This window comes from Spermophilus citellus (assembly GCF_964194105.1).
Source record: "Spermophilus citellus genome assembly, chromosome: X".
NCBI classification, from domain to species: Eukaryota; Metazoa; Chordata; class Mammalia; order Rodentia; family Sciuridae; genus Spermophilus; species Spermophilus citellus.
The window spans coordinates 60,135,137-60,207,225 of record NC_138190.1 but is presented as its reverse complement, the minus strand read 5'-3'; positions in this window follow the sequence as shown (position 1 = coordinate 60,207,225).

The following is a 72,089-nucleotide window of genomic DNA, read 5'->3' as shown; positions in this document are numbered from 1 at the left end:
CACTGTTTTCTCCTATATTGATAGATGTATATGGAACTCTAAATCCAACACGGTTTGTGCTAGCTCCTTGAAACTTGACACAATAAAGTAGTTTCAAGTTCTTTCTCTATGTGTTGTTTCCTCTTGATGTAGCCCTAAGCAGTGACTGGCGAGAAACCCTTTCATTGAAAGGGGTTGCCAAGCTTCCAAAAATTAAGAATCTCCAGAAATCTCAGCAAATATTTTTTCACCCAAACTGGATGATACTTTCAGGTAATGATCAGTACACTAAGCCCACTTGGTTCCCCAAATTTCGTTCTTCTATGTTGACGCGTTCGTTTCCAGTAACAGTTTGAATTTTGGCGTTTCACACTGTTTTCTCCTATATTGATAGATGTATATGGAACTCTAAATCCAACACGGTTTGTGCTAGCTTCTTGAAACTTGACACAATAAAGTAGTTTCAACTTCTATCTCTATGTTTTGTTTCCTCTTGATGTAGCCCTAAGCAGTGACTGGCGAGAAACACTTTCATTGAAAGGGGTTGCCAAGCTTCCAAAAATTAAGAATCTCCAGAAATCTCAGCAAATATTTTTTCACCCAAACCGGATGATACTTTCAGGTAATGATCAGTACACTAAGCCCACTTGGTTCCCCAAATTTCGTTCTTCTATGTTGAAGCGTTCGTTTCCAGTAACAGTTTGAATTTTGGCGTTTCACACTGTTTTCTCCTATATTGATAGATGTATTTGGAACTCTACATCCAACACGGTATGTGCTAGCTTCTTGAAACTTCACACAATAAAGTAGTTTCAAGTTCTCTCTCTATGTTATGTTTCCTCTTGATGTAGCCCTAAGCAGTGACTGGCGAGAATCACTTTCATTGAAAGGGGTTGCCAAGCTACCAAAAATTAAGAATCTCCAGAAATCTCAGCAAATATTTTTTCACCTAAACTGGATGATTCTTTCTGGTAATGTTCAGTACACTAAGCCCACTTGGTTCCCCAAATTTCATTCTTCTATGTTGAAGCGTTCGTTTCCAGTAACAGTTTGAATTTTGGCGTTTCACACTGTTTTCTCCTATATTGATAGATGTATTTGGAAATCTACATCCAACACGGTATGTGCTAGCTTCTTGAAACTTCACACAATAAAGTAGTTTCACGTTCTCTCTCTATGTTATGTTTCCTCTTGATGTAGCCCTAAGCAGTGACTGGCGAGAAACACTTTCATTGAAAGGGGTTGCCAAGCCTCCAAAAATTACGAGTCTCCAGTAGTCTCAGCAAATATTTTTTCACCCAAACTGGATGATACTTTCAGGTAATGATCAGTACACTAAGCCCACTTGGTTCCCCAAATTTCGTTCTTCTATGTTGAAGCGTTCGTTTCCAGTAACAGTTTGAATTTTGGCGTTCCACACTGTTTTCTCCTATATTGATAGATGTATATGGAACTCTAAATCCAACACGGTTTGTGCTAGCTCCTTGAAACTTGACACAATAAAGTAGTTTCAAGTTCTATCTCTATGTTTTGTTTCCTCTTGATGTAGCCCTAAGCAGTGACTGGCGAGAAACACTTTCATTGAAAGGGGTTGCCAAGCTTCCAAAAATTAAGAATCTCCAGAAATCTCAGCAAATATTTTTTCACCCAAACTGGATGATACTTTCAGGTAATGATCAGTACACTAAGCCCACTTGGTTCCCCAAATTTCGTTCTTCTATGTTGAAGCGTTCGTTTCCAGTAACAGTTTGAATTTTAGCGTTTCACACTGTTTTCTCCTATATTGATAGATGTATTTGGAACTCTAAATCCAACACGGTTTGTGCTAGCTTCTTGAAACTTCACACAATAAAGTAGTATCACGTTCTCTCTCTATGTTATGTTTCCTCTTTATGTAGCCCTAAGCAGTGACTGGCGAGAAACACTTTCATTGAAAGGGGTTGCCAAGCTTCCAAAAATTACGAGTCTCCAGAAATCTCAGCAAATATTTTTTCACCCAAACTGGATGATACTTTCTGGTAATGTTCAGTACACTAAGCCCACTTGGTTCACCAAATTTCGTTCTTCTATGTTGAAGCGTTCGTTTCCAGTAACAGTTTGAATTTTGGCGTTTCACACTGTTTTCTCCTATATTGATAGATGTATTTGGAACTCTAAATCCAACACGGTTTGGGCTAGCTTTTTGAAACTTCACACAGTTATGTAGTTTCACGTTCCCTCTCTATGTTATGTTTCCTCTTGATGTAGCCCTAAGCAGTGACTGGCGAGAAACACTTTCATTGAAAGGGGTTGCCAAGATTCCAAAAATTAAGAATCTCCAGAAATCTCAGCAAATATTTTTTCACCCAAACTGGATGATACCTTCAGGTAATGATCAGTACACTAAGCCCACTTGTTCCCCAAATTTCGTTCTTCTATGTTGAAGCGTTCGTTTCTAGTAACAGTTTGAATTTTGGCGTTTCACACTGTTTTCTCCTATATTGATAGATGTATTTGGAACTCTAAATCCAACACGGTTTGTGCTACCTTCCTGAAACTTGAACTATAAAGTAGTTTCAACTTCTATCTCTATGTTTTGTTTCCTCTTGATGTAGCCCTAAGCAGTGACTGGCGAGAAACACTTTCATTGAAAGGGGTTGCCAAGCTTCCAAAAATTAAGAATCTCCAGAAGTCTCAGCAAAAATTTTTTCACCCAAACTGGATGATACTTTCAGGTAATTATCAGTACACTAAGCCCACTTGGTTCCCCAAATTTCGTTCTTCTATGTTGAAGCGTTCGTTTCCAGTAACAGTTTGAATTTTGGCGTTCCACACTGTTTTCTCCTATATTGATAGATGTATATGGAACTCTAAATCCAACACGGTTTGTGCTAGCTCCTTGAAACTTGACACAATAAAGTAGTTTCAAGTTCTATCTCTGTGTTTTGTTTCCTCTTGATGTAGCCCTAAGCAGTGACTGGCGAGAAACACTTTCATTGAAAGGGGTTGCCAAGCTTCCAAAAATTAAGAATCTTCAGAAATCTCAGCAAATATTTTTTCACCCAAACTGGATGATACTTTCAGGTAATGATCAGTACACTAAGCCCACTTGGTTCCCCAAATTTCGTTCTTCTATGTTGACGCGTTCGTTTCCAGTAACAGTTTGAATTTTGGCGTTTCACACTGTTTTCTCCTATATTGATAGATGTATATGGAACTCTAAATCCAACACGGTTTTTGCGGGCTCCTTGAAACTTGACACAATAAAGTAGTTTCAAGTTCTATCTCTATGTTTTGTTTCCTCTTGATATAGCCCTAAGCAGTGACTGGCGAGAAACACTTTAATTGAAAGGGGTTGCCAAGCTTCCAAAAATTAAGAATCTCCAGAAATCTCAGCAAATATTTTTTCACCCAAACTGGATGATACTTTCAGGTAATGATCAGTACACTAAGCCCACTTGGTTCCCCAAATTTCGTTCTTCTATGTTGACGCGTTCGTTTCCAGTAACAGTTTGAATTTTGGCGTTTCACACTGTTTTCTCCTATATTGATAGATGTATATGGAACTCTAAATCCAACACGGTTTGTGCTAGCTTCTTGAAACTTGACACAATAAAGTAGTTTCAAGTTCTATCTCTGTGTTTTGTTTCCTCTTGATGTAGCCCTAAGCAGTGACTGGCGAGAAACACTTTCATTGAAAGGGGTTGCCAAGCTTCCAAAAATTAAGAATCTTCAGAAATCTCAGCAAATATTTTTTCACCCAAACTGGATGATACTTTCAGGTAATGATCAGTACACTAAGCCCACTTGGTTCCCCAAATTTCGTTCTTCTATGTTGACGCGTTCGTTTCCAGTAACAGTTTGAATTTTGGCGTTTCACACTGTTTTCTCCTATATTGATAGATGTATATGGAACTCTAAATCCAACACGGTTTTTGCGGGCTCCTTGAAACTTGACACAATAAAGTAGTTTCAAGTTCTATCTCTATGTTTTGTTTCCTCTTGATGTAGCCCTAAGCAGTGACTGGCGAGAAACACTTTCATTGAAAGGGGTTGCCAAGCTTCCAAAAATTAAGAATCTCCAGAAATCTCAGCAAATGTTTTTTCACCCAAACCGGATGATACTTTCAGGTAATGATCAGTACACTAAGCCCACTTGGTTCCCCAAATTTCCTTCTTCTATGTTGAAGCGTTCGTTTCCAGTAACAGTTTGAATTTTGGCGTTTCACACTGTTTTCTCCTATATTGATAGATGTATTTGGAACTCTAAATCCAACACGGTTTGTGCTAGCTTCTTGAAACTTGAACTATAAAGTAGTTTCAACTTCTGTCTCTATGTTTTGTTTCCTCTTGATGTAGCCCTAAGCAGTGACTGGCGAGAAACACTTTCATTGAAAGGGGTTGCCAAGCTTCCAAAAATTAAGAATCTCCAGAAGTCTCAGCAAATATTTTTTCACCCAAACTGGATGATACTTTCAGGTAATGATCAGTACACTAAGCCCACTTGGTTCCCCAAATTTCGTTCTTCTATGTTGAAGCGTTCATTTCCAGTAACAGTTTGAATTTTGGCGTTCCACACTGTTTTCTCCTATATTGATAGATGTATATGGAACTCTAAATCCAACACGGTTTGTGCTAGCTCCTTGAAACTTGACACAATAAAGTAGTTTCAAGTTCTATCTCTATGTGGTGTTTCCTCTTGATGTAGCCCTAAGCAGTGACTGGCGAGAAACACTTTCATTGAAAGGGGTTGCCAAGCTTCCAAAAATTAAGAATCTCCAGAAATCTCAGCAAATATTTTTTCACCCAAACCAGATGATACTTTCAGGTAATGATCAGTACACTAAGCCCACTTGGTTCCCCAAATTTCCTTCTTCTATGTTGAAGCGTTCGTTTCCAGTAACAGTTTGAATTTTGGCGTTCCACAATGTTTTCTCCTATATTGATAGATGTATATGGAACTCTAAATCCAACACGGTTTGTGCTAGCTCCTTGAAACTTGACACAATAAAGTAGTTTCAAGTTCTTTCTCTATGTGTTGTTTCCTCTTGATGTAGCCCTAAGCAGTGACTGGCGAGAAACACTTTCATTGAAAGGGGTTGCCAAGCTACCAAAAATTAAGAATCTCCAGAAATCTCAGCAAATATTTTTTCACCTAAACTGGATGATTCTTTCTGGTAATGTTCAGTACACTAAGCCCACTTGGTTCCCCAAATTTCATTCTTCTATGTTGAAGCGTTCGTTTCCAGTAACAGTTTGAATTTTGGCGTTTCACACTGTTTTCTCCTATATTGATAGATATATTTGGAAATCTACATCCAACACAGTATGTGCTAGCTTCTTGAAACTTCACACAATAAAGTAGTTTCACGTTCTCTCTCTATGTTATGTTTCCTCTTGATGTAGCCCTAAGCAGTGACTGGCGAGAAACACTTTCATTGAAAGGGGTTGCCAAGCCTCCAAAAATTACGAGTCTCCAGTAGTCTCAGCAAATATTTTTTCACCCAAACTGGATGATACTTTCAGGTAATGATCAGTACACTAAGCCCACTTGGTTCCCCAAATTTCGTTCTTCTATGTTGAAGCGTTCGTTTCCAGTAACAGTTTGAATTTTGGCGTTCCACACTGTTTTCTCCTATATTGATAGATGTATATGGAACTCTAAATCCAACACGGTTTGTGCTAGCTCCTTGAAACGTGACACAATAAAGTAGTTTCAAGTTCCTTCTCTATGTTTTGTTTCCTCTTGATGTAGCCCTAAGCAGTGACTGGCGAGAAACACTTTCATTGAAAGGGGTTGCCAAGCTTCCAAAAATTAAGAATCTCCAGAAATCTCAGCAAATATTTTTTCACCCAACTGGATGATACTTTCAGGTAATGATCAGTACACTAAGCCCACTTGGTTCCCCAAATTTCGTTCTTCTATGTTGAAGCGTTCGTTTCCAGTAACAGTTTGAATTTTAGCGTTTCACACTGTTTTCTCCTATATTGATAGATGTATTTGGAACTCTAAATCCAACACGGTTTGTGCTAGCTTCTTGAAACTTCACACAATAAAGTAGTATCACGTTCTCTCTCTATGTTATGTTTCCTCTTTATGTAGCCCTAAGCAGTGACTGGCGAGAAACACTTTCATTGAAAGGGGTTGCCAAGCTTCCAAAAATTACGAGTCTCCAGAAATCTCAGCAAATATTTTTTCACCCAAACTGGATGATACTTTCTGGTAATGTTCAGTACACTAAGCCCACTTGGTTCACCAAATTTCGTTCTTCTATGTTGAAGCGTTCGTTTCCAGTAACAGTTTGAATTTTGGCGTTTCACACTGTTTTCTCCTATATTGATAGATGTATTTGGAACTCTAAATCCAACACGGTTTGGGCTAGCTTTTTGAAACTTCACACAGTTATGTAGTTTCACGTTCCCTCTCTATGTTATGTTTCCTCTTGATGTAGCCCTAAGCAGTGACTGGCGAGAAACACTTTCATTGAAAGGGGTTGCCAAGATTCCAAAAATTAAGAATCTCCAGAAATCTCAGCAAATATTTTTTCACCCAAACTGGATGATACCTTCAGGTAATGATCAGTACACTAAGCCCACTTGTTCCCCAAATTTCGTTCTTCTATGTTGAAGCGTTCGTTTCTAGTAACAGTTTGAATTTTGGCGTTTCACACTGTTTTCTCCTATATTGATAGATGTATTTGGAACTCTAAATCCAACACGGTTTGTGCTACCTTCCTGAAACTTGAACTATAAAGTAGTTTCAACTTCTATCTCTATGTTTTGTTTCCTCTTGATGTAGCCCTAAGCAGTGACTGGCGAGAAACACTTTCATTGAAAGGGGTTGCCAAGCTTCCAAAAATTAAGAATCTCCAGAAGTCTCAGCAAAAATTTTTTCACCCAAACTGGATGATACTTTCAGGTAATGATCAGTACACTAAGCCCACTTGGTTCACCAAATTTCGTTCTTCTATGTTGAAGCGTTCGTTTCCAGTAACAGTTTGAATTTTGGCGTTCCACACTGTTTTCTCCTATATTGATAGATGTATATGGAACTCTAAATCCAACACGGTTTGTGCTAGCTCCTTGAAACTTGACACAATAAAGAAGTTTCAAGTTCTATCTCTGTGTTTTGTTTCCTCTTGATGTAGCCCTAAGCAGTGACTGGCGAGAAACACTTTCATTGAAAGGGGTTGCCAAGCTTCCAAAAATTAAGAATCTCCAGAAATCTCAGCAAATATTTTTTCACCCAAACTGGATGATACTTTCAGGTAATGATCAGTACACTAAGCCCACTTGGTTCCCCCAATTTCGTTCTTCTATGTTGACGCGTTCGTTTCCAGTAACAGTTTGAATTTTGGCGTTTCACACTGTTTTCTCCTATATTGATAGATGTATATGGAACTCTAAATCCAACACGGTTTTTGCGGGCTCCTTGAAACTTGACACAATAAAGTAGTTTCAAGTTCTATCTCTATGTTTTGTTTCCTCTTGATATAGCCCTAAGCAGTGACTGGCGAGAAACACTTTAATTGAAAGGGGTTGCCAAGCTTCCAAAAATTAAGAATCTCCAGAAATCTCAGCAAATATTTTTTCACCCAAACTGGATGATACTTTCAGGTAATGATCAGTACACTAAGCCCACTTGGTTCCCCAAATTTCGTTCTTCTATGTTGACGCGTTCGTTTCCAGTAACAGTTTGAATTTTGGCGTTTCACACTGTTTTCTCCTATATTGATAGATGTATATGGAACTCTAAATCCAACACGGTTTGTGCTAGCTTCTTGAAACTTGACACAATAAAGTAGTTTCAACTTCTATCTCTATGTTTTGTTTCCTCTTGATGTAGCCCTAAGCAGTGACTGGCGAGAAACACTTTCATTGAAAGGGGTTGCCAAGCTTCCAAAAATTAAGAATCTCCAGAAATCTCAGCAAATGTTTTTTCACCCAAACCGGATGATACTTTCAGGTAATGATCAGTACACTAAGCCCACTTGGTTCCCCAAATTTCCTTCTTCTATGTTGAAGCGTTCGTTTCCAGTAACAGTTTGAATTTTGGCGTTTCACACTGTTTTCTCCTATATTGATAGATGTATTTGGAAATCTAAATCCAACACGGTTTGGGCTAGCTTCTTGAAACTTCACACAGTAAAGTAGTTTCACGTTCTCTCTCTATGTTATGTTTCCTCTTGATGTAGCCCTAAGCAGTGACTGGCGAGAAACACTTTCATTGAAAGGGGTTGCCAAGCTTCCAAAAATTAAGAATCTCCAGAAATCTCAGCAAATATTTTTTCACCCAAACTGGATGATACCTTCAGTTAATGATCAGTACACTAAGCCCACTTGGTTCCCCAAATTTAGTTCTTCTATGTTGAAGCGTTCGTTTCCAGTAACAGTTTGAATTTTGGCGTTCCACACTGTTTTCTCCTATATTGATAGATGTATATGGAACTCTAAATCCAACACGGTTTGTGCGGGCTCCTTGAAACTTGACACAATAAAGTAGTTTCACGTTCTATCTCTGTGTTTTGTTTCCTCTTGATGTAGCCCTAAGCAGTGACTGGCGAGAAACACTTTCATTGAAAGGGGTTGCCAAGCTTCCAAAAATTACGAGTCTCCAGAAATCTCAGCAAATATTTTTTCACCCAAACTGGATGATACTTTCAGGTAATGATCAGTACACTAAGCCCACTTGGTTCCACAAATTTCGTTCTTCTATGTTGAAGCGTTCGTTTCTAGTAACAGTTTGAATTTTGGCGTTTCACACTGTTTTCTCCTATATTGATAGATGTAGTTGGAACTCTAAATCCAACACGGTTTGTGCTAGCTTCTTGAAACTTCACACAGTAAAGTAGTTTCACGTTCTCTCTCTATGTTATGTTTCCTCTTTATGTAGCCCTAAGCAGTGACTGGCGAGAAACACTTTCATTGAAAGGGGTTGCCAAGCTTCCAAAAATTACGAGTCTCCAGAAATCTCAGCAAATATTTTTTCACCCAAACTGGATGATACTTTCTGGTAATGTTCAGTACACTAAGCCCACTTGGTTCTCCAAATTTCGTTCTTCTATGTTGAAGCGTTCGTTTCCCGTAACAGTTTGAATTTTGGCGTTTCACACTGTTTTCTCCTATATTGATAGATGTATTTGGAACTCTAAATCCAACACGGTTTGGGCTAGCTTCTTGAAACTTCACACAGTAAAGTAGTTTCACGTTCTCTCTCTATGTTATGTTTCGTCTTGATGTAGCCCTAAGCAGTGACTGGCGAGAAACACTTTCATTGAAAGGGGTTGCCTAGCTTCCAAAAATTAAGAATCTCCAGAAATCTCAGCAAATATTTTTTCACCCAAACCGGATGATACTTTCAGGTAATGATCAGTACACTAAGCCCACTTGGTTCCCCAAATTTCCTTCTTCTATGTTGAAGCCTTCGTTTCCAGTAATAGTTTGAATTTTGGCGTTTCACACTGTTTTCTCCTATATTGATAGATGTATTTGGAACTCTACATCCAACACGATATGTGCTAGCTTCTTGAAACTTCACAGAATAAAGTAGTTTCATGTTCTCTCTCTATGTTATGTTTCCTCTTGATGTAGCCCTAAGCAGTGACTGGCGAGAAACACTTTCATTGAAAGGGGTTGCCAAGCTTCCAAAAATTAAGAATCTCCAGAAATCTCAGCAAATATTTTTTCACCCAAACTGGATGATTCTTTCTGGTAATGTTCAGTACACTAAGCCCACTTGGTTCCCCAAATTTCATTATTCTATGTTGAAGAGTTCGTTTCCAGTAACAGTTTGAATTTTGGCGTTTCACACTGTTTTCTCCTATATTGATAGATGTATTTGGAAATCTACATCCAACACGGTATGTGCTAGCTTCTTGAAACTTCACACAATAAAGTAGTTTCACGTTCTCTCTCTATGTTATGTTTCCTCTTGATGTAGCCCTAAGCAGTGACTGGCGAGAAACACTTTCATTGAAAGGGGTTGCCAAGCCTCCAAAAATTACGAGTCTCCAGTAGTCTCAGCAAATATTTTTTCACCCAAACTGGATGATACTTTCAGGTAATGATCAGGACACTAAGCCCACTTGGTTCCCCAAATTTCGTTCTTCTATGTTGAAGCGTTCGTTTCCAGTAACAGTTTGAATTTTGGCGTTCCACACTGTTTTCTCCTATATTGATAGATGTATTTGGAACTCTAAATCCAACACGGTATTTGCTAGCTTCTTGAAACTTCAAACAGTAAAGTAGTTTCACGTTCTCTCTCTATGTTATGTTTCCTCTTGATGTAGCCCTAAGCAGTGACTGGCGAGAAACACTTTCATTGAAAGGGGTTGCCAAGCTTCCAAAAATTAAGAATCTCCAGAAATCTCAGCAAATATTTTTTCATCCAAACCGGATGATACTTTCAGGTAATGATTAGTACACTAAGCCCACTTGGTTCCCCAAATTTCGTTCTTCTATGTTGAAGCGTTCGTTTCCAGTAACAGTTTGAATTTTGGCGTTTCACACTGTTTTCTCCTATATTGATAGACGTATTTGGAACTCTAAATCCAACACGGTTTGTGCTAGCTTCTTGAAACTTCACACAGTAAAGTAGTTTCACGTTCTCTCTCTATGTTATGTTTCCTCTTTATGTAGCCCTAAGCAGTGACTGGCGAGAAACACTTACATTGAAAGGGGTTGCCAAGCTTCCAAAAATTACGAGTCTCCACAAATCTCAGCAAATATTTTTTCACCCAAACTGGATGATACTTTCTGGTAATGTTCAGTACACTAAGCCCACTTGGTTCACCAAATTTCGTTCTTCTATGTTGAAGCGTTCGTTTCCAGTAACAGTTTGAATTTTGGCGTTTCACACTGTTTTCTCCTATATTGATAGATGTATTTGGAACTCTAAATCCAACACGGTTTGTGCTAGCTTCTTGAAACTTCACACAATAAAGTAGTTTCACGTTCTCTCTCTATGTTATGTTTCCTCTTGATGTAGCCCTAAGCAGTGACTGGCGAGAAACACTTTCATTGAAAGGGGTTGCCAAGCTTCCAAAAATTAAGAATCTCCAGAAATCTCAGCAAATATTTTTTCACCCAAACTGGATGATTCTTTCTGGTAATGTTCAGTACACTAAGTCCACTTGGTTCCCCAAATTTCGTTCTTCTATGTTGAAGCGTTCGTTTCCAGTAACAGTTTGAATTTTGGCGTTTCACACTGTTTTCTCCTATATTGATAGATGTATTTGGAAATCTACATCCAACACGGTATGTGCTAGCTTCTTGAAACTTCACACAATAAAGTAGTTTCCCGTTCTCTCTCTATGTTATGTTTCCTCTTGATGTAGCCCTAAGCAGTGACTGGCGAGAAACACTTTCATTGAAAGGGGTTGCCAAGCCTCCAAAAATTACGAGTCTCCAGTAGTCTCAGCAAATATTTTTTCACCCAAACTGGATGATACTTTCAGGTAATGATCAGTACACTAAGCCCACTTGGTTCCACAAATTTCGTTCTTCTATGTTGAAGCGTTCGTTTCTAGTAACAGTTTGAATTTTGGCGTTTCACACTGTTTTCTCCTATATTGATAGATGTATTTGGAACTCTAAATCCAACACGGTTTGGGCTAGCTTCTTGAAACTTCACACAGTAAAGTAGTTTCACGTTCTCTCTCTATGTTATGTTTCCTCTTGATGTAGCCCTAAGCAGTGACTGGCGAGAAACACTTTCATTGAAAGGGGTTGCCTAGCTTCCAAAAATTAAGAATCTCCAGAAATCTCAGCAAATATTTTTTCACCCAAACCGGATGATACTTTCAGGTAATGATCAGTACACTAAGCCCACTTGGTTCCCCAAATTTCCTTCTTCTATGTTGAAGCCTTCGTTTCCAGTAATAGTTTGAATTTTGGCGTTTCACACTGTTTTCTCCTATATTGATAGAAGTATTTGGAACTCTACATCCAACACGATATGTGCTAGCTTCTTGAAACTTCACACAATAAAGTAGTTTCATGTTCTCTCTCTATGTTATGTTTCCTCTTGATGTAGCCCTAAGCAGTGACTGGCGAGAAACACTTTCATTGAAAGGGGTTGCCAAGCTTCCAAAAATTAAGAATCTCCAGAAATCTCAGCAAATATTTTTTCACCCAAACTGGATGATTCTTTCTGGTAATGTTCAGTACACTAAGCCCACTTGGTTCCCCAAATTTCATTATTCTATGTTGAAGAGTTCGTTTCCAGTAACAGTTTGAATTTTGGCGTTTCACACTGTTTTCTCCTATATTGATAGATGTATTTGGAAATCTACATCCAACACGGTATGTGCTAGCTTCTTGAAACTTCACACAATAAAGTAGTTTCACGTTCTCTCTCTATGTTATGTTTCCTCTTGATGTAGCCCTAAGCAGTGACTGGCGAGAAACACTTTCATTGAAAGGGGTTGCCAAGCCTCCAAAAATTACGAGTCTCCAGTAGTCTCAGCAAATATTTTTTCACCCAAACTGGATGATACTTTCAGGTAATGATCAGGACACTAATCCCACTTGGTTCCCCAAATTTCGTTCTTCTATGTTGAAGCGTTCGTTTCCAGTAACAGTTTGAATTTTGGCGTTCCACACTGTTTTCTCCTATATTGATAGATGTATATGGAACTCTAAATCCAACATGGTTTGTGCTAGCTTCTTGAAACTTGACACAATAAAGTAGTTTCAACTTCTATCTCTATGTTTTGTTTCCTCTTGATGTAGCCCTAAGCAGTGACTGGCGAGAAACACTTTCATTGAAAGGGGTTGCCAAGCTTCCAAAAACTAAGAATCTCCAGAAATCTCAGCAAATATTTTTTCACCCAAACCGGATGATACTTTCAGGTAATGATCAGTACACTAAGCCCACTTGGTTCCCCAAATTTCGTTCTTCTATGTTGAAGCGTTCGTTTCCAGTAACAGTTTGAATTTTGGCGTTTCACACTGTTTTCTCCTATATTGATAGATGTATTTGGAACTCTAAATCCAACACGGTTTGTGCTAGCTTCTTGAAACTTCACACAGTAAAGTAGTTTCACGTTCTCTCTCTATGTTATGTTTCCTCTTTATGTAGCCCTAAGCAGTGACTGGCGAGAAACACTTACATTGAAAGGGGTTGCCAAGCTTCCAAAAATTACGAGTCTCCACAAATCTCAGCAAATATTTTTTCACCCAAACTGGATGATACTTTCTGGTAATGTTCAGTACACTAAGCCCACTTGGTTCACCAAATTTCGTTCTTCTATGTTGAAGCGTTCGTTTCCAGTAACAGTTTGAATTTTGGCGTTTCACACTGTTTTCTCCTATATTGATAGATGTATTTGGAACTCTAAATCCAACACGGTTTGTGCTAGCTTCTTGAAACTTCACACAATAAAGTAGTTTCACGTTCTCTCTCTATGTTATGTTTCCTCTTGATGTAGCCCTAAGCAGTGACTGGCGAGAAACACTTTCATTGAAAGGGGTTGCCAAGCTTCCAAAAATTAAGAATCTCCAGAAATCTCAGCAAATATTTTTTCACCCAAACTGGATGATTCTTTCTGGTAATGTTCAGTACACTAAGCCCACTTGGTTCCCCAAATTTCGTTCTTCTATGTTGAAGCGTTCGTTTCCAGTAACAGTTTGAATTTTGGCGTTTCACACTGTTTTCTCCTATATTGATAGATGTATTTGGAAATCTACATCCAACACGGTATGTGCTAGCTTCTTGAAACTTCACACAATAAAGTAGTTTCACGTTCTCTCTCTATGTTATGTTTCCTCTTGATGTAGCCCTAAGCAGTGACTGGCGAGAAACACTTTCATTGAAAGGGGTTGCCAAGCCTCCAAAAATTACGAGTCTCCAGTAGTCTCAGCAAATATTTTTTCACCCAAACTGGATGATACTTTCAGGTAATGATCAGTACACTAAGCCCACTTGGTTCCACAAATTTCGTTCTTCTATGTTGAAGCGTTCGTTTCTAGTAACAGTTTGAATTTTGGCGTTTCACACTGTTTTCTCCTATATTGATAGATGTATTTAGAACTCTAAATCCAACACGGTTTGTGCTAGCTTCTTGAAACTTCACACAGTAAAGTAGTTTCACGTTCTCTCTCTATGTTATGTTTCCTCTTTATGTAGCCCTAAGCAGTGACTGGCGAGAAACACTTTCATTGAAAGGGGTTGCCAAGCTTCCAAAAATTACGAGTCTCCAGAAATCTCAGCAAATATTTTTTCACCCAAACTGGATGATACTTTCTGGTAATGTTCAGTACACTAAGCCCACTTGGTTCTCCAAATTTCGTTCTTCTATGTTGAAGCGTTCGTTTCCCGTAACAGTTTGAATTTTGGCGTTTCACACTGTTTTCTCCTATATTGATAGATGTATTTGGAACTCTAAATCCAACACGGTTTGGGCTAGCTTCTTGAAACTTCACACAGTAAAGTAGTTTCACGTTCTCTCTCTATGTTATGTTTCCTCTTGATGTAGCCCTAAGCAGTGACTGGCGAGAAACACTTTCATTGAAAGGGGTTGCCTAGCTTCCAAAAATTAAGAATCTCCAGAAATCTCAGCAAATATTTTTTCACCCAAACCGGATGATACTTTCAGGTAATGATCAGTACACTAAGCCCACTTGGTTCCCCAAATTTCCTTCTTCTATGTTGAAGCCTTCGTTTCCAGTAATAGTTTGAATTTTGGCGTTTCACACTGTTTTCTCCTATATTGATAGATGTATTTGGAACTCTACATCCAACACGATATGTGCTAGCTTCTTGAAACTTCACACAATAAAGTAGTTTCATGTTCTCTCTCTATGTTATGTTTCCTCTTGATGTAGCCCTAAGCAGTGACTGGCGAGAAACACTTTCATTGAAAGGGGTTGCCAAGCTTCCAAAAATTAAGAATCTCCAGAAATCTCAGCAAATATTTTTTCACCCAAACTGGATGATTCTTTCTGGTAATGTTCAGTACACTAAGCCCACTTGGTTCCCCAAATTTCATTATTCTATGTTGAAGAGTTCGTTTCCAGTAACAGTTTGAATTTTGGCGTTTCACACTGTTTTCTCCTATATTGATAGATGTATTTGGAAATCTACATCCAACACGGTATGTGCTAGCTTCTTGAAACTTCACACAATAAAGTAGTTTCACGTTCTCTCTCTATGTTATGTTTCCTCTTGATGTAGCCCTAAGCAGTGACTGGCGAGAAACACTTTCATTGAAAGGGGTTGCCAAGCCTCCAAAAATTACGAGTCTCCAGTAGTCTCAGCAAGTATTTTTTCACCCAAACTGGATGATACTTTCAGGTAATGATCAGGACACTAAGCCCACTTGGTTCCCCAAATTTCGTTCTTCTATGTTGAAGCGTTCGTTTCCAGTAACAGTTTGAATTTTGGCGTTCCACACTGTTTTCTCCTATATTGATAGATGTATTTGGAACTCTAAATCCAACACGGTATTTGCTAGCTTCTTGAAACTTCAAACAGTAAAGTAGTTTCACGTTCTCTCTCTATGTTATGTTTCCTCTTGATGTAGCCCTAAGCAGTGACTGGCGAGAAACACTTTCATTGAAAGGGGTTGCCAAGCTTCCAAAAATTAAGAATCTCCAGAAATCTCAGCAAATATTTTTTCACCCAAACTGCATGATACTTTCAGGTAATGATCAGTACACTAAGCCCACTTGGTTCCCCAAATTTCGTTCTTCTATGTTGACGCGTTCGTTTCCAGTAACAGTTTGAATTTTGGCGTTTCACACTGTTTTCTCCTATATTGATAGATGTATATGGAACTCTAAATCCAACACGGTTTGTGCTAGCTTCTTGAAACTTGACACAATAAAGTAGTTTCAACTTCTATCTCTATGTTTTGTTTCCTCTTGATGTAGCCCTAAGCAGTGACTGGCGAGAAACACTTTCATTGAAAGGGGTTGCCAAGCTTCCAAAAATTAAGAATCTCCAGAAATCTCAGCAAATATTTTTTCACCCAAACCGGATGATACTTTCAGGTAATGATCAGTACACTAAGCCCACTTGGTTCCCCAAATTTCGTTCTTCTATGTTTAAGCGTTCGTTTCCAGTAACAGTTTGAATTTTGGCGTTTCACACTGTTTTCTCCTATATTGATAGATGTATTTGGAACTCTAAATCCAACACGGTTTGTGCTAGCTTCTTGAAACTTCACACAGTAAAGTAGTTTCACGTTCTCTCTCTATGTTATGTTTCCTCTTTATGTAGCCCTAAGCAGTGACTGGCGAGAAACACTTACATTGAAAGGGGTTGCCAAGCTTCCAAAAATTACGAGTCTCCACAAATCTCAGCAAATATTTTTTCACCCAAACTGGATGATACTTTCTGGTAATGTTCAGTACACTAAGCCCACTTGGTTCACCAAATTTCGTTCTTCTATGTTGAAGCGTTCGTTTCCAGTAACAGTTTGAATTTTGGCGTTTCACACTGTTTTCTCCTATATTGATAGATGTATTTGGAACTCTAAATCCAACACGGTTTGTGCTAGCTTCTTGAAACTTCACACAATAAAGTAGTATCACGTTCTCTCTCTATGTTATGTTTCCTCTTGATGTAGCCCTAAGCAGTGACTGGCGAGAAACACTTTCATTGAAAGGGGTTGCCAAGCTTCCAAAAATTAAGAATCTCCAGAAATCTCAGCAAATATTTTTTCACCCAAACTGGATGATTCTTTCTGGTAATGTTCAGTACACTAAGCCCACTTGGTTCCCCAAATTTCGTTCTTCTATGTTGAAGCGTTCGTTTCCAGTAACAGTTTGAATTTTGGCGTTTCACACTGTTTTCTCCTATATTGATAGATGTATTCTGAAATCTACATCCAACACGGTATGTGCTAGCTTCTTGAAACTTCACACAATAAAGTAGTTTCACGTTCTCTCTCTATGTTATGTTTCCTCTTGATGTAGCCCTAAGCAGTGACTGGCGAGAAACACTTTCATTGAAAGGGGTTGCCAAGCCTCCAAAAATTACGAGTCTCCAGTAGTCTCAGCAAATATTTTTTCACCCAAACTGGATGATACTTTCAGGTAATGATCAGTACACTAAGCCCACTTGGTTCCACAAATTTCGTTCTTCTATGTTGAAGCGTTCGTTTCTAGTAACAGTTTGAATTTTGGCGTTTCACACTGTTTTCTCCTATATTGATAGATGTATTTGGAACTCTAAATCCAACACGGTTTGTGCTAGCTTCTTGAAACTTCACACAGTAAAGTAGTTTCACGTTCTCTCTCTATGTTATGTTTCCTCTTTATGTAGCCCTAAGCAGTGACTGGCGAGAAACACTTTCATTGAAAGGGGTTGCCAAGCTTCCAAAAATTACGAGTCTCCAGAAATCTCAGCAAATATTTTTTCACCCAAACTGGATGATACTTTCTGGTAATGTTCAGTACACTAAGCCCACTTGGTTCTCCAAATTTCGTTCTTCTATGTTGAAGCGTTCGTTTCCCGTAACAGTTTGAATTTTGGCGTTTCACACTGTTTTCTCCTATATTGATAGATGTATTTGGAACTCTAAATCCAACACGGTTTGGGCTAGCTTCTTGAAACTTCACACAGTAAAGTAGTTTCACGTTCTCTCTCTATGTTATGTTTCCTCTTGATGTAGCCCTAAGCAGTGACTGGCGAGAAACACTTTCATTGAAAGGGGTTGCCTAGCTTCCAAAAATTAAGAATCTCCAGAAATCTCAGCAAATATTTTTTCACCCAAACCGGATGATACTTTCAGGTAATGATCAGTACACTAAGCCCACTTGGTTCCCCAAATTTCCTTCTTCTATGTTGAAGCCTTCGTTTCCAGTAATAGTTTGAATTTTGGCGTTTCACACTGTTTTCTCCTATATTGATAGATGTATTTGGAACTCTACATCCAACACGATATGTGCTAGCTTCTTGAAACTTCACACAATAAAGTAGTTTCATGTTCTCTCTCTATGTTATGTTTCCTCTTGATGTAGCCCTAAGCAGTGACTGGCGAGAAACACTTTCATTGAAAGGGGTTGCCAAGCTTCCAAAAATTAAGAATCTCCAGAAATCTCAGCAAATATTTTTTCACCCAAACTGGATGATTCTTTCTGGTAATGTTCAGTACACTAAGCCCACTTGGTTCCCCAAATTTCATTATTCTATGTTGAAGAGTTCGTTTCCAGTAACAGTTTGAATTTTGGCGTTTCACACTGTTTTCTCCTATATTGATAGATGTATTTGGAAATCTACATCCAACACGGTATGTGCTAGCTTCTTGAAACTTCACACAATAAAGTAGTTTCACGTTCTCTCTCTATGTTATGTTTCCTCTTGATGTAGCCCTAAGCAGTGACTGGCGAGAAACACTTTCATTGAAAGGGGTTGCCAAGCCTCCAAAAATTACGAGTCTCCAGTAGTCTCAGCAAATATTTTTTCACCCAAACTGGATGATACTTTCAGGTAATGATCAGGACACTAAGCCCACTTGGTTCCCCAAATTTCGTTCTTCTATGTTGAAGCGTTCGTTTCCAGTAACAGTTTGAATTTTGGCGTTCCACACTGTTTTCTCCTATATTGATAGATGTATTTGGAACTCTAAATCCAACACGGTATTTGCTAGCTTCTTGAAACTTCAAACAGTAAAGTAGTTTCACGTTCTCTCTCTATGTTATGTTTCCTCTTGATGTAGCCCTAAGCAGTGACTGGCGAGAAACACTTTCATTGAAAGGGGTTGCCAAGCTTCCAAAAATTAAGAATCTCCAGAAATCTCAGCAAATATTTTTTCACCCAAACTGGATGATACTTTCAGGTAATGATCAGTACACTAAGCCCACTTGGTTCCCCAAATTTCGTTCTTCTATGTTGACGCGTTCGTTTCCAGTAACAGTTTGAATTTTGGCGTTTCACACTGTTTTCTCCTATATTGATAGATGTATATGGAACTCTAAATCCAACACGGTTTGGGCTAGCTTCTTGAAACTTGACACAATAAAGTAGTTTCAACTTCTATCTCTATGTTTTGTTTCCTCTTGATGTAGCCCTAAGCAGTGACTGGCGAGAAACACTTTCATTGAAAGGGGTTGCCAAGCTTCCAAAAATTAAGAATCTCCAGAAATCTCAGCAAATATTTTTGCACCCAAACCGGATGATACTTTCAGGTAATGATCAGTACACTAAGCCCACTTGGTTCCCCAAATTTCGTTCTTCTATGTTGAAGCGTTCGTTTCCAGTAACAGTTTGAATTTTGGCGTTTCACACTGTTTTCTCCTATATTGATAGATGTATTTGGAACTCTAAATCCAACACGGTTTGTGCTAGCTTCTTGAAACTTCACACAGTAAAGTAGTTTCACGTTCTCTCTCTATGTTATGTTTCCTCTTTATGTAGCCCTAAGCAGTGACTGGCGAGAAACACTTTCATTGAAAGGGGTTGCCAAGCTTCCAAAAATTAAGAATCTCCAGAAATCTCAGCAAATATTTTTTCACCCAAACTGGATGATTCTTTCTGGTAATGTTCAGTACACTAAGCCCACTTGGTTCCCCAAATTTCGTTCTTCTATGTTGAAGCGTTCGTTTCCAGTAACAGTTTGAATTTTGGCGTTTCACACTGTTTTCTCCTATATTGATAGATGTATTTGGAAATCTACATCCAACACGGTATGTGCTAGCTTCTTGAAACTTCACACAATAAAGTAGTTTCACGTTCTCTCTCTATGTTATGTTTCCTCTTGATGTAGCCCTAAGCAGTGACTGGCGAGAAACACTTTCATTGAAAGGGGTTGCCAAGCCTCCAAAAATTACGAGTCTCCAGTAGTCTCAGCAAATATTTTTTCACCCAAACTGGATGATACTTTCAGGTAATGATCAGTACACTAAGCCCACTTGGTTCCCCAAATTTCTTTCTTCTATGTTGACGCGTTCGTTTCCAGTAACAGTTTGAATTTTGGCGTTTCACACTGTTTTCTCCTATATTGATAGATGTATATGGAACTCTAAATCCAACACGGTTTGTGCTAGCTTCTTGAAACTTGACACAATAAAGTAGTTTCAACTTCTATCTCTATGTTTTGTTTCCTCTTGATGTAGCCCTAAGCAGTGACTGGCGAGAAACTCTTTCATTGAAAGGGGTTGCCAAGCTTCCAAAAATTAAGAATCTCCAGAAATCTCAGCAAATATTTTTTCACCCAAACCGGATGATACTTTCAGGTAATGATCAGTACACTAAGCCCACTTGGTTCCCCAAATTTCGTTCTTCTATGTTGAAGCGTTCGTTTCCAGTAACAGTTTGAATTTTGGCGTTTCACACTGTTTTCTCCTATATTGATAGATGTATTTGGAACTCTAAATCCAACACGGTTTGTGCTAGCTTCTTGAAACTTCACACAATAAAGTAGTTTCACGTTCTCTCTCTATGTTATGTTTCCTCTTGATGTAGCCCTAAGCAGTGACTGGCGAGAAACACTTTCATTGAAAGGGGTTGCCAAGCTTCCAAAAATTAAGAATCTCCAGAAATCTCAGCAAATATTTTTTCACCCAAACTGGATGATACCTTCAGGTAATGATCAGTACACTAAGCCCACTTGGTTCCCCAAATTTAGTTCTTCTATGTTGAAGCGTTCGTTTCCAGTAACAGTTTGAATTTTGGCGTTTCACACTGTTTTCTCCTATATTGATAGATGTATTTGGAACTCTACATCCAACACGGTATGTGCTAGCTTCTTGAAACTTCACACAATAAAGTAGTTTCAAGTTCTCTCTCTATGTTATGTTTCCTCTTGATGTAGCCCTAAGCAGTGACTGGCGAGAAACACTTTCATTGAAAGTGGTTGCCAAGCTTCCAAAAATTACGAGTCTCCAGAAGTCTCAGCAAATATTTTTTCACCCAAACTGGATGATACTTTCAGGTAATGATCAGTACACTAAGCCCACTTGGTTCCCCAAATTTCGTTCTTCTATGGTGAAGCGTTCGTTTCCAGTAACAGTTTGAATTTTGGCGTTTCACACTGTTTTCTCCTATATTGATAGATGTATATGGAACTCTAAATCCAACACGGTTTGTGCTAGCTCCTTGAAACTTGACACAATAAAGTAGTTTCAAGTTCTATCTCTATGTTTTCTTTCCTCTTGATGTAGCCCTAAGCAGTGACTGGCGAGAAACACTTTCATTGAAAGGGGTTGCCAAGCTTCTAAAAATTAAGTATCTCCAGAAATCTCAGCAAATATTTTTTCACCCAAACCGGATGATACTTTCAGGTAATGATCAGTAAACAAAGCCCATTTGGTTCCCCAAATTTCGTTCTTCTATGTTGAAGCGTTTGTTTCCAGTAACAGTTTGAATTTTGGCGTTTCACACTGTTTTCTCCTATATTGATAGATGTATTTGGAACTCTAAATCCAACACGGTTTGTGCTAGCTTCTTGAAACTTCACACAGTAAAGTAGTTTCACGTTCTCTCTCTACGTTATGTTTCCTCTTGATGTAGCCCTAAGCTGTGACTGGCGAGAAACACTTTCATTGAAAGGGGTTGCCAAGCTTCCAAAAATTAAGAATCTCCAGAAATCTCAGCAAATGTTTTTTCACCCAAACTGGATGATACCTTCAGGTAATGATCAGTACACTAAGCCCACTTGGTTCCCCAAATTTCGTTCTTCTATGTTGACACGTTCGTTTCCAGTAACAGTTTGAATTTTGGCGTTTCACACTGTTTTCTCCTATATTGATAGATGTATTTGGAACTCTAAATCCAACTCGGTTTATGCTAGCTTCTTGAAACTTCACACAATAAAGTAGTTTCACGTTCTCTCTCTATGTTATGTTTCCTCTTTATGTAGCCCTAAGCAGTGACTGGCGAGAAACACTTTCATTGAAAGGGGTTGCCAAGCTTCCAAAAATTACGAGTCTCCAGAAATCTCAGCAAATATTTTTTCACCCAAACTGGATGATACTTTCTGGTAATGTTCAGTACACTAAGCCCACTTGGTTCACCAAATTTCGTTCTTCTATGTTGAAGCGTTCGTTTCCAGTAACAGTTTGAATTTTGGCGTTTCACACTGTTTTCTCCTATATTGATAGATGTATTTGGAACTCTAAATCCAACACGGTTTGGGCTAGCTTCTTGAAACTTCACACAGTAAAGTAGTTTCACGTTCTCTCTCTATGTTATGTTTCCTCTTGATGTAGCCCTAAGCAGTGACTGGCGAGAAACACTTTCATTGAAAGGGGTTGCCAAGCCTCCAAAAATTACGAGTCTCCAGTAGTCTCAGCAAATATTTTTTCACCCAAACTGGATGATACTTTCAGGTAATGATCAGGACACTAAGCCCACTTGGTTTCCCAAATTTCGTTCTTCTATGTTGAAGCGTTCGTTTCCAGTAACAGTTTGAATTTTGGCGTTCCACACTGTTTTCTCCTATATTGATAGATGTATTTGGAACTCTAAATCCAACACGGTATTTGCTAGCTTCTTGAAACTTCAAACAGTAAAGTAGTTTCACGTTCTCTCTCTATGTTATGTTTCCTCTTGATGTAGCCCTAAGCAGTGACTGGCGAGAAACACTTTCATTGAAAGGGGTTGCCAAGCTTCCAAAAATTAAGAATCTCCAGAAATCTCAGCAAATATTTTTTCACCCAAACTGGATGATACTTTCAGGTAATGATCAGTACACTAAGCCCACTTGGTTCCCCAAATTTCGTTCTTCTATGTTGACGCGTTCGTTTCCAGTAACAGTTTGAATTTTGGCGTTTCACACTGTTTTCTCCTATGTTGATAGATGTATATGGAACTCTAAATCCAACACGGTTTGTGCTAGCTTCTTGAAACTTGACACAATAAAGTAGTTTCAACTTCTATCTCTATGTTTTGTTTCCTCTTGATGTAGCCCTAAGCAGTGACTGGCGAGAAACTCTTTCATTGAAAGGGGTTGCCAAGCTTCCAAAAATTAAGAATCTCCAGAAATCTCAGCAAATATTTTTTCACCCAAACCGGATGATACTTTCAGGTAATGATCAGTACACTAAGCCCACTTGGTTCCCCAAATTTCGTTCTTCTATGTTGAAGCGTTCGTTTCCAGTAACAGTTTGAATTTTGGCGTTTCACACTGTTTTCTCCTATATTGATAGATGTATTTGGAACTCTAAATCCAACACGGTTTGTGCTAGCTTCTTGAAACTTCACACAATAAAGTAGTTTCACGTTCTCTCTCTATGTTATGTTTCCTCTTGATGTAGCCCTAAGCAGTGACTGGCGAGAAACACTTTCATTGAAAGGGGTTGCCAAGCTTCCAAAAATTAAGAATCTCCAGAAATCTCAGCAAATATTTTTTCACCCAAACTGGATGATACCTTCAGGTAATGATCAGTACACTAAGCCCACTTGGTTCCCCAAATTTAGTTCTTCTATGTTGAAGCGTTCGTTTCCAGTAACAGTTTGAATTTTGGCGTTTCACACTGTTTTCTCCTATATTGATAGATGTATTTGGAACTCTACATCCAACACGGTATGTGCTAGCTTCTTGAAACTTCACACAATAAAGTAGTTTCAAGTTCTCTCTCTATGTTATGTTTCCTCTTGATGTAGCCCTAAGCAGTGACTGGCGAGAAACACTTTCATTGAAAGTGGTTGCCAAGCTTCCAAAAATTACGAGTCTCCAGAAGTCTCAGCAAATATTTTTTCACCCAAACTGGATGATACTTTCAGGTAATGATCAGTACACTAAGCCCACTTGGTTCCCCAAATTTCGTTCTTCTATGGTGAAGCGTTCGTTTCCAGTAACAGTTTGAATTTTGGCGTTTCACACTGTTTTCTCCTATATTGATAGATGTATATGGAACTCTAAATCCAACACGGTTTGTGCTAGCTCCTTGAAACTTGACACAATAAAGTAGTTTCAAGTTCTATCTCTATGTTTTCTTTCCAATTGATGTAGCCCTAAGCAGTGACTGGCGAGAAACACTTTCATTGAAAGGGGTTGCCAAGCTTCCAAAAATTAAGTATCTCCAGAAATCTCAGCAAATATTTTTTCACCCAAACCGGATGATACTTTCAGGTAATGATCAGTAAACAAAGCCCATTTGGTTCCCCAAATTTCGTTCTTCTATGTTGAAGCGTTTGTTTCCAGTAACAGTTTGAATTTTGGCGTTTCACACTGTTTTCTCCTATATTGATAGATGTATTTGGAACTCTAAATCCAACACGGTTTGTGCTAGCTTCTTGAAACTTCACACAGTAAAGTAGTTTCACGTTCTCTCTCTACGTTATGTTTCCTCTTGATGTAGCCCTAAGCTGTGACTGGCGAGAAACACTTTCATTGAAAGGGGTTGCCAAGCTTCCAAAAATTAAGAATCTCCAGAAATCTCAGCAAATGTTTTTTCACCCAAACTGGATGATACCTTCAGGTAATGATCAGTACACTAAGCCCACTTGGTTCCCCAAATTTCGTTCTTCTATGTTGACACGTTCGTTTCCAGTAACAGTTTGAATTTTGGCGTTTCACACTGTTTTCTCCTATATTGATAGATGTATTTGGAACTCTAAATCCAACTCGGTTTATGCTAGCTTCTTGAAACTTCACACAATAAAGTAGTTTCACGTTCTCTCTCTATGTTATGTTTCCTCTTTATGTAGCCCTAAGCAGTGACTGGCGAGAAACACTTTCATTGAAAGGGGTTGCCAAGCTTCCAAAAATTACGAGTCTCCAGAAATCTCAGCAAATATTTTTTCACCCAAACTGGATGATACTTTCTGGTAATGTTCAGTACACTAAGCCCACTTGGTTCCCCAAATTTCGTTCTTCTATGTTGAAGCGTTCGTTTCCAGTAACAGTTTGAATTTTGGCGTTTCACACTGTTTTCTCCTATATTGATAGATGTATTTGGAACTCTAAATCCAACACGGTTTGGGCTAGCTTTTTGAAACTTCACACAGTAAAGTAGTTTCACGTTATCTCTCTATGTTATGTTTCCTCTTGATGTAGCCCTAAGCAGTGACTGGCGAGAAACACTTTCATTGAAAGGGGTTGCCAAGCTTCCAAAAATTAAGAATCTCCAGAAATCTCAGCAAATATTTTTTCACCCCAAGTGGATGATACTTTCTGGTAATGTTTAGTACACTAAGCCCAATTGGTTCCCCAAATTTCGTTCTTCTATGTTGAAGCGTTCGTTTCCAGTAACAGTTTGAATTTTGGCGTTTCACACTGTTTTCTCCTATATTGATAGATGTATTTGGAACTCTAAATCCAACACGGTTTGTGCTAGCTTCCTGAAACTTGAACTATAAAGTAGTTTCAACTTCTGTCTCTATGTTTTGTTTCCTCTTGATGTAGCCCTAAGCAGTGACTGGCGAGAAACACTTTCATTGAAAGGGGTTGCCAAGCTTCCAAAAATTAAGAATCTCCAGAAGTCTCAGCAAATATTTTTTCACCCAAACTGGATGATACTTTCAGGTAATTATCAGTACACTAAGCCCACTTGGTTCCCCAAATTTCGTTCTTCTATGTTGAAGTGTCCGTTTCCAGTAACAGTTTGAATTTTGGCGTTCCACACTGTTTTCTCCTATATTGATAGATGTATATGGAACTCTAAATCCAACACGGTTTGTGCTAGCTCCTTGAAACTTGACACAATAAAGTAGTTTCAATTTCTATCTCTATGTTTTGTTTCCTCTAGATGTAGCCCTAAGCAGTGACTGGCGAGAAACACTTTCATTGAAAGGGGTTGCCAAGCTTCCAAAAATTAAGAATCTCCAGAAATCTCAGCAAATATTTTTTCACCCAAACCGGATGATACTTTCAGGTAATGATCAGTACACTAAGCCCACTTGGTTCCCCAAATTTCGTTCTTCTATGTTGAAGCGTTCGTTTCCAGTAACAGTTTGAATTTTGGCGTTTCACACTGTTTTCTCCTATATTGATAGATGTATTTGGAACTCTAAATCCAACACGGTTTGGGCTAGCTTCTTGAAACTTCACACAATAAAGTAGTTTCACGTTCTCTCTCTATGTTATGTTTCCTCTTGATGTAGCCCTAATCAGTGACTGGCGAGAAACACTTTCATTGAAAGGGGTTGCCAAGCTTCCAAAAATTACGAGTCTCCAGAAATCTCAGCAAATATTTTTTCACCCAAATTGGATGATACTTTCAGGTAATGATCAGTACACTAAGCCCACGTGTACTGATCATTTCGTTCTTCTATGTTGAAGCGTTCGTTTCCAGTAACAGTTTGAATTTTGGCGTTTCACACTGTTTTTTCCTATATTGATAGATGTATTTGGAACTCTAAATCCACCACGGTTTGTGCTAGCTTCTTGAAATTTCACACAATAAAGTAGTTTCACGTTCTCTCTCTATGTTATGTTTCCTCTTGATGTAGCCCGAAGCAGTGAGTGGCGAGAAACACTTTCATTGAAAGTGGTTGCCAAGCTTCCAAAAATTAAGTATCTCCAGAAATTTCAGCAAATATTTTTTCACCCAAACTGGATGATACTTTCAGGTAATGATCAGTACACTAAGCCCACTTGGATCCCCAAATTTCGTTCTTCTATGTTGAAGCGTTCGTTTCCAGTAACAGTTTGAATTTTGGCGTTTCACACTGTTTTCTCCTATATTGATAGATGTATATGGAACTCTAAATCCACCACGGTGTTTGTTAGCTTCTTGATACTTCACACAATAAATTAGTTTCACGTTCTCTCTCTATGTTATGTTTCCTCTTTATGTAGCCCTACTCAGTGACTGGCGAGAAACACTTTCATTGAAAGGGGTTGCCAAGCTTCCAAAAATTACGAGTCTCCAGAAATCTCAGCAAATATTTTTTCACCCAAACTGGATGATACTTTCAGGTAATGATCAGTACACTAAGCCCACGTAGTTCCCCAAATTTCGTTAATCTATGTTGAAGCGTTCGTTTCCTGTAACAGTTTGAATTTTGGCGTTTCACACTGTTTTCTCCTATATTGATAGATGTATTTGGAACTCTAAATCCACCACGGTTTGTGCTAGCTTCTTGAAATTTCACACAATAAAGTAGTTTCACGTTCTCTCTCTATGTTATGTTTCCTCTTGATGTAGCCCTAAGCAGTGACTGGCGAGAAACACTTTCATTGAAAGGGGTTGCTAAGCTTCCAAAAATTAAGTATCTCCAGAAATCTCAGCAAATATTTTTCACCCAAACTGGATGATACTTTCAGGTAATGATCAATACACTAAACCCTCCTGGAACCCAAATTTTGTTCTTCTATGTTGAAGCGTTCGTTTCTAGTAACAGTTTGAATTTTGGCGTTTCACACTGTTTTCTCCTATATTGATAGACGTATATGGAACTCTAAATCCAACACGGTTTGTGCTAGCTCCTTGAAACTTGACACAATAAAGTAGTTTCAAGTTCTATTTCTATGTTTTGTTTCCTCTTGATGTAGCCCTAAGCAGTGACTGGCGAGAAACACTTTCATTGAAAGGGGTTGCCAAGCTTCCAAAAATTAAGAATCTCCAGAAATCTCAGCAAATATTTTTCACCCAAACTGGATGATACTTTCAGGTAATGATCAATACACTAAACCCACTTGGAACCCAAATTTTGTTCTTCTATGTTGAAGCGTTCGTTTCTAGTAACAGTTTGAATTTTGGCGTTTCACACTGTTTTCTCCTATATTGATAGACGTATATGGAACTCTAAATCCAACACGGTTTGTGCTAGCTCCTTGAAACTTGACACAATAAAGTAGTTTCAAGTTCTATTTCTATGTTTTGTTTCCTCTTGATGTAGCCCTAAGCAGTGACTGGCGAGAAACACTTTCATTGAAAGGGGTTGCCAAGCTTCCAAAAATTAAGAATCTCCAGAAATCTCAGCAAATATTTTTTCACCCAAACTGGATGATACTTTCAGGAAATGATCAGTACACTAAGCCCACTTGGTTCCCCAAATTTCGTTCTTCTATGTTGAAGCGTTCGTTTCCAGTAACAGTTTAAATTTTGGCGTTTCACACTGTTTTCTCCTATATTGATAGATGTATTTGGAACTCTAAATCCAACACGGTATGTGCTAGCTTCTTGAAGCTTCACACAGTAAAGTAGTTTCACGTTCTCTCTCTATATTATGTTTCCTCTTGATGTAGCCCTAAGCAGTGACTGGCGAGAAACACTTTCATTGAAAGGGGTTGCCAAGCTTCCAAAATTAAGTATCTCCAGAAATCTCAGCAAATATTTTTTCACCCAAACTGGATGATACTTTCAGGTAATGATCAGTACACTAAGCCCACTTGGTTCCCCAAATTTCGTTCTTCTATGTTGAAGCGTTCGTTTCCAGTAACAGTTTGAATTTTGGCGTTTCACACTGTTTTCTCCTATATTGATAGACGTATATGGAACTCTAAATCCAACACGGTTTGTGCTAGCTCCTTGAAACTTGACACAATAAAGTAGTTTCAAGTTCTATTTCTATGTTTTGTTTCCTCTTGATGTAGCCCTAAGCAGTGACTGGCGAGAAACACTTTCATTGAAAGGGGTTGCCAAGCTTCCAAAAATTAAGAATCTCCAGAAATCTCAGCAAATATTTTTTCACCCAAACTGGATGATACTTTCAGGAAATGATCAGTACACTAAGCCCACTTGGTTCCCCAAATTTCGTTCTTCTATGTTGAAGCGTTCGTTTCCAGTAACAGTTTAAATTTTGGCGTTTCACACTGTTTTCTCCTATATTGATAGATGTATTTGGAACTCTAAATCCAACTCGGTTTGTGCTAGCTTCTTGAAACTTCACACAATAAAGTAGTTTCACGTTCTCTCTCTATGTTATGTTTCCTCTTTATGTAGCCCTAAGCAGTGACTGGCGAGAAACACTTTCATTGAAAGGGGTTGCCAAGCTTCCAAAAATTACGAGTCTCCAGAAATCTCAGCAAATATTTTTTCACCCAAACTGGATGATACTTTCTGTTAATGTTCAGTACACTAAGCCCACTTGGTTCACCAAATTTCGTTCTTCTATGTTGAAGCGTTCGTTTCCAGTAACAGTTTGAATTTTGGCGTTTCACACTGTTTTCTCCTATATTGATAGATGTATTTGGAACTCTAAATCCAACACGGTTTGGGCTAGCTTTTTAAAACTTCACACAGTAAAGTAGTTTCACGTTCTCTCTCTATGTTATGTTTCCTCTTGATGTAGCCCTAAGCAGTGACTGGCGAGAAACACTTTCATTGAAAGGGGTTGCCAAGCTTCCAAAAATTAAGAATCTCCAGAAATCTCAGCAAATATTTTTTCACCCAAACTGGATGATACCTTCAGGTAATGATCAGTACACTAAGCCCACTTGTTCCCCAAATTTCGTTCTTCTATGTTGAAGCGTTCGTTTCCAGTAACAGTTTGAATTTTGGCGTTTCACACTGTTTTCTCCTATATTGATAGATGTATTTGGAACTCTAAATCCAACACGGTTTGTGCTAGCTTCCTGAAACTTGAACTATAAAGTAGTTTCAACTTCTATCTCTATGTTTTGTTTCCTCTTGATGTAGCCCTAAGCAGTGACTGGCGAGAAACACTTTCATTGAAAGGGGTTGCCAAGCTTCCAAAAATTAAGAATCTCCAGAAGTCTCAGCAAATATTTTTTCACCCAAACTGGATGATACTTTCAGGTAATTATCAGTACACTAAGCCCACTTGGTTCCCCAAATTTCGTTCTTCTATGTTGAAGTGTTCGTTTCCAGTAACAGTTTGAATTTTGGCGTTCCACACTGTTTTCTCCTATATTGATAGATGTATATGGAACTCTAAATCCAACATGGTTTGTGCTAGCTCCTTGAAACTTGACACAATAAAGTAGTTTCAAGTTCTATCTCTATGTTTTGTTTCCTCTTGATGTAGCCCTAAGCAGTGACTGGCGAGAAACTCTTTCATTGAAAGGGGTTGCCAAGCTTCCAAAAATTAAGAATCTCCAGAAATCTCAGCAAATATTTTTTTCACCCAAACTGGATGATACTTTCAGGTAATGATCAGTACACTAAGCCCACTTGGTTCCCCAAATTTCGTTCTTCTATGTTGACGCGTTCGTTTCCAGTAACAGTTTGAATTTTGGCGTTTCACACTCTTTTCTCCTATATTGATAGATGTATATGGAACTCTAAATCCAACACGGTTTGTGCTAGCTTCTTGAAACTTGACACAATAAAGTAGTTTCAACTTCTATCTCTATGTTTTGTTTCCTCTTGATGTAGCCCTAAGCAGTGACTGGCGAGAAACACTTTCATTGAAAGGGGTTACCAAGCTTCCAAAAATTAAGAATCTCCAGAAATCTCAGCAAATATTTTTTCACCCAAACCGGATGATACTTTCAGGTAATGATCAGTACACTAAGCCCACTTGGTTCCCCAAATTTCGTTCTTCTATGTTGAAGCGTTCGTTTCCAGTAACAGTTTGAATTTTGGCGTTTCACACTGTTTTCTCCTATATTGATAGATGTATTTGGAACTCTAAATCCAACACGGTTTGGGCTAGCTTCTTGAAACTTCACACAGTAAAGTAGTTTCACGTTCTCTCTCTATGTTATGTTTCCTCTTGATGTAGCCCTAAGCAGTGACTGGCGAGAAACACTTTCATTGAAAGGGGTTGCCAAGCTTCCAAAAATTAGGAGTCTCCAGAAATCTCAGCAAATATTTTTTCACCCAAACTGGATGATAGCTTCAGGTAATGATCAGTACACTAAGCCCACTTGGTTCCCCAAATTTAGTTCTTCTATGTTGAAGCGTTCGTTTCCAGTAACAGTTTGAATTTTGGCGTTTTACACTGTTTTCTCCTATATTGATAGATGTATTTGGAAATCTACATCCAACATGGTATGTGCTAGCTTCTTGAAACTTCACACAATAAAGTAGTTTCACATTCTCTCTCTATGTTTTGTTTCCTCTTGATGTAGCCCTAAGCAGTGACTGGCGAGAAACACTTTCATTGAGAGGGGTTGCCAAGCTTCCAAAAATTAAAAATCTCCAGAAATCTCAGCAAATATTTTTTCACCCAAACCGGATGATACTTTCAGGTAATGATCAGTACACTAAGCCCACTTGGTTCCCCAAATTTCGTTCTTCTATGTTGAAGCGTTCGTTTCCAGTAACAGTTTGAATTTTGGCGTTTCACACTGTTTTCTCCTATATTGATAGATGTATTTGGAACTCTAAATCCAACACGGTATTTGCTAGCTTCTTGAAATTTCACACAATATAGTAGTTTCACGTTCTCTCTCTATGTTATGTTTCCTCTTGATGTAGCCCTAAGCAGTGACTGGCGAGAAACACTTTCATTGAAAGGGGTTGCTAAGCTTCCAAAAATTAAGTATCTCCAGAAATCTCAGCAAATATTTTTCACCCAAACTGGATGATACTTTCAGGTAATGATCAATACACTAAACCCTCCTGGAACCCAAATTTTGTTCTTCTATGTTGAAGCGTTCATTTCTAGTAACAGTTTGAATTTTGGCGTTTCACACTGTTTTCTCCTATATTGATAGACGTATATGGAACTCTAAATCCAACACGGTTTGTGCTAGCTCCTTGAAACTTGACACAATAAAGTAGTTTCAAGTTCTATTTCTATGTTTTGTTTCCTCTTGATGTAGCCCTAAGCAGTGACTGGCGAGAAACACTTTCATTGAAAGGGGTTGCCAAGCTTCCAAAAATTAAGAATCTCCATAAATCTCAGCAAATATTTTTCACCCAAACTGGATGATACTTTCAGGTAATGATCAATACACTAAACCCACTTGGAACCCAAATTTTGTTCTTCTATGTTGAAGCGTTCGTTTCTAGTAACAGTTTGAATTTTGGCGTTTCACACTGTTTTCTCCTATATTGATAGACGTATATGGAACTCTAAATCCAACACGGTTTGTGCTAGCTCCTTGAAACTTGACACAATAAAGTAGTTTCAAGTTCTATTTCTATGTTTTGTTTCCTCTTGATGTAGCCCTAAGCAGTGACTGGCGAGAAACACTTTCATTGAAAGGGGTTGCCAAGCTTCCAAAAATTAAGAATCTCCAGAAATCTCAGCAAATATTTTTTCACCCAAACTGGATGATACTTTCAGGAAATGATCAGTACACTAAGCCCACTTGGTTCCCCAAATTTCGTTCTTCTATGTTGAAGCGTTCGTTTCCAGTAACAGTTTAAATTTTGGCGTTTCACACTGTTTTCTCCTATATTGATAGATGTATTTGGAACTCTAAATCCAACACGGTATGTGCTAGCTTCTTGAAACTTCACACAGTAAAGTAGTTTCACGTTCTCTCTCTATATTATGTTTCCTCTTGATGTAGCCCTAAGCAGTGACTGGCGAGAAACACTTTCATTGAAAGGGGTTGCCAAGCTTCCAAAAATTACGAGTCTCCAGAAATCTCAGCAAATATTTTTTCACCCAAACTGGATGATACTTTCTGGTAATGTTCAGTACACTAAGCCCACTTGGTTCACCAAATTTCGTTCTTCTATGTTGAAGCGTTCGTTTCCAGTAACAGTTTGAATTTTGGCGTTTCACACTGTTTTCTCCTATATTGATAGATGTATTTGGAACTCTAAATCCAACACGGTTTGGGCTAGCTTTTTAAAACTTCACACAGTAAAGTAGTTTCACGTTCTCTCTCTATGTTATGTTTCCTCTTGATGTAGCCCTAAGCAGTGACTGGCGAGAAACACTTTCATTGAAAGGGGTTGCCAAGCTTCCAAAAATTAAGAATCTCCAGAAATCTCAGCAAATATTTTTTCACCCAAACTGGATGATACCTTCAGGTAATGATCAGTACACTAAGCCCACTTGTTCCCCAAATTTCGTTCTTCTATGTTGAAGCGTTCGTTTCCAGTAACAGTTTGAATTTTGGCGTTTCACACTGTTTTCTCCTATATTGATAGATGTATTTGGAACTCTAAATCCAACACGGTTTGTGCTAGCTTCCTGAAACTTGAACTATAAAGTAGTTTCAACTTCTATCTCTATGTTTTGTTTCCTCTTGATGTAGCCCTAAGCAGTGACTGGCGAGAAACACTTTCATTGAATGGGGTTGCCAAGCTTCCAAAAATTAAGAATCTCCAGAAGTCTCAGCAAATATTTTTTCACCCAAACTGGATGATACTTTCAGGTAATTATCAGTACACTAAGCCCACTTGGTTCCCCAAATTTCGTTCTTCTATGTTGAAGTGTTCGTTTCCAGTAACAGTTTGAATTTTGGCGTTCCACACTGTTTTCTCCTATATTGATAGATGTATATGGAACTCTAAATCCAACACGGTTTGTGCTAGCTCCTTGAAACTTGACACAATAAAGTAGTTTCAAGTTCTATCTCTATGTTTTGTTTCCTCTTGATGTAGCCCTAAGCAGTGACTGGCGAGAAACACTTTCATTGAAAGGGGTTGCCAAGCTTCCAAAAATTAAGTATCTCCAGAAATCTCAGCAAATATTTTTTTCACCCAAACTGGATGATACTTTCAGGTAATGATCAGTACACTAAGCCCACTTGGTTCCCCAAATTTCGTTCTTCTATGTTGACGCGTTCGTTTCCAGTAACAGTTTGAATTTTGGCGTTTCACACTCTTTTCTCCTATATTGATAGATGTATATGGAACTCTAAATCCAACATGGTTTGTGCTAGCTTCGTGAAACTTGACACAATAAAGTAGTTTCAACTTCTATCTCTATGTTTTGTTTCCTCTTGATGTAGCCCTAAGCAGTGACTGGCGAGAAACACTTTCATTGAAAGGGGTTACCAAGCTTCCAAAAATTAAGAATCTCCAGAAATCTCAGCAAATATTTTTTCACCCAAACCGGATGATACTTTCAGGTAATGATCAGTACACTAAGCCCACTTGGTTCCCCAAATTTCGTTCTTCTTTGTTGAAGCGTTCGTTTCCAGTAACAGTTTGAATTTTGGCGTTTCACACTGTTTTCTCCTATATTGATAGATGTATTTGGAACTCTAAATCCAACACGGTTTGGGCTAGCTTCTTGAAACTTCACACAGTAAAGTAGTTTCACGTTCTCTCTCTATGTTATGTTTCCTCTTGATGTAGCCCTAAGCAGTGACTGGCGAGAAACACTTTCATTGAAAGGGGTTGCCAAGCTTCCAAAAATTAGGAGTCTCCAGAAATCTCAGCAAATATTTTTTCACCCAAACTGGATGATAGCTTCAGGTAATGATCAGTACACTAAGCCCACTTGGTTCCCCAAATTTAGTTCTTCTATGTTGAAGCGTTCGTTTCCAGTAACAGTTTGAATTTTGGCGTTTCACACTGTTTTCTCCTATATTGATAGATGTATTTGGAACTCTAAATCCAACACGGTTTGGGCTAGCTTCTTGAAACTTCACACAGTAAAGTAGTTTCACGTTCTCTCTCTATGTTATGTTTCCTCTTGTTGTAGCCCTAAGCAGTGACTGGCGAGAAACACTTTCATTGAAAGGGGTTGCCAAGCCTCCAAAAATTACGAGTCTCCAGTAGTCTCAGCAAATATTTTTTCACCCAAACTGGATGATACTTTCAGGTAATGATCAGTACACTAAGCCCACTTGCTTCCCCAAATTTCGTTCTTCTATGTTGAAGCGTTCGTTTCCAGTAACACTTTGAATTTTGGCGTTCCACACTGTTTTCTCCTATATTGATAGATGTATATGGAACTCTAAATCCAACACGGTTTGTGGTAGCTCCTTGAAACTTGACACAATAAAGTAGTTTCAAGTTCTATCTCTATGTTTTGTTTCCTCTGGATGTAGCCCTAAGCAGTGACTGGCGAGAAACACTTTCATTGAGAGGGGTTGCCAAGCTTCCAAAAATTAAGAATCTCCAGAAATCTCAGCAAATATTTTTTCACCCAAACTGGATGATACTTTCAGGTAATGATCAGTACACTAAGCCCACTTGGTTCCCCAAATTTCGTTCTTCTATGTTGACGCGTTCGTTTCCAGTAACAGTTTGAATTTTGGCGTTTCACACTGTTTTCTCCTATATTGATAGATGTATATGGAACTCTAAATCCAACACGGTTTGTGCTAGCTTCTTGAAACTTGACACAATAAAGTAGTTTCAACTTCTATCTCTATGTTTTGTTTCCTCTTGATGTAGCCCTAAGCAGTGACTGGCGAGAAACACTTTCATTGAAAGGGGTTGCCAAGCTTCCAAAAATTAAGAATCTCCAGAAATCTCAGCAAATATTTTTTCACCCAAACCGGATGATACTTTCAGGTAATGATCAGTACACTAATCCCACTTGGTTCCCCAAATTTCGTTCTTCTATGTTGAAGCGTTCGTTTCCATTAACAGTTTGAATTTTGGCGTTTCACACTGTTTTCTCCTATATTGATAGATGTATTTGGAACTCTAAATCCAACACGGTTTGTGCTAGCTTCTTGAAACTTCACACAATAAAGTAGTTTCACGTTCTCTCTCTATGTTATGTTTCCTCTTGATGTAGCCCTAAGCAGTGACTGGCGAGAAACACTTTCATTGAAAGGGGTTGCCAAGCTTCCAAAAATTAAGAATCTCCAGAAATCTCAGCAAATATTTTTTAACCCAAACTGGATGATACTTTCTGGTAATGTTCAGTACACTAAGCCCACTTGGTTCACCAAATTTCGTTCTTCTATGTTGAAGCGTTCCTTTCCAGTAACAGTTTGAATTTTGGCGTTTCACACTGTTTTCTCCTATATTGATAGATGTATTTGGAAATCTAAATCCAACTCGGTTTGTGCTAGCTTCTTGAAACTTCACACAATAAAGTAGTTTCACTTTCTCTCTCTATGTTATGTTTCCTCTTGATGTAGCCCAAAGCAGTGACTGGCGAGAAACACTTTCATTGAAAGGGGTTGCCAAGCTTCCAAAAATTAAGAATCTCCAGAAATCTCAGCAAATATTTTTTCACCCAAACTGGATGATACATTCAGGTAATGATCAGTACACTAAGCCCACTTGGTTCCCCAAATTTAGTTCTTCTATGTTGAAGCGTTCGTTTCCAGTAACAGTTTGAATTTTGGCGTTTTACACTGTTTTCTCCTAAATTGATAGATGTATTTGGAAATCTACATCCAACATGGTATGTGCTAGCTTCTTGAAACTTTACACAATAAAGTAGTTTCACGTTCTCTCTCTATGTTATGTTTCCTCTTGATGTAGCCCTAAGCAGTGACTGGCGAGAAACACTTTCATTGAAAGGGGTTGCCAAGCCTCCAAAAATTACGAGTCTCCAGTAGTCTCAGCAAATATTTTTTCACCCAAACTGGATGATACTTTCAGGTAATGATCAGTACACTAAGCCCACTTGGTTCCCCAAATTTCGTTCTTCTATGTTGAAGCGTTCGTTTCCAGTAACAGTTTCAATTTTGGCGTTCCACACTGTTTTCTCCTATATTGATAGATGTATATGGAACTCTAAATCCAACACGGTTTGTGGTAGCTCCTTGAAACTTGACACAATAAAGTAGTTCCAAGTTCTATCTCTATGTTTTGTTTCCTCTTGATGTAGCCCTAAGCAGTGACTGGCGAGAAACACTTTCATTGAGAGGTTTGCCAAGCTTCCAAAAATTAAGAATCTCCAGAAATCTCAGCAAATATTTTTTCACCCAAACTGGATGATACTTTCAGGTAATGATCAGTACACTAAGCCCACTTGGTTCCCCAAATTTCGTTCTTCTATGTTGACGCGTTCGTTTCCAGTAACAGTTTGAATTTTGGCGTTTCACACTGTTTTCTCCTATATTGATAGATGTATATGGAACTCTAAATCCAACACGGTTTGTGCTAGCTTCTTGAAACTTGACACAATAAAGTAGTTTCAACTTCTATCTCTATGTTTTGTTTCCTCTTGATGTAGCCCTAAGCAGTGACTGGCGAGAAACACTTTCATTGAAAGGGGTTGCCAAGCTTCCAAAAATTAAGAATCTCCAGAAATCTCAGCAAATATTTTTTCACCCAAACCGGATGATACTTTCAGGTAATGATCAGTACACTAATCCCACTTGGTTCCCCAAATTTCGTTCTTCTATGTTGAAGCGTTCGTTTCCATTAACAGTTTGAATTTTGGCGTTTCACACTGTTTTCTTTTATATTGATAGATGTATTTGGAACTCTAAATCCAACACGGTTTGTGCTAGCTTCTTGAAACTTCACACAATAAAGTAGTTTCACGTTCTCTCTCTATGTTATGTTTCCTCTTGATGTAGCCCTAAGCAGTGACTGGCGAGAAACACTTTCATTGAAAGGGGTTGCCAAGCTTCCAAAAATTAAGAATCTCCAGAAATCTCAGCAAATATTTTTTCACCCAAACTGGATGATACTTTCTGGTAATGTTCAGTACACTAAGCCCACTTGGTTCACCAAATTTCGTTCTTCTATGTTGAAGCGTTCCTTTCCAGTAACAGTTTGAATTTTGGCGTTTCACACTGTTTTCTCCTATATTGATAGATGTATTTGGAACTCTAAATCCAACTCGGTTTGTGCTAGCTTCTTGAAACTTCACACAATAAAGTAGTTTCGCGTTCTCTCTCTATGTTATGTTTCCTCTTGATGTAGCCCTAAGCAGTGACTGGCGAGAAACACTTTCATTGAAAGGGGTTGCCAAGCTTCCAAAAATTAAGAATCTCCAGAAATCTCAGCAAATATTTTTTCACCCAAACTGGATGATACCTTCAGGTAATGATCAGTACACTAAGCCCACTTGGTTCCCCAAATTTAGTTCTTCTATGTTGAAGCGTTCGTTTCCAGTAACAGTTTGAATTTTGGCGTTTTACACTGTTTTCTCCTATATTGATAGATGTATTTGGAAATCTACATCCAACATGGTATGTGCTATCTTCTTGAAACTTCACACAATAAAGTAGTTTCACGTTCTCTCTCTATGTTATGTTTCCTCTTGATGTAGCCCTAAGCAGTGACTGGCGAGAAACACTTTCATTGAAAGGGGTTGCCAAGACTCCAAAAATTACGAGTCTCCAGTAGTCTCAGCAAATATTTTTTCACCCAAACTGGATGATACTTTCAGGTAATGATCAGTACACTAAGCCCACTTGGTTCCCCAAATTTCTTTCTTCTATGTTGAAGCGTTCGTTTCCAGTAACAGTTTGAATTTTGGCGTTTCACACTGTTTTCTCCTATATTGATAGATGTATTTGGAACTCTAAATCCAACACGGTTTGTGCTAGCTTCTTGAAACTTGAACTATAAAGTAGTTTCAACTTCTATCTCTATGTTTTGTTTCCTCTTGATGTAGCCCTAAGCAGTGACTGGCGAGAAACACTTTCATTGAAAGGGGTTGCCAAGCTTCCAAAAATTAAGAATCTCCAGAAGTCTCAGCAAATATTTTTTCAACCAAACTGGATGATACTTTCAGGTAATGATCAGTACACTAAGCCCACTTGGTTCCCCAAATTTCGTTCTTCTATGTTGACGCGTTCGTTTCCAGTAACAGTTTGAATTTTGGCGTTTCACACTGTTTACTCCTATATTGATAGATGCATATGGAACTCAAAATCCAACACGGTTTGTGCTAGCTCCTTGAAACTTGACACAATAAAGTAGTTTCAAGTTCTATCTCTATGTTTTGTTTCCTCTTGATGTAGCCCTAAGCAGTGACTGGCGAGAAACACTTTCATTGAAAGGGGTTGCCAAGCTTCCAAAAATTAAGAATCTCCAGAAATCTCAGCAAATATTTTTTCACCCAAACTGGATGATACCTCCAGGTAATGATCAGTACACTAAGCCCACTTGGTTCCCCAAATTTCGTTCTTCTATGTTGACGCGTTCGTATCCAGTAACAGTTTGAATTTTGGCGTTCCACACTCTTTTCTCCTATATTGATAGATGTATATGGAACTCTAAATCCAACACAGTTTGTGCTAGCTCCTTGAAACTTGACACAATAAAGTAGTTTCAAGTTCTATCTCTATGTTTTGTTTCCTCTTGATGTAGCCCTAAGCAGTGACTGGCGAGAAACACTTTCATTGAAAGGGGTTGCCAAGCTTCCAAAAATTAAGAATCTCCAGAATTCTCAGCAAATATTTTTTCACCCAAACTGGATGATACTTTCAGGTAATGATCAGTACACAAGCCCACTTGGTTCCCCAAATTTCGTTCTTCTATGTTGACGCGTTCGTTTCCAGTAACATTTTGAATTTTGGCGTTTCACACTGTTTTCTCCTATATTGATAGATGTATTTGGAACTCTAAATCCAACTCGGTTTGTGCTAGCTTCTTGAAACTTCACACAATAAAGTAGTTTCACGTTCTCTCTCTATGTTATGTTTCCTCTTTATGTAGCCCTAAGCAGTGACTGGCGAGAAACACTTTCATTGAAAGGGGTTGCCAAGCTTCCAAAAATTAAGAATCTCCAGAAATCTCAGCAAATATTTTTTCACCCAAACCGGATGATACTTTCAGGTAATGATCAGTGCACTAATCCCACTTGGTTCCCCAAATTTCGTTCTTCTATGTTGAAGCGTTCGTTTCCAGTAACGGTTTGAATTTTGGCGTTTCACACTGTTTTCTCCTATATTGATAGATGTATTTGGAACTCTAAATCCAACACGGTTTGTGCTAGCTTCTTGAAACTTCACACAATAAAGTAGTTTCACGTTCTCTCTCTATGTTATGTTTCCTCTTTATGTAGCCCTAAGCAGTGACTGGCGAGAAACACTTTCATTGAAAGGGGTTGCCAAGCTTCCAAAAATTACGAGTCTCCAGAAATCTCAGCAAATATTTTTTCACCCAAACTGGATGATACTTTCTGGTAATGTTCAGTACACTAAGCCCACTTGGTTCACCAAATTTTGTTCTTCTATGTTGAAGCGTTCGTTTCCAGTAACAGTTTGAATTTTGGCGTTTCACACTGTTTTCTCCTATATTGATGGATGTATTTGGAACTCTAAATCCAACACGGTTTGGGCTAGCTTCTTGAAACTTCACACAGTAAAGTAGTTTCACGTTCTCTCTCTATGTTATGTTTCCTCTTGATGTAGCCCTAAGCAGTGACTGGCGAGAAACACTTTCATTGAAAGGGGTTGCCAAGCTTTCAAAAATTAAGAATCTCCAGAAATCTCAGCAAATATTTTTTCACCCAAACAGGATGATACCTCCAGGTAATGATCAGTACACTAAGCCCACTTGGTTCCCCAAATTTCGTTCTTCTATGTTGAAGCGTTCGTTTCCAGTAACAGTTTGAATTTTGGCGTTTCACACTGTTTTCTCCTATATTGATGGATGTATTTGGAACTCTAAATCCAACACGGTTTGGGCTAGCTTCTTGAAACTTCACACAGTAAAGTAGTTTCACGTTCTCTCTCTATGTTATGTTTCCTCTTGATGTAGCCCTAAGCAGTGACTGGCGAGAAACACTTTCATTGAAAGTGGTTGCCAAGCTTCCAAAAATTACGAATCTCCAGAAGTCTCAGCAAATATTTTTTCACCCAAACTGGATGATACTTTCAGGTAATGATCAGTACACTAAGCCCACTTGGTTCCCCAAATTTCGTTCTTCTATGTTGAAGCGTTCGTTTCCAGTAACAGTTTGAATTTTGGCGTTTCACACTGTTTTCTCCTATATTGATAGATGTATTTGGAACTCTAAATCCAACACGGTTTGTGCTAGCTTCTTGAAACTTGAACTATAAAGTAGTTTCAAGTTCTATCTCTATGTGTTGTTTCCTCTTGATGTAGCCCTAAGCAGTGACTGGCGAGAAACACTTTCATTGAAAGGGGTTGCCAAGCTTCCAAAAATTAAGAATCTCCAGAAGTCTCAGCAAATATTTTTTCAACCAAACTGGATGATACTTTCAGGTAATGATCAGTACACTAAGCCCACTTGGTTCCCCAAATTTCGTTCTTCTATGTTGACGCGTTCGTTTCCAGTAACAGTTTGAATTTTGGCGTTTCACACTGTTTTCTCCTATATTGATAGATGCATATGGAACTCTAAATCCAACACGGTTTGTGCTAGCTCCTTGAAACTTGACACAATAAAGTAGTTTCAAGTTCTATCTCTATGTTTTGTTTCCTCTTGATGTAGCCCTAAGCAGTGACTGGCGAGAAACACTTTCATTGAAAGGGGTTGCCAAGCTTCCAAAAATTAAGAATCTCCAGAAATCTCAGCAAATATTTTTTCACCCAAACTGGATGATACCTCCAGGTAATGATCAGTACACTAAGCCCACTTGGTTTCCCAAATTTCGTTCTTCTATGTTGAAGCGTTCGTTTCCAGTAACAGTTTGAATTTTGGCGTTTCACACTGTTTTCTCCTATATTGATAGATGTTTTTGGAACTCTAAATCCAACTCGGTTTGTGCTAGCTTCTTGAAACTTCACACAATAAAGTAGTTTCGCGTTCTCTCTCTATGTTATGTTTCCTCTTGATGTAGCCCTAAGCAGTGACTGGCGAGAAACACTTTCATTGAAAGGGGTTGCCAAGCTTCCAAAAATTAAGAATCTCCAGAAATCTCAGCAAATATTTTTTCACCCAAACTGGATGATACCTTCAGGTAATGATCAGTACACTAAGCCCACTTGGTTCCCCAAATTTAGTTCTTCTATGTTGAAGCGTTCGTTTCCAGTAACAGTTTGAATTTTGGCGTTTTACACTGTTTTCTCCTATATTGATAGATGTATTTGGAAATCTACATCCAACATGGTATGTGCTATCTTCTTGAAACTTCACACAATAAAGTAGTTTCACGTTCTCTCTCTATGTTATGTTTCCTCTTGATGTAGCCCTAAGCAGTGACTGGCGAGAAACACTTTCATTGAAAGGGGTTGCCAAGCCTCCAAAAATTACGAGTCTCCAGTAGTCTCAGCAAATATTTTTTCACACAAACTGGATGATACTTTCAGGTAATGATCAGTACACTAAGCCCACTTGGTTCCCCAAATTTCTTTCTTCTATGTTGAAGCGTTCGTTTCCAGTAACAGTTTGAATTTTGGCGTTTCACACTGTTTTCTCCTATATTGATAGATGTATTTGGAACTCTAAATCCAACACGGTTTGTGCTAGCTTCTTGAAACTTGAACTATAAAGTAGTTTCAACTTCTATCTCTATGTTTTGTTTCCTCTTGATGTAGCCCTAAGCAGTGACTGGCGAGAAACACTTTCATTGACAGGGGTTGCCAAGCTTCCAAAAATTAAGAATCTCCAGAAGTCTCAGCAAATATTTTTTCAACCAAACTGGATGATACTTTCAGGTAATGATCAGTACACTAAGCCCACTTGGTTCCCCAAATTTCGTTCTTCTATGTTGACGCGTTCGTTTCCAGTAACAGTTTGAATTTTGGCGTTTCACACTGTTTACTCCTATATTGATAGATGCATATGGAACTCTAAATCCAACACGGTTTGTGCTAGCTCCTTGAAACTTGACACAATAAAGTAGTTTCAAGTTCTATCTCTATGTTTTGTTTCCTCTTGATGTAGCCCTAAGCAGTGACTGGCGAGAAACACTTTCATTGAAAGGGGTTGCCAAGCTTCCAAAAATTAAGAATCTCCAGAAATCTCAGCAAATATTTTTTCACCCAAACTGGATGATACCTCCAGGTAATGATCAGTACACTAAGCCCACTTGGTTCCCCAAATTTCGTTCTTCTATGTTGACGCGTTCGTTTCCAGTAACAGTTTGAATTTTGGCGTTCCACACTCTTTTCTCCTATATTGATAGATGTATATGGAACTCTAAATCCAACACAGTTTGTGCTAGCTCCTTGAAACTTGACACAATAAAGTAGTTTCAAGTTCTATCTCTATGTTTTGTTTCCTCTTGATGTAGCCCTAAGCAGTGACTGGCGAGAAACACTTTCATTGAAAGGGGTTGCCAAGCTTCCAAAAATTAAGAATCTCCAGAATTCTCAGCAAATATTTTTTCACCCAAACTGGATGATACTTTCAGGTAATGATCAGTACACAAGCCCACTTGGTTCCCCAAATTTCGTTCTTCTATGTTGACGCGTTCGTTTCCAGTAACATTTTGAATTTTGGCGTTTCACACTGTTTTCTCCTATATTGATAGATGTATATGGAACTCTAAATCCAACACGGTTTGTGCTAGCTTCTTGAAACTTGACACAATAAAGTAGTTTCAACTTCTATCTCTATGTTTTGTTTCCTCTTGATGTAGCCCTAAGCAGTGACTGGCGAGAAACACTTTCATTGAAAGGGGTTGCCAAGCTTCCAAAAATTAAGAATCTCCAGAAATCTCAGCAAATATTTTTTCACCCAAACCGGATGATACTTTCAGGTAATGATCAGTACACTACTCCCACTTGGTTCCCCAAATTTCGTTCTTCTATGTTGAAGCGTTCGTTTCCAGTAACGGTTTGAATTTTGGCGTTTCACACTGTTTTCTCCTATATTGATAGATGTATTTGGAACTCTAAATCCAACACGGTTTGTGCTAGCTTCTTGAAACTTCACACAATAAAGTAGTTTCACGTTCTCTCTCTATGTTATGTTTCCTCTTTATGTAGCCCTAAGCAGTGACTGGCGAGAAACACTTTCATTGAAAGGGGTTGCCAAGCTTCCAAAAATTACGAGTCTCCAGAAATCTCAGCAAATATTTTTTCACCCAAACTGGATGATACTTTCTGGTAATGTTCAGTACACTAAGCCCACTTGGTTCACCAAATTTTGTTCTTCTATGTTGAAGCGTTCGTTTCCAGTAACAGTTTGAATTTTGGCGTTTCACACTGTTTTCTCATATATTGATGGATGTATTTGGAACTCTAAATCCAACACGGTTTGGGCTAGCTTCTTGAAACTTCACACAGTAAAGTAGTTTCACGTTCTCTCTCTATGTTATGTTTCCTCTTGATGTAGCCCTAAGCAGTGACTGGCGAGAAACACTTTCATTGAAAGGGGTTGCCAAGCTTCCAAAAATTAAGAATCTCCAGAAATCTCAGCAAATATTTTTTCACCCAAACTGGATGATACCTCCAGGTAATGATCAGTACACTAAGCCCACTTGGTTCCCCAAATTTCGTTCTTCTATGTTGAAGCGTTCGTTTCCAGTAACAGTTTGAATTTTGGCGTTTCACACTGTTTTCTCCTATATTGATAGATGTATTTGGAACTCTACATTCAACACGGTATGTGCTAGCTTCTTGAAACTTCACACAATAAAGTAGTTTCAAGTTCTCTCTCTATGTTATGTTTCCTCTTGATGTATCCCTAAGCAGTGACTGGCGAGAAACACTTTCATTGAAAGTGGTTGCCAAGCTTCCAAAAATTACGAGTCTCCAGAAGTCTCAGCAAATATTTTTTCACCCAAACTGGATGATACTTTCAGGTAATGATCAGTACACTAAGCCCACTTGGTTCCCCAAATTTCGTTCTTCTATGTTGAAGCGTTCGTTTCCAGTAACAGTTTGAATTTTGGCGTTTCACACTGTTTTCTCCTATATTGATAGATGTATTTGGAACTCTAAATCCAACACGGTTTGTGCTAGCTTCTTGAAACTTGAACTATAAAGTAGTTTCAAGTTCTATCTCTATGTGTTGTTTCCTCTTGATGTAGCCCTAAGCAGTGACTGGCGAGAAACACTTTCATTGAAAGGGGTTGCCAAGCTTCCAAAAATTAAGAATCTCCAGAAGTCTCAGCAAATATTTTTTCAACCAAACTGGATGATACTTTCAGGTAATGATCAGTACACTAAGCCCACTTGGTTCCCCAAATTTCGTTCTTCTATGTTGACGCGTTCGTTTCCAGTAACAGTTTGAATTTTGGCGTTTCACACTGTTTTCTCCTATATTGATAGATGCATATGGAACTCTAAATCCAACACGGTTTGTGCTAGCTCCTTGAAACTTGACACAATAAAGTAGTTTCAAGTTCTATCTCTATGTTTTGTTTCCTCTTGATGTAGCCCTAAGCAGTGACTGGCGAGAAACACTTTCATTGAAAGGGGTTGCCAAGCTTCCAAAAATTAAGAATCTCCAGAAATCTCAGCAAATATTTTTTCACCCAAACTGGATGATACCTCCAGGTAATGATCAGTACACTAAGCCCACTTGGTTCCCCAAATTTCGTTCTTCTATTTTGACGCGTTCGTTTCCAGTAACAGTTTGAATTTTGGCGTTCCACACTCTTTTCTCCTATATTGATAGATGTATATGGAACTCTAAATCCAACACGGTTTGTGCTAGCTCCTTGAAACTTGACACAATAAAGTAGTTTCAAGTTCTATCTCTATGTTTTGTTTCCTCTTGATGTAGCCCTAAGCAGTGACTGGCGAGAAACACTTTAATTGAAAGGGGTTGCCAAGCTTCCAAAAATTAAGAATCTCCAGAATTCTCAGCAAATATTTTTTCACCCAAACTGGATGATACTTTCAGATAATGATCAGTACACTAAGCCCACTTGGTTCCCCAAATTTCGTTCTTCTTTGTTGACGCGTTCGTTTCCAGTAACATTTTGAATTTTGGCGTTTCACACTGTTTTCTCCTATATTGATAGATGTATATGGAACTCTAAATCCAACACGGTTTGTGCTAGCTTCTTGAAACTTGACACAATAAAGTAGTTTCAACTTCTATCTCTATGTTTTGTTTCCTCTTGATGTAGCCCTAAGCAGTGACTGGCGAGAAACACTTTCATTGAAAGGGGTTGCCAAGCTTCCAAAAATTAAGAATCTCCAGAAATCTCAGCAAATATTTTTTCACCCAAACCGGATGATACTTTCAGGTAATGATCAGTACACTAATCCCACTTGGTTCCCCAAATTTCGTTCTTCTATGTTGAAGCGTTCGTTTCCAGTAACGGTTTGAATTTTGGCGTTTCACACTGTTTTCTCCTATATTGATAGATGTATTTGGAACTCTAAATCCAACACGGATTGTGCTAGCTTCTTGAAACTTCATACAATAAAGTAGTTTCACGTTCTCTCTCTATGTTATGTTTCCTCTTGATGTAGCCCTAAGCAGTGACTGGCGAGAAACACTTTCATTGAAAGGGGTTGCCAAGCTTCCAAAAATTACGAGTCTCCAGAAATCTCAGCAAATATTTTTTCACCCAAACTGGATGATACTTTCTGGTAATGTTCAGTACACTAAGCCCACTTGGTTCACCAAATTTCGTTCTTCTATGTTGAACCGTTCGTTTCCAGTAACAGTTTGAATTTTGGCGTTTCACACTGTTTTCTCCTATATTGATAGATGTATTTGGAACTCTAAATCCACCACGGTTTGTGCTAGCTTCTTGAAACTTCACACAATAAAGTAGTTTCACGTTCTCTCTCTATGTTATGTTTCCTCTTGATGTAGCCCTAATCAGTGACTGGCGAGAAACACTTTCATTGAAAGGGGTTGCCAAGCTTCCAAAAATTACGAGTCTCCAGAAATCTCAGCAAATATTTTTTCACCCAAATTGGATGATACTTTCAGGTAATGATCAGTACACAAAGCCTACGTGTACTGATCATTTCGTTCTTCTATGTTGAAGCGTTCGTTTCCAGTAACAGTTTGAATTTTGGCGTTTCACACTGTTTTCTCCTATATTGATAGATGTATTTGGAACTCTAAATCCAACACGGTATTTGCTAGCTTCTTGAAATTTCACACAATATAGTAGTTTCACGTTCTCTCTCTATGTTATGTTTCCTCTTGATGTAGCCCTAAGCAGTGACTGGCGAGAAACACTTTCATTGAAAGGGGTTGCCAAGCTTCCAAAAATTAAGTATCTCCAGAAATCTCAGCAAATATTTTTTCACCCAAACTGGATGATACTTTCAGGTAATGATCAGTACACTAAGCCCACTTGGATCCCCAAATTTCGTTCTTCTATGTTGAAGCGTTCGTTTCCAGTAACAGTTTGAATTTTGGCATTTCACATTGTTTTCTCCTATATTGATAGATGTATATGGAACTCTAAATCCAACACGGTTTGTGCTAGCTCCTTGAAACTTGACACAATAAAGTAGTTTCAAGTTCTATCTCTATGTTTTGTTTCCTCTTGATGTAGCCCTAAGCAGTAACATGGGAGAAACACTATCATTGAAAGGGGTTGCCAAGCTTCCAAAAATTAGGAGTCTCCAGAAATCTCAGCAAATATTTTTTCACCCAAACTGGATGATACTTTCAGGTAATAATCAGTACACTAAGCCAACTTGGTTCCCCAAATTTCGTTCTTCTATGTTGAAGCGTTCGTTTCCAGTAACAGTTTGAATTTTGGCGTTTCACACTGTTTTCTCCTATATTGATAGATGTATTTGGAACTCTAAATCCAACACGGTTTGTGCTAGCTACTTGAAACTTCACACAGTAAAGTAGTTTCACGTTCTCTCTCTATGTTATGTTTCCTCTTGATGTAGCCCTAAGCAGTGACTGGCGAGAAACACTTTCATTGAAAGGGGTTGCCAAGCTTCCAAAAATTTAGAATCTCCAGAAATCTCAGCAAATATTTTTTCACCCAAACTGGATGATACCTTCAGGTAATGATCAGTACACTAAGCCCACTTGGTTCCCCAAATTTCGTTCTTCTATATTGAAGCGTTCGTTTCCAGTAACAGTTTGAATTTTGGCGTTTCACACTCTTTTCTCCTATATTGATAGATGTATTTGGAAGTCTAAATCCAACACGGTTTGTGCTAGCTTCTTGAAACTTCACACAATAAAGTAGTTTCACGTTCTCTCTCTATGTTATGTTTCCCCTTGATGTAGCCCTAAGCAGTAACTGGCAAGAAACACTTTCATTGAAAGGGGTTGCCAAGCTTCCAAACATTACGAGTCTCCAGAAATCTCAGCAAATATTTTTTCACCCAAACTGGATGATACTTTCAGGTAATGATCAGTACACTAAGCCCACTTGGTTCCCCAAATTTCGTTCTTCTATGTTGAAGTGTTCGTTTCCAGTAACAGTTTGAATTTTGGCGTTTCACACTGTTTTCTCCAATATTGATAGATGTATTTGGAACTCTAAATCCAACACGGTATGTGCTAGCTTCTTGAAACTTCACACAATAAAGTAGTTTCACGTTCTCTCTCTATGTTATATTTCCTCTTGATGTAGCCCTAAGCAGTGACTGGCCAGAAACACTTTCATTGAAAGGGGTTGCCAAGCTACCAAAAATTACGAGTCTCCAGAAGTCTCAGCAAATATTTTTTCACCCAAACTGGATGATACTTTCAGGTAATGATCAGTACACTAAGCCCACTTGGTTCCCCAAATTTCGTTCTTCTATGTTGAAGCGTTCGTTTCCAGTAACAGTTTGAATTTTGGCGTTTCACACTGTTTTCTCCTATATTGATAGATGTATATGGAACTCTAAATCCAACACGGTTTGTGCTAGCTCCTTGAAACTTGACACAATAAAGTAGTTTCAAGTTCTATCTCTATGTTTTGTTTCCTTTGATGTAGCCCTAAGCAGTGACTGGCGAGAAACACTTTCATTGAAAGGGGTTGCCAAGCTTCCAAAAATTAAGAATCTCCAGAAATCTCAGCAAATATTTTTTCACCCAAACTGGATGATACCTTCAGGTAATGATCAGTACACTAAGCCCACTTGGTTACCCAAATTTCGTTCTTCTATGTTGAAGCGTTCGTTTCCAGTAACAGTTTGAATTTTGGCATTTCACACTGTTTTCTCCTATATTGATAGATGTATATGGAACTCTAAATCCAACACGGTTTGTGCTAGCTCCTTGAAACTTGACACAATAAAGTAGTTTCAAGTTCTATCTCTATGTTTTGTTTCCTCTTGATGTAGCCCTAAGCAGTGACTGGCGAGAAACACTTTCATTGAAAGGGGTTGCCAAGCTTCCAAAAATTACGAGTCTCCAGAAAACTCAGCAAATATTTTTTCACCCAAATTGCATGATACTTTCAGGTAATGATCAGTACACTAAGCCTACGTGTACTGATCATTTCGTTCTTCTATGTTGAAGCGTTCGTTTCCAGTAACAGTTTGAATTTTGGCGTTTCACACTGTTTTCTCCTATATTGATAGATGTATTTGGAACTCTAAATCCACCACGGTTTGTGCTAGCTTCTTGAAACTTCACACAATAAAGTAGTTTCACGTTCTCTCTCTATGTTATGTTTCCTCTTGATGTAGCCCTAATCAGTGACTGGCGAGAAACACTTTCATTGAAAGGGGTTGCCATGCTTCCAAAAATTACGAGTCTCCAGAAATCTCAGCAAATATTTTTTCACCCAAATTGGATGATACTTTCAGGTAATGATCAGTACACTAAGCCCACGTGTACTGATCATTTCGTTCTTCTATGTTGAAGCGTTCGTTTCCAGTAACAGTTTGAATTTTGGCGTTTCACACTGTTTTCTCCTATATTGATAGATGTATTTGGAACTCTAAATCCACCACGGTTTGTGCTAGCTTCTTGAAATTTCACACAATAAAGTAGTTTCATGTTCTCTCTCTATGTTATGTTTCCTCTTGATGTAGCCCGAAGCAGTGAGTGGCGAGAAACAATTTCATTGAAAGGGGTTGCCAAGCTTCCAAAAATTAAGTATCTCCAGAAATTTCAGCAAATATTTTTTCACCCAAACTGGATGATACTTTCAGGTAATGATCAGTACACTATGCCCACTTGGATCCCCAAATTTCGTTCTTCTATGTTGAAGCGTTCGTTTCCAGTAACAGTTTGAATTTTGGCGTTTCACACTGTTTTCTCCTATATTGATAGATGTATATGGAACTCTAAATCCACCACGGTGTTTGTTAGCTTCTTGAAACTTCACACAGTAAATTAGTTTCACGTTCTCTCTCTATGTTATGTTTCCTCTTGATGTAGCCCTACTCAGTGACTGGCGAGAAACCCTTTCATTGAAAGGGGTTGCCAAGCTTCCAAAAATTACGAGTCTCCAGAAATCTCAGCAAATATTTATTCACCCAACCTGGATGATACTTTCAGGTAATGATCAGTACACTAAGCCCACGTAGTTCCCCAAATTTCGTTCTTCTATGTTGAAGCGTTCATTTCCTGTAACAGTTTGAATTTTGGCGTTTCACACTGTTTTCTCCTATATTGATAGATGTATTTGGAACTCTAAATCCACCACGGTTTGTGCTAGCTTCTTGAAATTTCACACAATAAAGTAGTTTCACGTTCTCTCTCTATGTTATGTTTCCTCTTGATGTAGCCCGAAGCAGTGAGTGGCGAGAAACACTTTCATTGAAAGGGGTTGCCAAGCTTCCAAAAATTAAGTATCTCCAGAAATTTCAGCAAATATTTTTTCACCCAAACTGGATGATGCTTTCAGGTAATGATCAGTACACTAAGCCCACTTGGATCCCCAAATTTCGTTCTTCTATGTTGAAGCGTTCGTTTCCAGTAACAGTTTGAATTTTGGCGTTTCACACTGTTTTCTCCTATATTGATAGATGTATATGGAACTCTAAATCCACCACGGTGTTTGTTAGCTTCTTGAAACTTCACACAATAAATTAGTTTCACGTTCTCTCTCTATGTTATGTTTCCTCTTGATGTAGCCCTACTCAGTGACTGGCGAGAAACACTTTCATTGAAAGGGGTTGCCAAGCTTCCAAAAATTACGAGTCTCCAGAAATCTCAGCAAATATTTTTTCACCCAAACTGGATGATACTTTCAGGTAATGATCAGTACACTAAGCCCACGTAGTTCCCCAAATTTCGTTCTTCTATGTTGAAGCGTTCATTTCCTGTAACAGTTTGAATTTTGGCGTTTCACACTGTTTTCTCCTATATTGATAGATGTATTTGGAACTCTAAATCCACCACGGTTTGTGCTAGCTTCTTGAAATTTCACACAATAAAGTAGTTTCACGTTCTCTCTCTATGTTATGTTTCCTCTTGATGTAGCCCTAAGCAGTGACTGGCGAGAAACACTTTCATTGAAAGGGGTTGCCAAGCTTCCAAAAATTAAGTATCTCCAGAAATCTCAGCAAATATTTTTCACCCAAACTGGATGATACTTTCAGGTAATGATCAATACACTAAACCCACTTGGATCCCCAAATTTTGTTCTTCTATGTTGAAGCATTTGTTTCCAGTAACAGTTTGAATTTTGGCGTTTCACACTGTTTTCTCCTATATTGATAGACGTATATGGAACTCTAAATCCAACACGGTTTGTGCTAGCTCCTTGAAACTTGACACAATAAAGTAGTTTCAAGTTCTATTTCTATGTTTTGTTTCCTCTTGATGTAGCCCTAAGCAGTGACTGGCGAGAAACACTTTCATTGAAAGGGGTTGCCAAGCTTCCAAAAATTAAGAATCTCCAGAAATCTCAGCAAATATTTTTTCACCCAAACTGGATGATACTTTCAGGAAATGATCAGTACACTAAGCCCACTTGGTTCCCCAAATTTCGTTCTTCTATGTTGAAGCGTTCGTTTCCAGTAACAGTTTAAATTTTGGCGTTTCACACTGTTTTCTCCTATATTGATAGATGTATTTTGAACTCTAAATCCAACACGGTATTTGCTAGCTTCTTGAAACTTCACACAGTAAAGTAGTTTCACGTTCTCTCTCTATGTTATGTTTCCTCTTGATGTAGCCCTAAGCAGTGACTGGCGTGAAACACGTTCATTGAAAGGGGTTGCCAAGCTTCCAAAATTAAGTATCTCCAGAAATCTCAGCGAATATTTTTTCACCCAAACTGGATGATACTTTCAGGTAATGATCAGTACACTAAGCCCACTTGGTTCCCCAAATTTCGTTCTTCTATGTTGAAGCGTTCGTTTCCAGTAACAGTTTGAATTTTGGCGTTTCACACTGTTTTCCCCTATATTGATAGATGTATTTGGAACTCTAAATCCAACACGGTATTTGCTAGCTTCTTGAAACTTCACACAGTAAAGTAGTTTCACGTTCTCTCTCTATGTTATGTTTCCTCTTGATGTAGCCCTAAGCAGTGACTGGCGAGAAACACTTTCATTGAAAGGGGTTGCCAAGCTTCCAAAAATTAAGAATCTCCAGAAATCTCAGCAAATATTTTTTCACCCAAACTGGATGATACCTTCAGGTAATGATCATTACACTAAGCCCACGTGTACTGATCATTTCGTTCTTCTATGTTGAAGCGTTCGTTTCCAGTAACAGTTTGAATTTTGGCGTTTCACACTGTTTTCTCCTATATTGATAGATGTATTTGGAACTCTAAATCCACCACAGTATGTGCTAGCTTCTTGAAATTTCACACAATAAAGTAGTTTCACGTTCTCTCTCTATGTCATGTTTCCTCTTGATGTAGCCCTAAGCAGTGATTGGCGAGAAACACTTTCATTGAAAGGGGTTGCCAAGCTTCCAAAAATTAAGAATCTCCAGAAATCTCAGCAAATATTTTTTCACCCAAACTGGATGATACTTTCAGGTAATGATCAGTACACTAAGCCCACTTGGTTCCCCAAATTTCGTTCTTCTATGTTGAAGCGTTCGTTTCCAGTAACAGTTTGAATTTTGGCGTTTCACACTGTTTTCTCCTATATTGATAGATGTATTTGGAACTCTAAATCCAACACGGTATTTGCTAGCTTCTTGAAACTTCACACAGTAAAGTAGTTTCACGTTCTCTCTCTATGTTATGTTTCCTCTTGATGTAGCCCTAAGCAGTGACTGGCGAGAAACACTTTCATTGAAAGGGGTTGCCAAGCTTCCAAAAATTAAGAATCTCCAGAAATCTCAGCAAATATTTTTTCACCCAAACTGGATGATACCTTCAGGTAATGATCAGTACACTAAGCCCACGTGTACTGATCATTTCGTTCTTCTATGTTGAAGCGTTCGTTTCCAGTAACAGTTTGAATTTTGGCGTTTCACACTGTTTTCTCCTATATTGATAGATGTATTTGGAACTCTAAATCCACCACGGTTTGTGCTAGCTTCTTGAAATTTCACACAATAAAGTAGTTTCTCGTTCTCTCTCTATGTCATGTTTCCTCTTGATGTAGCCCTAAACAGTGATTGGCGAGAAACACTTTCATTGAAAGGGGTTGCCAAGCTTCCAAAAATTAAGAATCTCCAGAAATCTCAGCAAATATTTTTTCACCCAAACTGGATGATACTTTCAGGTAATGATCAGTACACTAAGCCCACTTGGTTCCCCAAATTTCGTTCTTCTATGTTGAAGCGTTCGTTTCCAGTAACAGTTTGAATTTTGGCGTTTCACACTGTTTTCTCCTATATTGATAGATGTATATGGAACTCTAAATCCAACACAGTTTGTGCTAGCTCCTTGAAACTTGACACAATAAAGTAGTTTCAAGTTCTTTTTCTATGTTTTGTTGCCTCTTGATGTAGCCCTAAGCAGTGATTGGCGAGAAACACTTTCATTGAAAGGGGTTGCCAAGCTTCCAAAAATTAAGAATCTCCAGAAATCTCAGCAAATATTTTTTCACCCAAACTGGATGATACTTTCAGGTAATGATCAGTACACTAAGCCCACTTGGTTCCCCAAATTTCGTTCTTCTATGTTGAAGCGTTCGTTTCCAGTAACAGTTTGAATTTTGGCGTTTCACACTGTTTTCTCCTATATTGATAGATGTATATGGAACTCTAAATCCAACACGGTTTGTGCTAGCTCCTTGAAACTTGACACAATAAAGTAGTTTCAAGTTCTTTTTCTATGTTTTGTTGCCTCTTGATGTAGCCCTAAGCAGTGATTGGCGAGAAACACTTTCATTGAAAGGGGTTGCCAAGCTTCCAAAAATTAAGAATCTCCAGAAATCTCAGCAAATATTTTTTCACCCAAACTGGATGATACTTTCAGGTAATGATCAGTACACTAAGCCCACTTGGTTCCCCAAATTTCGTTCTTCTATGTTGAAGAGTTCGTTTCCAGTAACAGTTTGAATTTTCTTGTTTCACACTGTTTTCTCCTATGTTGATAGATGTATTTGGAACTCTAAATCCAACACGGTTTGTGCTAGCTCCTTGAAACTTCACACAATAAAGTAGTTTCAAGTTCTATTTCTATGTTTTGTTTCCTCTTGATGTAGCCCTAAGCAGTGACTGGCGAGAAACACTTTCATTGAAAGGGGTTGCCAAGCTTCCAAAAATTAAGTATCTCCAGAAATCTCAGCAAATATTTTTCACCCAAACTGGATGATACTTTCAGGTAATGATCAATACACTAAACCCACTTGGATCCCCAAATTTTGTTCTTCTATGTTGAAGCGTTCGTTTCCAGTAACAGTTTGAATTTTGGCGTTTCACACTGTTTTCTCCTATATTGATAGACGTATATGGAACTCTAAATCCAACACGGTTTGTGCTAGCTCCTTGAAACTTGACACAATAAAGTAGTTTCAAGTTCTATTTCTATGTTTTGTTTTCTCTTGATGTAGCCCTAAGCAGTGACTGGCGAGAAACACTTTCATTGAAAGGGGTTGCCAAGCTTCCAAAAATTAAGAATCTCCAGAAATCTCAGCAAATATTTTTTCACCCAAACTGGATGATACTTTCAGGAAATGATCAGAACACTAAGCCCACTAGGTTCCCCAAATTTCGTTCTTCTATGTTGAAGCGTTCTTTTCCAGTAACAGTTTAAATTTTGGCGTTTCACACTGTTTTCTCCTATATTGATAGATGTATTTGGAACTCTAAATCCAACACGGTATTTGCTAGCTTCTTGAAACTTCACACAGTAAAGTAGTTTCACGTTCTCTCTCTATGTTATGTTTCCTCTTGATGTAGCCCTAAGCAGTGACTGGCGAGAAACACTTTCATTGAAAGGGGTTGCCAAGCTTCCAAAATTAAGTATCTCCAGAAATCTCAGCAAATATTTTTTCACCCAAACTGGATGATACTTTCAGGTAATGATCAGTACACTAAGCCCACTTGGTTCCCCAAATTTCGTTCTTCTATGTTGAAGCGTTCGTTTCCAGTAACAGTTTGAATTTTGGCGTTTCACACTGTTTTCTCCTATATTGATAGATGTATTTGGAACTCTAAATCCAACACGGTATTTGCTAGCTTCTTGAAACTTCACACAGTAAAGTAGTTTCACGTTCTCTCTCTATGTTATGTTTCCTCTTGATGTAGCCCTAACCAGTGACTGGCGAGAAACACTTTCATTGAAAGGGGTTGCCAAGCTTCCAAAAATTAAGAATCTCCAGAAATCTCAGCAAATATTTTTTCACCCAAACTGGATGATACCTTCAGGTAATGATCAGTACACTAAGCCCACGTGTACTGATCATTTCGTTCTTCTATGTTGAAGCGTTCGTTTCCAGTAACAGTTTGAATTTTGGCGTTTCACACTGTTTTCTCCTATATTGATAGATGTATTTGGAACTCTAAATCCACCACGGTTTGTGCTAGCTTCTTGAAATTTCACACAATAAAGTAGTTTCACGTTCTCTCTCTATGTCATGTTTCCTCTTGATGTAGCCCTAAGCAGTGATTGGCGAGAAACACTTTCATTGAAAGGGGTTGCCAAGCTTCCAAAAATTAAGAATCTCCAGAAATCTCAGCAAATATTTTTTCACCCAAACTGGATGATACTTTCAGGTAATGATCAGTACACTAAGCCCACTTGGTTCCCCAAATTTCGTTCTTCTATGTTGAAGCGTTCGTTTCCAGTAACAGTTTGAATTTTGGCGTTTCACACTGTTTTCTCCTATATTGATAGATGTATATGGAACTCTAAATCCAACACGGTTTGTTCTAGCTCCTTGAAACTTGACACAATAAAGTAGTTTCAAGTTCTTTTCCTATGTTTTGTTGCCTCTTGATGTAGCCCTAAGCAGTGATTGGCGAGAAACACTTTCATTGAAAGGGGTTGCCAAGCTTCCAAAAATTAAGAATCTCCAGAAATCTCAGCAAATATTTTTTAACCCAAACTGGATGATACTTTCAGGTAATGATCAGTACACTAAGCCCACTTGGTTCCCCAAATTTCGTTCTTCTATGTTGAAGCGTTCGTTTCCAGTAACAGTTTGAATTTTCTTGTTTCACACTGTTTTCTCCTATGTTGATAGATGTATTTGGAACTCTAAATCCAACACGGTTTGTGCTAGCTTCTTGTAACTTCACACAGTAAAGTAGTTTCACGTTCTCTCTCTATGTTATGTTTCCTCTTGATGTAGCCCTACTCAGTGACTGGCGAGAAACCCTTTCATTGAAAGGGGTTGCCAAGCTTCCAAAAATTACGAGTCTCCAGAAATCTCAGCAAATATTTATTCACCCAACCTGGATGATACTTTCAGGTAATGATCAGTACACTAAGCCCACGTAGTTCCCCAAATTTCGTTCTTCTATGTTGAAGCGTTCATTTCCTGTAACAGTTTGAATTTTGGCGTTTCACACTGTTTTCTCCTATATTGATAGATGTATTTGGAACTCTAAATCCACCACGGTTTGTGCTAGCTTCTTGAAATTTCACACAATAAAGTAGTTTCACGTTCTCTCTCTATGTTATGTTTCCTCTTGATGTAGCCCGAAGCAGTGAGTGGCGAGAAACACTTTCATTGAAAGGGGTTGCCAAGCTTCCAAAAATTAAGTATCTCCAGAAATTTCAGCAAATATTTTTTCACCCAAACTGGATGATGCTTTCAGGTAATGATCAGTACACTAAGCCCACTTGGATCCCCAAATTTCGTTCTTCTATGTTGAAGCGTTCGTTTCCAGTAACAGTTTGAATTTTGGCGTTTCACACTGTTTTCTCCTATATTGATAGATGTATATGGAACTCTAAATCCACCACGGTGTTTGTTAGCTTCTTGAAACTTCACACAATAAATTAGTTTCACGTTCTCTCTCTATGTTATGTTTCCTCTTGATGTAGCCCTACTCAGTGACTGGCGAGAAACACTTTCATTGAAAGGGGTTGCCAAGCTTCCAAAAATTACGAGTCTCCAGAAATCTCAGCAAATATTTTTTCACCCAAACTGGATGATACTTTCAGGTAATGATCAGTACACTAAGCCCACGTAGTTCCCCAAATTTCGTTCTTCTATGTTGAAGCGTTCATTTCCTGTAACAGTTTGAATTTTGGCGTTTCACACTGTTTTCTCCTATATTGATAGATGTATTTGGAACTCTAAATCCACCACGGTTTGTGCTAGCTTCTTGAAATTTCACACAATAAAGTAGTTTCACGTTCTCTCTCTATGTTATGTTTCCTCTTGATGTAGCCCTAAGCAGTGACTGGCGAGAAACACTTTCATTGAAAGGGGTTGCCAAGCTTCCAAAAATTAAGTATCTCCAGAAATCTCAGCAAATATTTTTCACCCAAACTGGATGATACTTTCAGGTAATGATCAATACACTAAACCCACTTGGATCCCCAAATTTTGTTCTTCTATGTTGAAGCATTTGTTTCCAGTAACAGTTTGAATTTTGGCGTTTCACACTGTTTTCTCCTATATTGATAGACGTATATGGAACTCTAAATCCAACACGGTTTGTGCTAGCTCCTTGAAACTTGACACAATAAAGTAGTTTCAAGTTCTATTTCTATGTTTTGTTTCCTCTTGATGTAGCCCTAAGCAGTGACTGGCGAGAAACACTTTCATTGAAAGGGGTTGCCAAGCTTCCAAAAATTAAGAATCTCCAGAAATCTCAGCAAATATTTTTTCACCCAAACTGGATGATACTTTCAGGAAATGATCAGTACACTAAGCCCACTTGGTTCCCCAAATTTCGTTCTTCTATGTTGAAGCGTTCGTTTCCAGTAACAGTTTAAATTTTGGCGTTTCACACTGTTTTCTCCTATATTGATAGATGTATTTTGAACTCTAAATCCAACACGGTATTTGCTAGCTTCTTGAAACTTCACACAGTAAAGTAGTTTCACGTTCTCTCTCTATGTTATGTTTCCTCTTGATGTAGCCCTAAGCAGTGACTGGCGTGAAACACGTTCATTGAAAGGGGTTGCCAAGCTTCCAAAATTAAGTATCTCCAGAAATCTCAGCGAATATTTTTTCACCCAAACTGGATGATACTTTCAGGTAATGATCAGTACACTAAGCCCACTTGGTTCCCCAAATTTCGTTCTTCTATGTTGAAGCGTTCGTTTCCAGTAACAGTTTGAATTTTGGCGTTTCACACTGTTTTCCCCTATATTGATAGATGTATTAGGAACTCTAAATCCAACACGGTATTTGCTAGCTTCTTGAAACTTCACACAGTAAAGTAGTTTCACGTTCTCTCTCTATGTTATGTTTCCTCTTGATGTAGCCCTAAGCAGTGACTGGCGAGAAACACTTTCATTGAAAGGGGTTGCCAAGCTTCCAAAAATTAAGAATCTCCAGAAATCTCAGCAAATATTTTTTCACCCAAACTGGATGATACCTTCAGGTAATGATCATTACACTAAGCCCACGTGTACTGATCATTTCGTTCTTCTATGTTGAAGCGTTCGTTTCCAGTAACAGTTTGAATTTTGGCGTTTCACACTGTTTTCTCCTATATTGATAGATGTATTTGGAACTCTAAATCCACCACAGTATGTGCTAGCTTCTTGAAATTTCACACAATAAAGTAGTTTCACGTTCTCTCTCTATGTCATGTTTCCTCTTGATGTAGCCCTAAGCAGTGATTGGCGAGAAACACTTTCATTGAAAGGGGTTGCCAAGCTTCCAAAAATTAAGAATCTCCAGAAATCTCAGCAAATATTTTTTCACCCAAACTGGATGATACTTTCAGGTAATGATCAGTACACTAAGCCCACTTGGTTCCCCAAATTTCGTTCTTCTATGTTGAAGCGTTCGTTTCCAGTAACAGTTTGAATTTTGGCGTTTCACACTGTTTTCTCCTATATTGATAGATGTATTTGGAACTCTAAATCCAACACGGTATTTGCTAGCTTCTTGAAACTTCACACAGTAAAGTAGTTTCACGTTCTCTCTCTATGTTATGTTTCCTCTTGATGTAGCCCTAAGCAGTGACTGGCGAGAAACACTTTCATTGAAAGGGGTTGCCAAGCTTCCAAAAATTAAGAATCTCCAGAAATCTCAGCAAATATTTTTTCACCCAAACTGGATGATACCTTCAGGTAATGATCAGTACACTAAGCCCACGTGTACTGATCATTTCGTTCTTCTATGTTGAAGCGTTCGTTTCCAGTAACAGTTTGAATTTTGGCGTTTCACACTGTTTTCTCCTATATTGATAGATGTATTTGGAACTCTAAATCCACCACGGTTTGTGCTAGCTTCTTGAAATTTCACACAATAAAGTAGTTTCTCGTTCTCTCTCTATGTCATGTTTCCTCTTGATGTAGCCCTAAACAGTGATTGGCGAGAAACACTTTCATTGAAAGGGGTTGCCAAGCTTCCAAAAATTAAGAATCTCCAGAAATCTCAGCAAATATTTTTTCACCCAAACTGGATGATACTTTCAGGTAATGATCAGTACACTAAGCCCACTTGGTTCCCCAAATTTCGTTCTTCTATGTTGAAGCGTTCGTTTCCAGTAACAGTTTGAATTTTGGCGTTTCACACTGTTTTCTCCTATATTGATAGATGTATATGGAACTCTAAATCCAACACAGTTTGTGCTAGCTCCTTGAAACTTGACACAATAAAGTAGTTTCAAGTTCTTTTTCTATGTTTTGTTGCCTCTTGATGTAGCCCTAAGCAGTGATTGGCGAGAAACACTTTCATTGAAAGGGGTTGCCAAGCTTCCAAAAATTAAGAATCTCCAGAAATCTCAGCAAATATTTTTTCACCCAAACTGGATGATACTTTCAGGTAATGATCAGTACACTAAGCCCACTTGGTTCCCCAAATTTCGTTCTTCTATGTTGAAGCGTTCGTTTCCAGTAACAGTTTGAATTTTGGCGTTTCACACTGTTTTCTCCTATATTGATAGATGTATATGGAACTCTAAATCCAACACGGTTTGTGCTAGCTCCTTGAAACTTGACACAATAAAGTAGTTTCAAGTTCTTTTTCTATGTTTTGTTGCCTCTTGATGTAGCCCTAAGCAGTGATTGGCGAGAAACACTTTCATTGAAAGGGGTTGCCAAGCTTCCAAAAATTAAGAATCTCCAGAAATCTCAGCAAATATTTTTTCACCCAAACTGGATGATACTTTCAGGTAATGATCAGTACACTAAGCCCACTTGGTTCCCCAAATTTCGTTCTTCTATGTTGAAGAGTTCGTTTCCAGTAACAGTTTGAATTTTCTTGTTTCACACTGTTTTCTCCTATGTTGATAGATGTATTTGGAACTCTAAATCCAACACGGTTTGTGCTAGCTCCTTGAAACTTCACACAATAAAGTAGTTTCAAGTTCTATTTCTATGTTTTGTTTCCTCTTGATGTAGCCCTAAGCAGTGACTGGCGAGAAACACTTTCATTGAAAGGGGTTGCCAAGCTTCCAAAAATTAAGTATCTCCAGAAATCTCAGCAAATATTTTTCACCCAAACTGGATGATACTTTCAGGTAATGATCAATACACTAAACCCACTTGGATCCCCAAATTTTGTTCTTCTATGTTGAAGCGTTCGTTTCCAGTAACAGTTTGAATTTTGGCGTTTCACACTGTTTTCTCCTATATTGATAGACGTATATGGAACTCTAAATCCAACACGGTTTGTGCTAGCTCCTTGAAACTTGACACAATAAAGTAGTTTCAAGTTCTATTTCTATGTTTTGTTTTCTCTTGATGTAGCCCTAAGCAGTGACTGGCGAGAAACACTTTCATTGAAAGGGGTTGCCAAGCTTCCAAAAATTAAGAATCTCCAGAAATCTCAGCAAATATTTTTTCACCCAAACTGGATGATACTTTCAGGAAATGATCAGAACACTAAGCCCACTAGGTTCCCCAAATTTCGTTCTTCTATGTTGAAGCGTTCTTTTCCAGTAACAGTTTAAATTTTGGCGTTTCACACTGTTTTCTCCTATATTGATAGATGTATTTGGAACTCTAAATCCAACACGGTATTTGCTAGCTTCTTGAAACTTCACACAGTAAAGTAGTTTCACGTTCTCTCTCTATGTTATGTTTCCTCTTGATGTAGCCCTAAGCAGTGACTGGCGAGAAACACTTTCATTGAAAGGGGTTGCCAAGCTTCCAAAATTAAGTATCTCCAGAAATCTCAGCAAATATTTTTTCACCCAAACTGGATGATACTTTCAGGTAATGATCAGTACACTAAGCCCACTTGGTTCCCCAAATTTCGTTCTTCTATGTTGAAGCGTTCGTTTCCAGTAACAGTTTGAATTTTGGCGTTTCACACTGTTTTCTCCTATATTGATAGATGTATTTGGAACTCTAAATCCAACACGGTATTTGCTAGCTTCTTGAAACTTCACACAGTAAAGTAGTTTCACGTTCTCTCTCTATGTTATGTTTCCTCTTGATGTAGCCCTAACCAGTGACTGGCGAGAAACACTTTCATTGAAAGGGGTTGCCAAGCTTCCAAAAATTAAGAATCTCCAGAAATCTCAGCAAATATTTTTTCACCCAAACTGGATGATACCTTCAGGTAATGATCAGTACACTAAGCCCACGTGTACTGATCATTTCGTTCTTCTATGTTGAAGCGTTCGTTTCCAGTAACAGTTTGAATTTTGGCGTTTCACACTGTTTTCTCCTATATTGATAGATGTATTTGGAACTCTAAATCCACCACGGTTTGTGCTAGCTTCTTGAAATTTCACACAATAAAGTAGTTTCACGTTCTCTCTCTATGTCATGTTTCCTCTTGATGTAGCCCTAAGCAGTGATTGGCGAGAAACACTTTCATTGAAAGGGGTTGCCAAGCTTCCAAAAATTAAGAATCTCCAGAAATCTCAGCAAATATTTTTTCACCCAAACTGGATGATACTTTCAGGTAATGATCAGTACACTAAGCCCACTTGGTTCCCCAAATTTCGTTCTTCTATGTTGAAGCGTTCGTTTCCAGTAACAGTTTGAATTTTGGCGTTTCACACTGTTTTCTCCTATATTGATAGATGTATATGGAACTCTAAATCCAACACGGTTTGTTCTAGCTCCTTGAAACTTGACACAATAAAGTAGTTTCAAGTTCTTTTCCTATGTTTTGTTGCCTCTTGATGTAGCCCTAAGCAGTGATTGGCGAGAAACACTTTCATTGAAAGGGGTTGCCAAGCTTCCAAAAATTAAGAATCTCCAGAAATCTCAGCAAATATTTTTTAACCCAAACTGGATGATACTTTCAGGTAATGATCAGTACACTAAGCCCACTTGGTTCCCCAAATTTCGTTCTTCTATGTTGAAGCGTTCGTTTCCAGTAACAGTTTGAATTTTCTTGTTTCACACTGTTTTCTCCTATGTTGATAGATGTATTTGGAACTCTAAATCCAACACGGTTTGTGCTAGCTTCTTGTAACTTCACACAGTAAAGTAGTTTCACGTTCTCTCTCTATGTTATGATTCCTCTTGATGTAGCCCTAAGCAGTGATTGGCGAGAAACACTTTCATTGAAAGGGGTTGCCAAGCTTCCAAATATTAAGAATCTCCAGAAATCTCAGCAAATATTTTTTCACCCAAACTGGATGATACTTTCAGGTAATGATCAGTACACTAAGCCCACTTGGTTCCCCAAATTTCGTTCTTCTATGTTGAAGAGTTCGTTTCCAGTAACAGTTTGAATTTTCTTGTTTCACACTGTTTTCGCCTATGTTGATAGATGTATTTGGAACTCTAAATCCAACACGGTTTGTGCTAGCTCCTTGAAACTTGACACAATAAAGTAGTTTCAAGTTCTATTTCTTTGTTTTGTTTCCTCTTGATGTAGCCCTAAGCAGTGACTGGCGAGAAACACTTTCATTGAAAGGGGTTGCCAAGCTTCCAAAAATTAAGAATCTCCAGAAATCTCAGCAAATATTTTTTCACCCAAACTGGATGATACTTTCAGGAAATGATCAGTACACTAAGCCCACTTGGTTCCCCAAATTTCGTTCTTCTATGTTGAAGCGTTCGTTTCCAGTAACAGTTTAAATTTTGGCGTTTCACACTGTTTTCTCCTATATTGATAGATGTATTTTGAACTCTAAATCCAACACGGTATTTGCTAGCTTCTTGAAACTTCACACAGTAAAGTAGTTTCACGTTCTCTCTCTATGTTATGTTTCCTCTTGATGTAGCCCTAAGCAGTGACTGGCGTGAAACACTTTCATTGAAAGGGGTTGCCAAGCTTCCAAAATTAAGTATCTCCAGAAATCTCAGCGAATATTTTTTCACCCAAACTGGATGATACTTTCAGGTAATGATCAGTACACTAAGCCCACTTGGTTCCCCAAATTTCGTTCTTCTATGTTGAAGCGTTCGTTTCCAGTAACAGTTTGAATTTTGGCGTTTCACACTGTTTTCCCCTATATTGATAGATGTATTTGGAACTCTAAATCCAACACGGTATTTGCTAGCTTCTTGAAACTTCACACAGTAAAGTAGTTTCACGTTCTCTCTCTATGTTATGTTTCCTCTTGATGTAGCCCTAAGCAGTGACTGGCGAGAAACACTTTCATTGAAAGGGGTTGCCAAGCTTCCAAAAATTAAGAATCTCCAGAAATCTCAGCAAATATTTTTCACCCAAACTGGATGATACCTTCAGGTAATGATCATTACACTAAGCCCACGTGTACTGATCATTTCGTTCTTCTATGTTGAAGCGTTCGTTTCCAGTAACAGTTTGAATTTTGGCGTTTCACACTGTTTTCTCCTATATTGATAGATGTATTTGGAACTCTAAATCCACCACAGTATGTGCTAGCTTCTTGAAATTTCACACAATAAAGTAGTTTCACGTTCTCTCTCTATGTCATGTTTCCTCTTGATGTAGCCCTAAGCAGTGATTGGCGAGAAACACTTTCATTGAAAGGGGTTGCCAAGCTTCCAAAAATTAAGAATCTCCAGAAATCTCAGCAAATATTTTTTCACCCAAACTGGATGATACTTTCAGGTAATGATCAGTACACTAAGCCCACTTGGTTCCCCAAATTTCGTTCTTCTATGTTGAAGCGTTCGTTTCCAGTAACAGTTTGAATTTTGGCGTTTCACACTGTTTTCTCCTATATTGATAGATGTATTTGGAACTCTAAATCCAACACGGTATTTGCTAGCTTCTTGAAACTTCACACAGTAAAGTAGTTTCACGTTCTCTCTCTATGTTATGTTTCCTCTTGATGTAGCCCTAAGCAGTGACTGGCGAGAAACACTTTCATTGAAAGGGGTTGCCAAGCTTCCAAAAATTAAGAATCTCCAGAAATCTCAGCAAATATTTTTTCACCCAAACTGGATGATACCTTCAGGTAATGATCAGTACACTAAGCCCACGTGTACTGATCATTTCGTTCTTCTATGTTGAAGCGTTCGTTTCCAGTAACAGTTTGAATTTTGGCGTTTCACACTGTTTTCTCCTATATTGATAGATGTATTTGGAACTCTAAATCCACCACGGTTTGTGCTAGCTTCTTGAAATTTCACACAATAAAGTAGTTTCACGTTCTCTCTCTATGTCATGTTTCCTCTTGATGTAGCCCTAAGCAGTGATTGGCGAGAAACACTTTCATTGAAAGGGGTTGCCAAGCTTCCAAAAATTAAGAATCTCCAGAAATCTCAGCAAATATTTTTTCACCCAAACTGGATTATACTTTCAGGTAATGATCAGTACACTAAGCCCACTTGGTTCCCCAAATTTCGTTCTTCTATGTTGAAGCGTTCGTTTCCAGTAACAGTTTGAATTTTGGCGTTTCACACTGTTTTCTCCTATATTGATAGATGTATATGGAACTCTAAATCCAACACAGTTTGTGCTAGCTCCTTGAAACTTGACACAATAAAGTAGTTTCAAGTTCTTTTTCTATGTTTTGTTGCCTCTTGATGTAGCCCTAAGCAGTGATTGGCGAGAAACACTTTCATTGAAAGGGGTTGCCAAGCTTCCAAAAATTAAGAATCTCCAGAAATCTCAGCAAATATTTTTTCACCCAAACTGGATGATACTTTCAGGTAATGATCAGTACACTAAGCCCACTTGGTTCCCCAAATTTCGTTCTTCTATGTTGAAGCGTTCGTTTCCAGTAACAGTTTGAATTTTGGCGTTTCACACTGTTTTCTCCTATATTGATAGATGTATATGGAACTCTAAATCCAACACGGTTTGTGCTAGCTCCTTGAAACTTGACACAATAAAGTAGTTTCAAGTTCTTTTTCTATGTTTTGTTGCCTCTTGATGTAGCCCTAAGCAGTGATTGGCGAGAAACACTTTCATTGAAAGGGGTTGCCAAGCTTCCAAAAATTAAGAATCTCCAGAAATCTCAGCAAATATTTTTTCACCCAAACTGGATGATACTTTCAGGTAATGATCAGTACACTAAGCCCACTTGGTTCCCCAAATTTCGTTCTTCTATGTTGAAGAGTTCGTTTCCAGTAACAGTTTGAATTTTCTTGTTTCACACTGTTTTCTCCTATGTTGATAGATGTATTTGGAACTCTAAATCCAACACGGTTTGTGCTAGCTCCTTGAAACTTGACACAATAAAGTAGTTTCAAGTTCTATTTCTATGTTTTGTTTCCTCTTGATGTAGCCCTAAGCAGTGACTGGCGAGAAACACTTTCATTGAAAGGGGTTGCCAAGCTTCCAAAAATTAAGTATCTCCAGAAATCTCAGCAAATATTTTTCACCCAAACTGGATGATACTTTCAGGTAATGATCAATACACTAAACCCACTTGGATCCCCAAATTTTGTTCTTCTATGTTGAAGCGTTCGTTTCCAGTAACAGTTTGAATTTTGGCGTTTCACACTGTTTTCTCCTATATTGATAGACGTATATGGAACTCTAAATCCAACACGGTTTGTGCTAGCTCCTTGAAACTTGACACAATAAAGTAGTTTCAAGTTCTATTTCTATGTTTTGTTTTCTCTTGATGTAGCCCTAAGCAGTGACTGGCGAGAAACACTTTCATTGAAAGGGGTTGCCAAGCTTCCAAAAATTAAGAATCTCCAGAAATCTCAGCAAATATTTTTTCACCCAAACTGGATGATACTTTCAGGAAATGATCAGAACACTAAGCCCACTAGGTTCCCCAAATTTCGTTCTTCTATGTTGAAGCGTTCTTTTCCAGTAACAGTTTAAATTTTGGCGTTTCACACTGTTTTCTCCTATATTGATAGATGTATTTGGAACTCTAAATCCAACACGGTATTTGCTAGCTTCTTGAAACTTCACACAGTAAAGTAGTTTCACGTTCTCTCTCTATGTTATGTTTCCTCTTGATGTAGCCCTAAGCAGTGACTGGCGAGAAACACTTTCATTGAAAGGGGTTGCCAAGCTTCCAAAATTAAGTATCTCCAGAAATCTCAGCAAATATTTTTTCACCCAAACTGGATGATACTTTCAGGTAATGATCAGTACACTAAGCCCACTTGGTTCCCCAAATTTCGTTCTTCTATGTTGAAGCGTTCGTTTCCAGTAACAGTTTGAATTTTGGCGTTTCACACTGTTTTCTCCTATATTGATAGATGTATTTGGAACTCTAAATCCAACACGGTATTTGCTAGCTTCTTGAAACTTCACACAGTAAAGTAGTTTCACGTTCTCTCTCTATGTTATGTTTCCTCTTGATGTAGCCCTAACCAGTGACTGGCGAGAAACACTTTCATTGAAAGGGGTTGCCAAGCTTCCAAAAATTAAGAATCTCCAGAAATCTCAGCAAATATTTTTTCACCCAAACTGGATGATACCTTCAGGTAATGATCAGTACACTAAGCCCACGTGTACTGATCATTTCGTTCTTCTATGTTGAAGCGTTCGTTTCCAGTAACAGTTTGAATTTTGGCGTTTCACACTGTTTTCTCCTATATTGATAGATGTATTTGGAACTCTAAATCCACCACGGTTTGTGCTAGCTTCTTGAAATTTCACACAATAAAGTAGTTTCACGTTCTCTCTCTATGTCATGTTTCCTCTTGATGTAGCCCTAAGCAGTGATTGGCGAGAAACACTTTCATTGAAAGGGGTTGCCAAGCTTCCAAAAATTAAGAATCTCCAGAAATCTCAGCAAATATTTTTTCACCCAAACTGGATGATACTTTCAGGTAATGATCAGTACACTAAGCCCACTTGGTTCCCCAAATTTCGTTCTTCTATGTTGAAGCGTTCGTTTCCAGTAACAGTTTGAATTTTGGCGTTTCACACTGTTTTCTCCTATATTGATAGATGTATATGGAACTCTAAATCCAACACGGTTTGTGCTAGCTCCTTGAAACTTGACACAATAAAGTAGTTTCAAGTTCTTTTCCTATGTTTTGTTGCCTCTTGATGTAGGCCTAAGCAGTGATTGGCGAGAAACACTTTCATTGAAAGGGGTTGCCAAGCTTCCAAAAATTAAGAATCTCCAGAAATCTCAGCAAATATTTTTTAACCCAAACTGGATGATACTTTCAGGTAATGATCAGTACACTAAGCCCACTTGGTTCCCCAAATTTCGTTCTTCTATGTTGAAGCGTTCGTTTCCAGTAACAGTTTGAATTTTCTTGTTTCACACTGTTTTCTCCTATGTTGATAGATGTATTTGGAACTCTAAATCCAACACGGTTTGTGCTAGCTTCTTGTAACTTCACACAGTAAAGTAGTTTCACGTTCTCTCTCTATGTTATGATTCCTCTTGATGTAGCCCTAAGCAGTGATTGGCGAGAAACACTTTCATTGAAAGGGGTTGCCAAGCTTCCAAAAATTAAGAATCTCCAGAAATCTCAGCAAATATTTTTTCACCCAAACTGGATGATACTTTCAGGTAATGATCAGTACACTAAGCCCACTTGGTTCCCCAAATTTCGTTCTTCTATGTTGAAGAGTTCGTTTCCAGTAACAGTTTGAATTTTCTTGTTTCACACTGTTTTCTCCTATGTTGATAGATGTATTTGGAACTCTAAATCCAACACGGTTTGTGCTAGCTCCTTGAAACTTGACACAATAAAGTAGTTTCAAGTTCTATTTCTATGTTTTGTTTCCTCTTGATGTAGCCCTAAGCAGTGACTGGCGAGAAACTCTTTCATTGAAAGGGGTTGCCAAGCTTCCAAAAATTAAGAATCTCCAGAAATCTCAGCAAATATTTTTTCACCCAAACTGGATGATACTTTCAGGTAATGATCAATACACTAAACCCACTTGGATCCCCAAATTTTGTTCTTCTATGTTGAAGCGTTCGTTTCCAGTAACAGTTTGAATTTTGGCGTTTCACACTGTTTTCTCCTATATTGATAGACGTATATGGAACTCTAAATCCAACACGGTTTGTGCTAGCTCCTTGAAACTTGACACAATAAAGTAGTTTCAAGTTCTATTTCTATGTTTTGTTTTCTCTTGATGTAGCCCTAAGCAGTGACTGGCGAGAAACACTTTCATTGAAAGGGGTTGCCAAGCTTCCAAAAATTAAGAATCTCCAGAAATCTCAGCAAATATTTTTTCACCCAAACTGGATGATACTTTCAGGAAATGATCAGAACACTAAGCCCACTAGGTTCCCCAAATTTCGTTCTTCTATGTTGAAGCGTTCTTTTCCAGTAACAGTTTAAATTTTGGCGTTTCACACTGTTTTCTCCTATATTGATAGATGTATTTGGAACTCTAAATCCAACACGGTATTTGCTAGCTTCTTGAAACTTCACACAGTAAAGTAGTTTCACGTTCTCTCTCTATGTTATGTTTCCTCTTGATGTAGCCCTAAGCAGTGACTGGCGAGAAACACTTTCATTGAAAGGGGTTGCCAAGCTTCCAAAATTAAGTATCTCCAGAAATCTCAGCAAATATTTTTTCACCCAAACTGGATGATACTTTCAGGTAATGATCACTACACTAAGCCCACTTGGTTCCCCAAATTTCGTTCTTCTATGTTGAAGCGTTCGTTTCCAGTAACAGTTTGAATTTTGGCGTTTCACACTGTTTTCTCCTATATTGATAGATGTATTTGGAACTCTAAATCCAACACGGTATTTACTAGCTTCTTGAAACTTCACACAGTAAAGTAGTTTCACGTTCTCTCTCTATGTTATGTTTCCTCTTGATGTAGCCCTAACCAGTGACTGGCGAGAAACACTTTCATTGAAAGGGGTTGCCAAGCTTCCAAAAGTTAAGAATCTCCAGAAATCTCAGCAAATATTTTTTCACCCAAACTGGATGATACCTTCAGGTAATGATCAGTACACTAAGCCCACGTGTACTGATCATTTCGTTCTTCTATGTTGAAGCGTTCGTTTCCAGTAACAGTTTGAATTTTGGCGTTTCACACTGTTTTCTCCTATATTGATAGATGTATTTGGAACTCTAAATCCACCACGGTTTGTGCTAGCTTCTTGAAATTTCACACAATAAAGTAGTTTCACGTTCTCTCTCTATGTCATGTTTCCTCTTGATGTAGCCCTAAGCAGTGATTGGCGAGAAACACTTTCATTGAAAGGGGTTGCCAAGCTTCCAAAAATTAAGAATCTCCAGAAATCTCAGCAAATATTTTTTCACCCAAACTGGATGATACTTTCAGGTAATGATCAGTACACTAAGCCCACATGGTTCCCCAAATTTCGTTCTTCTATGTTGAAGCGTTCGTTTCCAGTAACACTTTGAATTTTGGCGTTTCACACTGTTTTCTCCTATATTGATAGATGTATATGGAACTCTAAATCCAACACGGTTTGTGCTAGCTCCTTGAAACTTGACACAATAAAGTAGTTTCAAGTTCTTTTCCTATGTTTTGTTGCCTCTTGATGTAGCCCTAAGCAGTGATTGGCGAGAAACACTTTCATTGAAAGGGGTTGCCAAGCTTCCAAAAATTAAGAATCTCCAGAAATCTCAGCAAATATTTTTTAACCCAAACTGGATGATACTTTCAGGTAATGATCAGTACACTAAGCCCACTTGGTTCCCCAAATTTCGTTCTTCTATGTTGAAGCGTTCGTTTCCAGTAACAGTTTGAATTTTCTTGTTTCACACTGTTTTCTCCTATGTTGATAGATGTATTTGGAACTCTAAATCCAACACGGTTTGTGCTAGCTTCTTGTAACTTCACACAGTAAAGTAGTTTCACGTTCTCTCTCTATGTTATGATTCCTCTTGATGTAGCCCTAAGCAGTGACTGGCGAGAAACACTTTCATTGAAAGGGGTTGCCAAGCTTCCAAAATTAAGTATCTCCAGAAATCTCAGCAAATATTTTTTCACCCAAACTGGATGATACTTTCAGGTAATGATCACTACACTAAGCCCACTTGGTTCCCCAAATTTCGTTCTTCTATGTTGAAGCGTTCGTTTCCAGTAACAGTTTGAATTTTGGCGTTTCACACTGTTTTCTCCTATATTGATAGATGTATTTGGAACTCTAAATCCAACACGGTATTTACTAGCTTCTTGAAACTTCACACAGTAAAGTAGTTTCACGTTCTCTCTCTATGTTATGTTTCCTCTTGATGTAGCCCTAACCAGTGACTGGCGAGAAACACTTTCATTGAAAGGGGTTGCCAAGCTTCCAAAAGTTAAGAATCTCCAGAAATCTCAGCAAATATTTTTTCACCCAAACTGGATGATACCTTCAGGTAATGATCAGTACACTAAGCCCACGTGTACTGATCATTTCGTTCTTCTATGTTGAAGCGTTCGTTTCCAGTAACAGTTTGAATTTTGGCGTTTCACACTGTTTTCTCCTATATTGATAGATGTATTTGGAACTCTAAATCCACCACGGTTTGTGCTAGCTTCTTGAAATTTCACACAATAAAGTAGTTTCACGTTCTCTCTCTATGTCATGTTTCCTCTTGATGTAGCCCTAAGCAGTGATTGGCGAGAAACACTTTCATTGAAAGGGGTTGCCAAGCTTCCAAAAATTAAGAATCTCCAGAAATCTCAGCAAATATTTTTTCACCCAAACTGGATGATACTTTCAGGTAATGATCAGTACACTAAGCCCACATGGTTCCCCAAATTTCGTTCTTCTATGTTGAAGCGTTCGTTTCCAGTAACACTTTGAATTTTGGCGTTTCACACTGTTTTCTCCTATATTGATAGATGTATATGGAACTCTAAATCCAACACGGTTTGTGCTAGCTCCTTGAAACTTGACACAATAAAGTAGTTTCAAGTTCTTTTCCTATGTTTTGTTGCCTCTTGATGTAGCCCTAAGCAGTGATTGGCGAGAAACACTTTCATTGAAAGGGGTTGCCAAGCTTCCAAAAATTAAGAATCTCCAGAAATCTCAGCAAATATTTTTTAACCCAAACTGGATGATACTTTCAGGTAATGATCAGTACACTAAGCCCACTTGGTTCCCCAAATTTCGTTCTTCTATGTTGAAGCGTTCGTTTCCAGTAACAGTTTGAATTTTCTTGTTTCACACTGTTTTCTCCTATGTTGATAGATGTATTTGGAACTCTAAATCCAACACGGTTTGTGCTAGCTTCTTGTAACTTCACACAGTAAAGTAGTTTCACGTTCTCTCTCTATGTTATGATTCCTCTTGATGTAGCCCTAAGCAGTGACTGGCGAGAAACACTTTCATTGAAAGGGGTTGCCAAGCTTCCAAAAATTACGAGTCTCCAGAAATCTCAGCAAATATTTTTTCACCCAAACTGGATGATACTTTCAGGTAATGATCAGTACACTAAGCACACTTGGTTCCCCAAATTTCGTTCTTCTATGTTGAAGCGTTCGTTTCCAGTAACAGTTTGAATTTTGGCGTTTCACACTGTTTTCTCCTATATTGATAGATGTATATGGAACTCTAAATCCACCACGGTGTTTGTTAGCTTCTTGAAACTTCACACAATAAATTAGTTTCACGTTCTCTCTCTATGTTATGTTTCCTCTTGATGTAGCCCTACTCAGTGACTGGCGAGAAACACTTTCATTGAAAGGGGTTGCCAAGCTTCCAAAAATTACGAGTCTCCAGAAATCTCAGCAAATATTTTTTCACCCAAACTGGATGATACTTTCAGGTAATGATCAGTACACTAAGCCCACGTAGTTCCCCAAATTTCGTTCTTATATGTTGAAGCGTTCATTTCCTGTAACAGTTTGAATTTTGGCGTTTCACACTGTTTTCTCCTATATTGATAGATGTATTTGGAACTCTAAATCCACCACGGTTTGTGCTAGCTTCTTGAAATTTCACACAATAAAGTAGTTTCACGTTCTCTCTCTATGTTATGTTTCCTCTTGATGTAGCCCTAAGCAGTGACTGGCGAGAAACACTTTCATTGAAAGGGGTTGCCAAGCTTCCAAAAATTAAGTATCTCCAGAAATCTCAGCAAATATTTTTCACCCAAACTGGATGATACTTTCA